Source organism: Sturnus vulgaris, unplaced genomic scaffold (assembly GCF_052056855.1).
Source record: "Sturnus vulgaris isolate bStuVul1 unplaced genomic scaffold, bStuVul1.hap1 Scaffold_85, whole genome shotgun sequence".
Classification (NCBI taxonomy): Eukaryota; Metazoa; Chordata; class Aves; order Passeriformes; family Sturnidae; genus Sturnus; species Sturnus vulgaris.
In genome coordinates this window covers 201,987-272,697 of record NW_028276736.1, presented here as the reverse complement: position 1 = coordinate 272,697, position 70,711 = coordinate 201,987, and the positions used below count along the sequence as shown (strand labels likewise).

Genomic DNA, 70,711 nt, shown 5'->3' with positions numbered 1-70,711 from the left:
ACTCCAAGTCACAATCAAACTCCAACATTTCCTGAAGTTTTAATGGATCCCACTGAGGGACACAACTGAGAAAATTTCCCGAGGTTCCCGTCAGAGCAGGAAATTGGAGGCAGTAATGACAGGAGAGGACAAAGAGAAGCCAAGTCTTGGTGCCCTGGGGCACAGCAGGGTCTGTGCCACCAAGGGCTGGGAGGAGACACCTTGTCCTGAGCCACTGGGGCCTCCTGGCACAGCCCCAGCAAGGCTGGCCACTGGCACCCCTTGTGCTGCCCTCAGCATCCCCCCACATCTCAGTGGCCTCAGGGATCTGCTGGGACGAGTCCCTGGGGAGCCTTGGTCAGGAATGGCCCTGGGGACTCCTTCATGTTCCCAGGAACTGCAGGTTTTTTACAGGACTTTGGGTTTTGCTTTTCCCTTGGAGTTCTCTGAGATCTTTGTGCAATCCTGGCTTCCAATTATCTGCTTTAATGAGTCCCTTGAGAGCCTTTGTCAGTAATGATACTCACTGGGGCTCATTAATACTTGAAGGTATACTAAGTTTTTTTAAGGTACTTGGAGTTTCCCTTTTGACACCAACTCTTTTAGTAGTTTATGCAATCATGGCTCCAATTATCTGATTTAATGAGTCCCTTGAGAGAACTTTGTATTGACACTCAATTCGGCTCATTAATACTTCAAGGAACTTCAATTTTTTAAGGTACTTTCCTTTTTCCTTTCTTTTCTCAGTCTCTGAGACATTTTTGGGCAATCCTGGCCTCCCATTCTCTCCTCCAAAGAGTGTCCATGAGGAGCCTGTGTTGGGGATGGACCTCAGTGGGACCCATTAATGCTTTGAGACACTTGGGGTTTTTCTTCTGCCTTGGACTCTTGGAAAGGTTTGTGCAATCTCCTCTCAGGCCCTGAGGTTCAAGGGCTCAGCAGCAAATGCACCACGGGGCTGATTGGGATCAAGCAAGTCCTGACAAACCATGGCTCTGCCACGATTTCTCTCTGGTCTGGTGCCATTCATTAGGAAGATTTCCTACTACAGTTAGAGAGAAATATTTCAAAGAGCTTCTATGAAATATGAATTCCTATTTTAAAGAGAGTGTTTTATAGCTCTTCTCATTAGACATATGTGATTGCAGTATTCTGTGGTTGATATTGATCCAGGTTCTCTCCTCAGGAGCTTTGGCCTGCTCAGAGAACCTGTGCCTTGAGGTCTGACCCAGTGTGGAGAACCTTGCCCCACATTGCCCAACCCCATCCTGTCTGTCTTCACTCACCTGGGACCTGCTTTGCTTGGAGAACTGCCTGCACTCAGGCCAAAAGGAGTTTCTTGCCTTTTTTTTGTTTTGTTTTGAAGCATTCTAAAACTCCTGAATTTCCTCATTGAAAACAGACACCTTCTATGAGTGTGTGCCAGCCCAAGGTACCACCAAGCAGGTTCCCCTTCTCCAAGTCAGAACCCTGCAAGGAATGTTTGAAACCTTTGGACTCCTTGGTTCCACAAGGCCTTGCTGGGTCACCATGCACTCTTGGTTCCATGAGGTTCTGTTCTGTCACAATGGAGATTTGGGTCCATGTGGCCCCACGGTGTCACAATGCTCTTTTGGGTTCCATGAGGCCTTGATCTGTCACAATGGACTTTTGTTCCTCGAGGTTCCATACTCTCACCAATGGTCTCTGTAGTTCCAGAGTGTCACAATGGACTCTTGGTTCCATGTGGCCCCACAGTGTCACCGTGGTCTCCTTGGTTCCACAAGGCCGTGCAGTGTCACAATGGCTCACAGGTTCCATGAGGCCCCACAATGTCACAGTGGCCCCTTGGTCCCATGAGTTTCCCCAGTGTCACAATGGTTCCTTGGCTTCACATGGCCCAGGTGTTTCACAATGGACTCTTGGTTCCGTGGGGCCCCGCAGTGTCACAGGGGTTTCCTTGGTTCTGTAGGGTCACACTGGACACTGCAGCGCCCCCTGCTGGCCGGGAGGACCTGGCACTGTGCGAGCACCTCCTGGTGGCCGACCCCTGCAACTGTGAGTGGCTTGTACTGGTTTGTACTGGTTTGTGCTGGGATGGGGTCCAGGAAGTGCTGGGACGGGGCTGAGGTCATTGGGTTGTACTGGGTTATACTGAGAGAGGGTGTGTGAGTGTCTGGGTAGACCTAGCACTGTGTGTACTGGTTGTACTGATTTATACTGGTTTGTACTGGGATTGGCTGCTGGGGGGTTACTGATTTGTACTGGGTTATTCTGGGATGTGGTACAAGGGGTGACTGGTTTATGTTGGGTTATACTTGGTTATACTGGGTCATACTGGGTTACACTGGTTTATATTGGGATGGGGTGCTGGGGGTCACTGGGTTATACTGGGTTATACTGGTTTATATTGGGATGTGGTCCTGGGGGTGACAGGGTTGTAGAGGTTTATACTGAGTTATAGAGGGATATTCTGGATTCTACTGGGTCAGACTGGGGTGTACTGGGTTATACTGGGAGGGAGCTTGGGGATGCTTGGCACTCCACTGGGAGCAACTTCTGGGGATGCTGGCCTTACTGATTTATACTGGGATGGGACCTGAAACCTACTGGGAATGACTTCAGCTTGGTCTGAGCTTACTGGTTTATACTGGGAGCTGCCACCATGGGCTCAGGGGCTCAGTGGTAACTCCCAGTGCTTACTGGTTTATACTGGTGCCCTCCCAGTATAAACCTGGGAGCCCCAGGACCACACTAGGAGCCCCTAGACTACACTGGGAATGGGTTTGGGTGCATGAGACCTTACTGGTTTATACTGGGAGCTGCTGCCACAGGCCTCAGGAGCTAGGGAGTGGCTCCCAGTGCTTACTAGTTTATATTGGTGCCTTCCCAGTCCACACCTGGGACCACTGGTAGGCACTTGCAGCCAGGCAGGACCTCAAGGCTGAGCTGGCCTTCACCAGGGCCTTGCTGAGCTGCAACTTCTCCAACTTCTCGGCCTGGCAACACTGCCTGGGGCTGCTGATGCCCACCAGGAACTACAGCAAGGGCACTGCCCCCCGGAAGGCTGAAGGAAGGTGAGGGATTCCTCAAAAAATCTCCCACAATTTTGCAGGATCCCCAAAATTTTTACAGCACCTCCCTCACTTAAAGTGGGAGCTGGTGTGTTCTGTTGGGTTGAATGGGTAGACCTGGTGTTCCTAAATCCCCATTGACTTCAATGGGCAGACCTGAACTCCTGGATACCTGGGTGCCCCCACTGAGATATTCGGGTTTCCCCTGTTGCCCCCCTGAGATTTTGGGGTGCCTCCTTTGCCCACCCCAGAGCTGGAGCTGCTGCAGAATACCATCTTCACCAACCCCATGCACCAAAGCACCTGGCTGTACCTGCACTGCATCCTCTCCTGAGGTAACTCAGGGCTCCCTCCCACCCCTGATGTCCTCACCTGGAGTTTTGGGTACCCCTGAATGTTGGGGTGCACCCTGACAGCCCCGCAGCTGCCAAGGGTCATCTGTGTCCATGTCAATTGGGAGAATGGTGACCATCATCTTCTCCTGGCCTGTCAGGGTGAGTCAGGGCACTTGGGTGCCCCAAAAATTACCTGAATATCCCTGAAAATTATCGGGGTACACCTGGATACTGCCCAAAATCACCTGGATCCCTCCCAGCAATCACCTGGGTACACCTGGCTATCCCCAAGAATCACCTGGATACCCCCAGAAATCACCTGGATACACCTGGTTAGCCCTTGGATCCCTGGATCACCAAAAACCCCTTGGGACCCCTGAAAACTCTAGTGTCTCAAACATCCTCAGTGCTATGACTGGATAGACCTGGTGCCCCTAAACCCCATTGCCTTTAAAGGGTAGACCTGCTGTCCCTAAATTCCTATTAATTTTAACGGGTTAGACCTGGAGTCCTGTTTATCTCCATTTATTGCTACAAATCCCTCCCAGTTGTCCCACTTTTTTTCAGTGCTCTTAGTAACCCCAGTGTCCCCTCTCAGCCCTTCCCAGTGCTCCCAGTTCAAACAGGAACTCTTCCCAATCAAGCCCTATCAATGGGTAGACCTGGTGTCCTTCAATCCCCTTTGACTTCAGTGGGCAGAGCTGATGTCCCAAAACTTTTGGTGCTAAAAATCCCAATTTTGGGCTTGGAATTCCCAGCTTTTGGGATGAAAATGGGCATTTTTGTTGCTTACCTGGGAACACAGCTCCAGCCTGGACAGCAGGTGAAGGATCAGGGATTTGGGATTGGCCTCCAGGAATTCATCCAGGACATCCAGAGCATAGGCATTGCAATCCTGGAGTGGAAATTCCCAGAATTCAGCCCAAGATTTCCTCCAAATTTACTCAAATTTCCCTATATTAGGGCCAAATTTCCTAAAAAATCTCATTGACTTTAATGGAAAGACCAGGTGTCCCTAAATCCCTATTGACTTTAATGGAATAGACCTGGTGTCCATAAGTCCCTATTGATTTCATTAGTCATGTCTGATGTCAAGAAAATGTGCATTGGGAGATTGATATTACAAGAGATGGGGCAACTGAGAGACGTTGTCAAAGATGGTTTATGGCCTCATGGTGTCAGTCTGATAGAAGGGTGAGACATTAAAGGTGTTACATCCAACACCATAAAATCAGAAGCCTCCTCATTCTTAGTTACAATGCCTTATGTTCGTTTTTTAGCCAATCAAATACTTGTGTGAAGTTTGCCAGCATCCTTTTCCACCAATCATTAATTGCTTTGCTTCTCATGGCTTTGCAGTAATGTGTCATTTTTCAACCAATCCTATAACACTTCACAAACCTACACTGATATATCTTAAACTTCTAATTAACATTATAACAAGTTCTATTGCTAAGCTTTACAATCTTTTACTATTTTACTTAACATACTGCTTTCCTTACATAATGCATATTTCTGTTTGCTCTAAAATATAGTTCTAGTTATACTAAAAACTTATATTCCTGTTTTATATCTATTGTACTTTGAATGCTCTGATTGTCTAAGATTTCTCCAAGGTCTTGGGTCAAACCTTGGATCCATCTCAATCTCTGAGCCTGTATGCACAAGGCCCTGAGAGCTCTCCATGCCTGCATTTCCCACACCACCTGTCATCTCTGCCTCCAATTTCCTGCTCTCACTGGAACCTGGGGACACTTTCTCAGTTGTGTCCCTCAGTGGGACACATGAATGGTATCAGAAAATCTAGAGTTTGATTCTGACTGAATTCTTCAGAGGTTTCCTTGAAAGCAACGGTTCTGCCTTGATTTCCCTCTGGTCTGGTCCAATTCTTTCAGTAGTTTTTTAACTCCAATTATAGAGAAATATGACAAAGAGCTTCTTAGAAATATCCTTTCCAGTTTTCAAGGGTGTATTTTATTACTGTTGTCTTCAGAGCAGAGGTGATTATAGCATTCTGTGATTGATCTTTGTGAGAAATGGATTTGTAAAGGATTCTCAAAGCCTGACTGAAAGCTCACACAGTCTTGTACATGTGTATGCAAACTCTGAGATAAGGTGTGCTGACTCAGAATGGCCCTGGAATAGAGAAGACATCACTGAGAGAGAGATTGAACTAGAAACAAGTTTCAAACAATGGCCTTGCAAAAAGACCAGATTTTTTTCAAGAATTAGAACTGTGAAAGATGCATTGTGGCAAGACTATGTGGAATAAAACACTAGGTAATTGGTGTTAGAATTATTAGAACCATTGTGTGGCAAAAGCTAATAGGCTGAAAAACATTTATAAAATATTGTAACCAGGAAACAAGTTGGCTTCAGATAGAATGGCATGGAGTTTTACATCTCTTATGTTTCACTCTTCCAGGAGTCTCATAATGGAATAAAATATTTTAAAACCCCTCTGTTGCCCCATCTCTGTAGAGCTAGGATTTTCTGACAGTTCAGAGTCCCCGGACATCAGTCCCTGAGAGGGAGATGAAGGAAAACCTCTCAAGAACTCAAAGTCATTTTCAAGCTCCAAAGTTTCTTTAACTTTAATGGGTCTCAATGAGGGACACAATTGAGAAAGTGTCCCCAGCTTCCAGTTACAGCAGAACACTGGAGGCAGTGATGACAGGTGGGGACAAACAAGGGAAAGGTGTCTCTGATGCTGAGCAAACCTGGATGTGTTTCAGGAATGCAAAGGGCCAAGGGCTGAGCCCCAGCCCCTGGCAAGGCACATCCTGTCCCTCCCTCATTGCTCAGGGCTCTTCCCGGCCCACTGGGCTCTGGCCATGTGCAATGCCAAGGGCAGCACCATGGGGCGGCCCCTGCCAGGCTGCTGAGCAGGGACAAGGAGGCAATGAGGCCCCAGCACAGCAAGGCTCACTTGTCCCCTGCTGGCCTCAGGCCCAGGGCCAGCCTGCATGGCCCAAGTGCTGCAGGAGTTGGCTGTGTCAGGGCCTTTCAGCTGCTGCCCATCCCTGTGGCCTCTGCAGCCCAGGCTGTCCTACGGTGTCCATGCCCTGCGCCTCTGTCCCTGCAGGCTGTCGTCATCCCCCGGCTGCCCCACCTCGCTGGCCCCTTCCTTTGCTGACAGCTCTGCCTCCTGCCTGCCTCTGCCTGCACACACAGAGCCTTGGGCTGCTCCAGATTCCTTCTGGGGGATGTGTTGCACCACAGCCCTGCTCTGGGAGAGAAATTCCTTTCTCCTTGGGTCCAGTCTGGACCTCCCCAACTGCTCCTGACATTAATTCTTTCTTTTTCATGGAATTCTCTATTATTTCAAAGGGATCCACCATCCCTGAATCCGTCCTTGAAACACTCCCAGGGCTCTCCTGTGCTGTCCTCAGACTCCACTCCATTAAGCAGAGAACTTCTGTGTCCCTGTACAGTGATCATGTGCTTGAGGCCATGGGTGCCTGGACAAGAAGGACAATTCTTCTCTCTAAGAAGGAAACTACAGAACCCCAGGGTTGTGATGGCAGATCAGAAGCACTCACCAGAGGCCAAAGCAAGCCAGACCTGTCTATCCTTGCATCTTTTGTCTGAAAGTAACTCTTGGATATTTGTGGAGTTTTGCATGTGGAATTCCATTTCAGCTGTGAGTCCCTGGATTGTAATGACAGTTCTTCTCCATGGGAAGGAAAGGGCAGACCCCCAGTGTTTCAGTGGCAGATGAGAGCTGGCCCTCAGAAAGCCAAGGGAATCTGACAGCTTTTGTCTGGGAGTTATCCTTGGTTATAAGGAATTTTGGAGGCAGATTCCCAATTTTAGCCATGGAACCCTGGAAGTGAAAGATGCTTTTTTCCATGGGAAGAGAAGCACAGCCTTCCAGTGTTTTAAAGGCAGATGCAAGGTGGCCCCCAAGAGACCAAGGCCAGACAGAGCTTTCTATCCTGGCAGGCTTCATACGGGAACAATCCAAGGACATAATCAAATTTGGAGTAGGAATCCCAATTTTGGCCATGAACCCCTGGATTTAAAGGACATCTCTTTCCCACAGGAAGGAAAGCATTGAATGCCAAGGTTTTAGGGGCAGATGAGAAGCGACCCTCAACATTCCAGTGTCAGCTGGACCACTCAGGTGGCCCTTAGGAGGCCAAGTCAACCAGACCTGTTCCATGTTCTTGGATCCTTGGGGCCCTGCAGCATCATGATTCTTCCTTGGTTCCATGTGGCCCCATAGTATCACAACAGATCTTTGTTTCTATGAGGCCCAGTAATATCACAATGGTCTCTTTGGCTCCACAGTGGCACAATGGCCCCTTGCTTCCATGAGGCCTTGCAGTGTCAAAATGGTTTCCTTGGTTCCATGGGACTGCACAATGCCAGAATGACCCCTTGGTTCCACAAGGCCTGGCTGTGTCACTGTCCTCTTGCTTCCATGGAGACCCAGAGTGTCACACTGGGCCCTTGTGTCCATGAGACCCTGCAGTGTCACAATGGTTGCCTTGGTTCCATGAGGCCCTGCGGTGTCACAATGGTGTCTTGGCTCCATGGGACCCAGAGTGTCAGAATGGTCTCCAGAATTCCATGAGGCCACACAGTGTCACAATGGCCCCTTGGTTCCATGGTGCCACACAGTGTCACAATGCCTCCTTGGTTCCGTGAGGCCCTGTGATGTCACAATGGTCTCATTGGTTCCATGAGGCCCTGCAGTTCCACAATGGCCCTTTGGTGTCACAATGTGTCACAATGGTATCCTTGGTTCCACAGAGTCAGAATGTCCCCGTGATCTCATGGAGCCCCACAGTGTCACTACGACCCCCTTGATTCCATGAGGCCCTGCCACGCTAAAATGACCCCTGTGTTATACCAGGCCCTGCATTGTCACAATGGCCCCTTGGTTCCAATGGGTCCTGAAGTGTCATAATGGTCTCCATGGCTCCCTGAGGCCCCACAATGTCACAATGGGCTTTTGGTTCCATGAGCTTTTGTACAACCACCAACGATCTCCTCGGTTCTACGGTGTCACAATGGACCCTTTGTTCCATGAGGTGCCTGGCCTCCCACAGCCCCTCACAGTCTCCCACAACCTTTCATAGCCCCTCATGGCTCCTCAGAGACCCTCATAACCCCTCACTGCCCCTCACAGCTCTTCACAGCCCCTCAGGACCCCTCACAAACCTTCATGGCCCCTCACAGCCCCTCATGGTTCCTCACAAAGGAGAAGGAGTCGGGCCCTGCTTGTTCCCCTTTTATTTTGGTCCCTTCACAGCAATGAGTAAAGAAAGGCTGAAATGGATCCTTTCCCCAGCATTTCCCTCAGGGTTCATTGCAGGCTGAAGCTCTGTGCTGGCGCTGCCCCAGCACCAACATCCCTGCAGCCCCCAAGGCCTTTGCTGTCCCCCCGTGTCCATTCCCTGTCCCCGAGTCCCGCCCGGCTCTGGCAGCAGCAGCAGCCGCAGCGCAGTGGGCGCCGGCCCGGCCCAGCCGGGGCTCCCGGGCAGGAGCAGCAGCAGCGCCGGCCCCTTCCCACCTGCTCCTGCCTCGGCTCCCAAGGCCTTTGTCCAGGGCAATTCTGGAGTACAGCAACAATCACCCACACCCAGCCCTGATTCCTCAGGGCCTGCCTGTGCTGCCCTGACCCAGCCTGCAGAGAAAGAAATGATCGGGTTCCAGCGCTGCTTTCAGCCCTGTTTTACTCACCCTGAGCTGACAGCAGGAGGCTGTTGTTGCCTTTGCCTTGGGAATTGTAGCTCATGGCTGCTCTTGCCCCTCTTCTGTTTGCCACTTGAATTTTATCCTTAATACTGCAATTGCCTTTTTCGATCAGTGCTATCCAGAGTGCTTTTGTGATGGGGAACTCGGGCTGTTTGTTGCAGCCATCATGAGTAGCACATCTTGTATTGCTCACAAGTCCATGAGCACAAAGTCAAGGAAAATTAAAGCCACACAGGCCACATTTGAAGCACTCAAACACAGCCCTGTTGCTGGTGCTGCTAAAATAGAAGCAGCTGACAGAAGCCATCACAGAAATTGCCATGGAGTGTCAAATAAAATGAAAAATCCACCAGGACAAAGAGAAACCAGAACTCCTCAACTGGCTTCATTGTTCCTTCCCAGCAGCAGCAGGAAATGGAGATGCCCAGAGGTATTTCCAGCTGCTGCTGATGCCAGTGGGAGCCCAGCCTGCTGCCCAGCCCCAGCGGGATCCTGAGCCCAGCCCGGGCAGCTCCCGCAGTGTCGGGAGCTCAGCGCACGCGGGGCCAGGCCCAGAGCCCCGGGCACGGCCGCCCATTGCGGGGCAGCGGCGCAGGCGGAATGTCCTGAGCCCAAACCTCCTGCTCCTGCCACACAGCGCCCAGCCTTCTCCCCCTGCTCCTCCTCTCCCAGCACGGCACAAATTCCAGCTCCGAGAAGGCTTCCCCACACAGGCCTCAGGCTCCTCTTTCAGCCTGAGTGTCCCTGCAGAGGAACACGGCATCTCTCAGGCACTTCCACAAGCTCAGGGTTCTCATTTCATGGGGAATCTGGGATGCAAATCCCTTGCTAAAAAGGACAAAAGCAGAGGGAATGAACTGGAAATTATGAGGAAAAAATGACCCTTCTTACAGACAAAGTTCATTCCCTGCATTTCTCCTTTTCAGATTCTTTCAGTCATCTACTTGGAGAGGTCCAGCTTATTCTGGTGCTTTTCATGAACTGATGGTACTCTTGATTTATACCAGTGCAAGAGATGTAGAATCAGCTAAACTGAACACAGAAACAAACTCCCTCTGTCAGCCCATTTTCATGTTCTAGATCACTGTCAAGATGTCCATGGGGGTGTTGGAATGATTATCACACAACTCTCCACTTCTGGCTGCAGGCTCTGGAGATTCTTTCTCTGCATTCAGTCAGGGTTGCATTCCCTAGCAATTCCTGGTTGCACCTCCTGTTTTCTTAGGTTAGAACCATAACAATGAAAACCTTACCCATGGCACAACTCCCCAGCCCACCAGGAAAAGAAAGGACAAGTTGTCAAGTTCTCAAAACCTTTGTCCTGCTTTGCTGCATAAGTTGTGCTGCACTCACAGTGTGGAAAGCCAAGAGAAGCTGCAGTTGGTGGCACATCTTGTGACAGGAGCTGCACCTCGTTCTCCAGGAAAGGTTCTTGGAAAGAGGAAACAGGACTGTGGAGAAGATTCTGGGAAAACTGAAATTACCTTTAAAGGAGTGAAATTAAAATAGAAAGAAACAATCCAAGATGTTTTTCTCTATTTATTTCTATGGTCCCATTTTCCATCTTGCACTACTTCTCCATCCCTTTAATTCCAAATGGATCTCAGCTCTAAGATCCATGACTTGCCAAGTTTTAGACACTGTAAAATACCATGAGCTACACACAGTTTGCCTTTCCCTTTTTTTTTTCTTGGAAAGCAATGCTGGAGACACAGTGCATTGCTTGGGTCAGGTACAAATTCTGCGTTCAGGGAATGTGCTCAGATAGTGTTTGAGCCTCAGCAGGGACAATGCACAGCAGCAGCCAAGGAGATTCCTGTGCCACTGTGCAGGAGTCAGGACTCTGGATCTTTGCTCAACACGGCAAAGTTCCCGTGTTTGGACAGAACCAGGGGCTGCCAAAGGGGGAGAGGGGGAATCGGTGCGGGGGTGAGCAGGGAACGGGCACACGGACACACGGACACACGGACAAATGGCCCTGGCGCTTCAGTGGCAGCGACAGCAGCGAAAGAAGCGACTTTGTCGACTCCTTCATGCTTCTCCTCTCCCTCTCTCCCTTCCGTGCTTTACCAGCCCCTCCCTCCCCGGCCTCCCTCTCCCTATTCCGGACCAGGCCATTCTCCCGGCCCCGGGCGGGGCTGCCCCGTCCCCGTCCCCGTCCCCGTCCCCGTCCCCGTCCCCGTCCCCGTCCCCGTCTCCATCCTCGTCTCCATCCCCGTCTCCATCCCCGTCCCCGTCCCCGTCCCCGTCCCCGGCCGTCCCGCCGCGGTCTCGCCTCCGCCCGGCTCTGCCCGTGCTGGCGGTGCCGCTGCTGGGCGGGCATCAGTGCCTGGGGCTGGGGCGGCATCGCCTCCCTTTGGCTCCGCCTGTCCCGGCCCCGGCCCCGGCTCCTCCCGGGGCCCGCGGAGGACACACGCGGCGCGGCCGCTCCCGCCGCCTGCGCTGCGGCTCCCCCGGCCCGAGCTCCGCCGCTCGGCAGCGCGGCCGCCGGCCCCGAGCCGCCGCTGTCCCGTTCCACAGAGCGAACGCCTGGGGCTGCCCGGCCCGGGGCGGCTGAGGGGCGCTCGGGGGCCGTTCCTGGCCCCGGGCCGAGCGCTGACAGCCGCGTCTCGCCGGCAGGGAAGGCGCAGCAGGGCCTGAAGGAGCGGTACCGGCTGGGTTCGCTGCTGGGAGAGCGGGCGTGGGCTGAGCGCTGCATCCCTGATGCAGAGCATCCCGGGCTGGCTGAGGGGTCCCAGAGCCCCGGCACGGCCCCAGCCCCACTGAGATCGTGCCCCTGGAGATCGTGCTGCTGGCCAAGGTGTCCTCTGGGTGTGCTGGGGTCATTCGGCTCCTGGAGTGGCTTGGGTTGAGGTGCCCAACAGCTTCTTGTTGGTGCTGGAGCGTCCGGAGCGGTGCCAGGACCTCTCGGGTTTGCAGGCAGAGCGGAGATTCCTGCTGGAGCAGGAGGTGCAGGAGCTGTTCCAGCAGGTGCTGGAGGCTGTGCACTGTCCTGCTCAGGGACATCAAAGCAGAGAACATCCTGCTCGACCTGGCCACTGGGGAGCTGAAACTGATCGACTTTGGCTGTGGCACCTTCCTCCAGGACACAGCCTACACGCAGTTTTCAGATGAGCCCTCCCAGGGGATGCTCCTGGGCATCTCATGGCTCAGCCTGGGTGTAGCACCGGGGCTTCCCCCTATTGCAGCCGGAATGGGATCAATGCTTGAGCCAAATTGATTTGGGTGTGGGTGTGAGGGGGGCCAGCTCCCGGTCCTGCTGAGAGCCTTCATCACCTACTCTGCCCTGGGCTGGGGCTGGAGCTGAGGCAGCCAGGCTGACAAAAACCCCATGGGGGTAGCAGAGAGGGGGGTCAGACCTCATGCCCCAGCCGGTTTGGTGTGCAGGCAAGGAAAGGCTTGAACTGCTCCTCTCTCCTTGTTTGCCTTGGCTTATTTTGGGGACCATGCAGGTGGGGAGAAGAGTGGGTTTTCTCCACCTCTGGGTGGGGTTTTCTTTTGTATGTCATGGTTGTGCTTCCCTGGGGCTTCTGCTGCCCTCTTCCAGCACCAGTGGATTCTTTTCCAACCCCGAGTTTGTACACAAGTCCCAGGTGCTGGCGAGAGGGCAGTGGGTCACACCCTGTGCCACTGGGGCAGCCCCCACATGCCCAGGGATGTTGGGAGCAGGCTCTGGGAGCAGCAGCATCCCCCTGATGAACTCCATCTGGATTCCATAGGAGCCCTGTCCTACAGCCCACCAGAGTGGATCCACCACCAACGCTACCATGGCGAGGCAGCAACGATCTGGTCCCTGGGCCTCCTGCTGTACCACCTGGTCATGGGGAAGCAGCCGTTCAGGAGGGGCCAGGAGATCATCTGGGGATGGATCCTGTTCCCACGAGGGCTCTCTCAAGGTGGATCCTCATCTCTGGGCACAGGGGGAATACCAGTGCTGGGAGACAGCAGCAGGCTCGTGAGCATCCTGCTCTGGCAGCTGCTGAGGAGGTGGCACATGTCCTGCTCTCCTCCAAACAGAGAATCCATGGGGAAGTTTAGGCACAATCCTGGGCACACCCAGCATGGCCTGGGCACAGGAACGGGGGGACAACTTCTCCAACTGACTGGTGATTTCTGGTTTCTGTCTTCAGAGTGCCAAGATGTTATTAAGAGGTGTTTGTCCATGCAGCCCTTGGACAGGCTGTCCTTAGAAGATCTTTTCTGTGATCCTTGGCTGCAGGGTGTTCATCTGCCCTAGAAGATGGGGGAGATTCACGGGCACAGTTGGATCCAGGAGCCTGGCAGGTAACAGCTACGGTCAGTGGCAAAGCAAACCAGACTTTGGTCTGTTTTTCGTCCTGCATGAAGCTCTGGGCAGGGATCATGAGAAGGGAACACGCAGCTCTTGGGCTGGAGCTGAGCTGGAGACCTGGTGTGGCAAGCACTGGTGGCCACCATCCACCCTGGGTTTGCTTGTCTGGTTCATTGATGGCTGGGGCCCTGGGCAGAACACTGACAGCCTGGTCTGGCCCCCAGGGAAGGAGAAGGAGCCCCTGGAGAAGCTGTACCAGGTGGGGCTGCTGCTGGAGACACCAAGGACAACCTCAATGATGACAATCTCTTCCTCAGCCTGGCCAGCTGAAGATGATGGACTTGGATTCTGGCACCTTCTGCACAGATCCACACCCAATTTGTGGGTGAGTCCACAGCCAGGGGGATGCTCCCAGATCTGGGCACAGCGTGGCCTGGCCGGGCACCAAAGGTTCCCCCCTTTGCTGGGGCAGATGCAATGAATTCTTCAGTGGCTGCCAAGCTGCTTTTTGGCTCTGGGCAGTTTCTGAGGGGCTGGATGTGCCATGGCTGGCTGCAGGCTGGGCACAGTCCTGCCCTCCTGCTCTGTGCCCAAGGCAGCAATGATGGGCAGCTTTGGGCACCGCTCTGGGCACGGCCAGCATGGCCTGGGCACGGCGGGAGCTGGGACAAGGGGGACAGGAGCCTTCAGCTGACGGGCGGTTTCTGGTTTCTCTCCTTGCAGCCGGGCTCTGCAGATGCTGAGGCTGCTCTGGGCTCTGCCAGGGCTCTGCTGGGCTCAGCCCTGGGCACGGCTGGGCCCACTCTGCCCTCACATGGCTCTGACAGCTTTGCATCAGACAAACCCATTCCGAGCACAGCACCTGAGCTTTGTGCTTCTGCAGGTGAGGGAGACTCTCCTGCAGGCCAAGACATTGCAGTTAGGGACACACATCCAGTTGGCAAGAGCCCAAACTCTCCACAGTCCCAGCTGAACACCTGGATCTCCACAGGTTGTTTTGTTGGTCCCACTCTTCATTCCTTCTTGGCTGCAATTGTGCAATTGCACTTTCTTTTTCCTCTAGAAGTGCCCCGAGTGGACAAAACCTGGCGAGTGGGCCGTGCTCCTAAGGCAGTGCAGTCTGGAGCTGAGGGATGGAGAATTGCCCTTCTGCACTTCCAAACCAAGCAAAAAGCCATAAGTGAGACTTCTTTAAAAAAACCCTGATAATTTCAAAGGTAATGTGGAGCTCATTCACAGGGTGAGAAGGAAGGGCATCTTCTAAAGGATTTGGGCTGTGACAGAATTGAGATTCCCAGTCCTGCTTGGAGCTGGCAGAGCACAAAGGAATTTCTTCTTGCTTCCCACCAGTTTCACCACAATTTAAAATAATAATATTGGAAACAAACCCCAAAATCTTTTTAAAAAAGGTTACTGAGGCCAGTAAGATGCATCAATGCCAGCAGCTCATTTACCAAATCAATAAATGAGTTTTCTGTTTCAGAGGATCTGTTACCTCTTAATTCAACGTTAAGCCAGAAAATTTTTCACTGCACACTTGGGTGTTTTTATCTTTCACATTTTATAGAGTTTTTTTCCTTTTCTTTATCGTTTTTCTTTTCCTTTAAACAGAAAACATGCCATAAAAAAGGAGTGTCCTTTGCTCCTGGTTCCCATGAGGAGCAGCTCCTTCCCGCTGGCTGAGCTGCTCAGGCAGAGCCCGGCAGCTCCTGGCCCTGCAGGGCTGAGGCTTTTCCCCATTGCTGGGCAGAGACTGATGGAGCAGCACTGCTGAGCACAGTGGACACACAGAGGGACCAGGAGCAGCTGCCTTTGTCCACCTGGAGCTGCAAGGGCCAAACTCTGAGCAGACAGGGCTGGCAGAGACTCACAGGCTCCTGTTTGCTGTGCTGCCCCACTTGTGCCCAGCCCAGCTCTGTGTGGGGCAGAGGGAGAACAAGGGGCAGCTCCCTCCCAGCCCCCAGCGCAGGGACCCCTCTGGCCCCGGGGCTTGGGGCACTGTCAGCACCCACTGCTGCAGCCACCGCCTCTGCTGGCACTGACAGCAACCCCCAAATTGTGGCTGATCCCGAGGGAGCAGCAGCAGGGCCTGGATCTGATCCCTGACTCTGGGGCAGGGCTGGACAAATGACCCCCACAGCAGCAGCAGCAGCAGCAGCACATGGACCTGAGTTTCAGCACAGCCCCTGCCACTCTTCCCTCCCGTGTGCAGTGGTGTCACAGCAGCCTGGGCCACCTGGGAGCCCCCAGGGCCAGCAGGGACTGGAGATGGCAGCCCTGGGCTCCTGGAGGTTGTGCAGGGAACAGAGGTGGGGACTCCCTGTCCGTGTGGAGCTTCCAGATGGAAAAGGCTGCTGTGAGCAGGCAGCTCCAAGGGCACAGAAAGGAGGGGCTGGAGCCCCTGATCTGTGCCAGTGCCACAGTCCTGGGCAGCAGCCACCGAGCACAGGGGGAACAGAGGGCACAGCAAGAGGGACAAAACCAGTCAAGGTCAGAGAGTGGGAAGAGCCAGAGCTGGGAGCAGGAGCAGCTGCTTCACTGCACCCTTGGAGAAAGCTCTTGGCTGGTTCAAAGTGCTGAAAGGTGTGAAGGGCAGGGAGGAGAGCACAGCAAACAATGCTCCTGTTTCCACAGCCTCCCCTCTCAGTGTCCCAGAAGGAATTGGATGAACTGTATTCTTCTCCCTGAGCCATCTCGTTCAGCATGAGCAGCTCAGCACCAGGAGCTAAAGGAGCTGAAGCCTTAGGCCACAAGAGCTGACCAAGAGGGAACTTTTGACCAAAGTAATGCTGCCAACATGGACCTAACTGAATGCAGCAGATGGAATCCTGGAATTATAGAATCCTTTGTGTTGGAAAAGACCTCTGAGCACATGGAGTCCAGCTGTTCAGCCAGCACTGTCAAGCCCAGCACTAAACCCAGTCCCTGAAGTGCCAAGGCCTGGACAACAGGCCCTGGGCCAAAGGTGACCTCTGGATGAACCTTCCAACCAAAGGTTATCCTTGTATTAGCAAATATACATGGTCATTAGTGCTGTGATAGATGTATCCACTCACGAGTGAAACATGGATTGACCTTTGTGCATTTAGAAACCAGACAAGGCCATGAAATCTGACATCTGGCCTTGTTTGGGGCTGTATGGTCAAAGTCAGCTCCCTTGGTTCCTCCTTGAGCCCTGGCCAGGCTTTGGGAGGAGCCCAAGAGGAGAATGAAAGCAGCTGTTCCTGCACTAGAAGTGCTGTCAGTTTGTTTATTCAGCACTGTCAGAGCTGGGCCCTCTCACAGCGGGGTTGGAAGCCTCACCTGTGGCTGGAGGCACCTGCAGGAATTCCCAGTGTCCAGGAGTGGCTCTGCAGTCCTTGGCTGTGACAGCTTCCCCAGCTGATGTGTGCACCTGGCTGATGGCAAAGTCTGAGGGTGACTGGTGCTGTCTCTTAATCCCTGCAGGCAATCTTTGGTGCTGATGGTTGGCTGCATTGCTGAGCTTCTCCTTTTGTGATTCTTTGCTGCTTTGAACTGCAGTAAATGACACTGATTGCTGAACTTGTGCCTGTGTCTCTGCTGCTGCCCCTGCCCACTGCTAAAACAAAGCTGGTGTAGTCTGGCCAGATCACCACAAAATGTTACTTTTAAATGTAAATGTAAGGAATCAGTCTTGTCTGGAATTCCCAGGTATAGGGAAAACCTTCCCTAGAGTTTGCTGGCTCTGCAGTGGGCTGAGGTTGGAGCACTGTGTGAGCAATGGGGAAGGCAGCTGAAAGAAGCTGAACCCCTGGATGTATTAAAATATGGAAAAATGAAAAGAACTCATGAGTTTGGAAAGATGAGGATGAATTTTGTTAACAGCATCCCAGAAAAAGCACCAACAGAGGGAACAATTGCTGTCAAAATGCTCCTGCATGTAGCAACAAAAAAGGTTTTTAATCTTAACTTGGATTCATTTGTGCAAAAGAAAGAGTAATAATATAATAAATAATTATATATATATAATATAATATAAAATTTATGTATATACTTTCACATATATATAATGACATTGTAAAATAATGCTCCAAATAGTAATTTTTTAGCTTTGACTGCTCAGGGATGTAACACTAAATACCCTACTGAAAATGATTGGCCAGGACACGAATATCACTGGTAAACTGTGAGATTTTATACAATGAATGAAAGAGGAAAGGATGAAATTGGCAGTTTTTACAGGGTTTGCTGACACTAGGATGTGGAATGCTTTATTTCTGTGAAAAATACAGTGATTAAGACTGCTGGGTTTCTCATATACCAGACTACCCATAAGCTGCATCATTCATTGAACAGATGAAGGGGTTGTTAAAAGAGCAGTTGAACAAACGAGAAGATGGGAACCTGTCCCGATAGAGAAACCATCTCCCAGATGTGCTCCCTACCCTTAACAATGGCCCCACTGGGAAATGGGAACCCCCTGGATGTGCATGGCTGCACCCAGTTTGCAAATACAGCCAAGGACAGTGACACTGTGACTGCCTGGGAAATTATTCCGGGTGTGATGGCCCCTGACAGGGCCACCCCAGAGGCTGCAGGGCTGGGCCTTCATGCATAGGAATTAATTAGGATAAATCAGAAGCAAGTGAGAGTTATCAATACTGGAACAGTGATTCAGATTCCTCCAGGACACTTTGGTTTTGTCAGGAAAATTAATCCACAAACACCAGAGGTTTATGTCCAAAAAGGAGACAGAGGAGTCCTTTTTGCTTTATTCGAATAAAGGGAGAGGCCATGGGACATTCCCCTGGGATCTCTCACATTTTTGGAGGACGCAGCCTCCTTTTTATCCTATTTTCCCGGCCCCATTTCCCTCTCTCTTTCCCCATTGGCTGAGGTACTTGAGAGGCACAGACTTCCCGGAAAGCCTGATACCTGAAATTCCTCTCTAATGTATAACCCTCCCTTTTAATTTTTAATTCTTATAGAATTCATAGTTTTCCCCCCGTTGCTTCTTTCATCTTTCGATATCCAATTTCGTTTATCAGCAGCCTTACAGTTTGTTTGTAAAGGCAAATATCTCTTTCCATTCATCAATCAGTGGAATCCATCCCATTGTTTCTTTTATCTCTCAGTGCTAGCCTTATCTACAGGCTGATCCACAACTCATTTGTAGACAAATTCAACATTCCTCTCAGTTTGATGATTGCTCACTCAGTCTTGGCCTTGAAATTGTTCATGTCATGGAAGGAGGAATTGGTGCAGATTATTAAAGAGAAATTAAAGTAATTCTGCTAAACAGAAGTGAACAATTGGATTATTCAACCCCATATTCAATTGTGGAAGAGTAGCACAATTGTTGATATTTTTTAAATACAGTTTTTAAAACATCTGTGAGAAAAGGACATCCAGCTCAAATCACTGCTGTTGATGGAGATAAAGGGTTTGGATGCACCAGTCCTAATAATGGAGCCAGAGTGTGGGTGCAGAGGCCCAATGGCCCTCCCAGGCCAGCTGAAGGAACAGCTCTGGGCAAAGACAACACTGTTTGACTCCTGAAACCTGGCTGAGAACAATGGGAATGTGTCCCTGCAGCCAAGTGTTCTGTGCCAGAACAAGTGGATGTTATGGGATATTGTTTTACAGATCCTGCCAGACCAAATCTCCCTGTTTGCCCCAACAGCTCTTTGGAAAATGATCCACGGGGCTCCATGTGAAGGCTGATGTGACACTGAGGATGTGGAATTCCACACGAATTCCAGCCAGGAGCCTGGGTGCCCTCAGGGACTGGGACCTGGCACCTCTCCAGCCAGAGGGGAAAGGACCCCACCAAGCCTTGTCAGCCACAGACAGCACAGTAGAGCTGAACAGCAAAGGACCTTGGGGACATTATTCTGGAATTAAAAAGGCATCAGCTCTGTGGGCAACAGAATTATTGTTCCTAACCCAAATGAGACTGAGGAAAAAGAATGAAGAGCCGTGTCACTAAAGAACTAAAATCTTGAGTATCTCAAAGTATTAATGAGCCCCACTGAGTGTCAATACAAAGCTCTCAAGGGACTCAATAAAGCAGATAATTGGAGCCATGATTGCATAAACTACTGAAAGAGTTGGTGTCAAAAGGGAAACTCCATGTACCTTAAAAAAACTGAGTACCTTGAAGCATTAATGAGCCCCACTGAGTGTTGTTACTGACAAAGGTTCTCAAGGGACTAATTAAAGCAGATAATTGGAGACCATGATTGCACGAAGCTCTCAGAGACTCCAAGGCAAAAGCCAAACCCAAACCTTAAGAGTCTCAAAGTATTAATGAGCCCCACTGAGTGTTAATACAAAGCTCTCAAGGGACTAATTAAAGTAGATAATTGGGGGCATGATTCTATAAACTACTACTATAAACTACTAAAAGAATTGCTGTCAAAAGGGAAAGACTTGACATTTCTTTGTCCTCACCTGTCATCTCTGCCTCGAATTTCCTGCTCTAACTGGAACCTGGGGACATTTTCTCAGTTGTGTCCCTCATTGGGACCCATTAAAACTTCAAGAAACTACAGCATTTTAATTTGAGTTCTTGAGAAGGTTTTGGAACACTCTCTCAGGGAATGATTATGATGTAAACATTTAATGAACCAAGAGATTCATTAAAGTCCTTGTGCTGTGTCTGTGCTGCTGAGCTGGGCTGGGCTCCTGGCACAGAGGCAGCTCCCAAGGTGAACCAAGAGAAGCTTCAAAAAGACATTTCTGCTGAGGAGCAGCTCCTCTGCCAGCCCAGCAGGGCTGAGGGCACTGCCTGCAGGCACTGAGGGCACAGGAGCCAGGCACAGACAGGCTCAAGGCAATCAGGACTGGGAAGACATTGAGCTGAGACTGCACTTGGGGAAACATCTTCACAGCCCTGGACACGGTGAGTGAGGATGAGGATGTGCTGCAGAGGGGGCTGCCCTGGGCACCGTCAAAGGGACAGGGCAGGACGGCTCCTGCTGCCAGGGACGGCTGCAGGGGCTGAAGCTGGGGCTGCAGCCAGGGCTGCCCAGGGCTGTCCTGCAGAGCAGCTCCTGCAGAGCCCTCAGGGCTCTTGTGCCACCTGCCAGGGACAGCTCTCAGCCTGTCTGGCAGCTCCCCATGGGCTGTGGGGAGAAGTTGGAGGTGCAAGGAGCCACCCCCATCAGGGCAGATCCCTCCTGCTGTGGAGATGGTGCTGCATGGCCAGGGCTGCTCTCAGCTTTCTCCTCAAGGCAAGGCAAAGGGGCTGTCAGGTGTGTCTGTGTCACTGACACTCCTGCACTGTCCCCCTGGGCATCAGCACATCTGCCTCCCATCTCCCTCACAAAGTGCCTCCTCACCCTCCTGTGCCTCCAGACAGCAGCAGCAGCACCTTGGCTTGCAGCATCTCAGTTTGTGTGAGCTGCCCTTAAGGCCCTGCTGGCAGGGAGATGGCCCTGGGCAGTGCCCTGTGCTGGGAGGGGTGTGCAGGGCAGAGCTGAGCCCCCAGGGCTGGGCTGGGCTCTGGCAGCACTGGCAGGGACAAGGCGTGGATAGAGAGAAACAGCTCCCAGTAAGCACAACTCCAGGCAGCAGAGAGCAAGAACAACCCTTGGTTTCCCTCTCTCTATTTTGAAATTAGATCATTCAAAAAGGCTACTTTATTTCTCTAGAATATTTAAATGCCATCACCCTGAGTTAGAGGGAGGTGTGAAAAGCAAGGAGCAGCTCTGTGGGACTAGCAGGACTGCCTGCACTGGGGCTCAGAAAGCCCTGTCTTCCCTCTGGGCTCCTCAGTGTTCAGACTGAGAGCACTGCTGAAGATAAGGCAGTAACAAATCAGCAGCAAAAGTCCGATCTCAAAAATGAAATTTTACGGAAGTTCCCCCACAGGAAGAGTAGTAGCTTTGAGAGGTTTCCAAAATTAATTGCACATGATTGACTAGAAGGAATCTGTCTTAGCTTGTCCATTTTTTTTTTCAACAGTCCACAATGCCTAGAATGATGAAATGTCCAACAGCAGCTCCATCAGCCACTTCCTCCTGCTGCCATTGGCAGACACGCGGCAGCTGCAGCTCCTGCACTTCTGCCTCTTCCTGGCCATCTCCCTGGCTGCCCTCCTGGCCAACGGCCTCATCATCAGTGCCGTAGCCTGTGGCCACCACCTGCACACCCCCATGTTCTTCTTCCTGCTCAACCTGGCCCTCACTGACCTGGGCTCCATCTGCACCACTGTCCCCAAAGCCATGCACAATTCCCTCTGGAATACCAAGAACATCTCCTATGAAGGATGTGCTGCACAGCTCTTTTTTTATATGTTCTTCATGTCAGCAGAGTATTCCGTCCTGACCCTCATGTGCTACGACCGCTACGTGTCCATCTGCAAACCCCTGCACTACGGGACCCTCCTGGGCAGCAGAGCTTGTGCCCACATGGCAGCAGCTGCCTGGGCCAGTGGCTTTCTCAATGCTCTGCTGCACACAGCCAATACATTTTCCCTGCCCCTGTGCCATGGAAATGCCCTGGGCCAGTTCTTCTGTGAAATTCCTCAGATCATCAAACTCTCCTGCTCTCACTCCAACCTCAGGGAATTTGGACTCATTGCAGTTAGTGCCTGTTTAACACTCATTTGCTTTGTGTTCATTGTTTTCTCCTATGTGCAGATCTTCAGGGCTGTGCTGATGATCCCCTCTGAGCAGGGAAGGCACAAAGCTTTTTCCACCTGCCTCCCTCACCTGGCTGTGGTCTCCCTGTTTCTAAGCACTGCAGTTTTTTCTCACATGAAGCCCCCCTCCATCTCTTCCCCATCCCTGGATCTGGTGGTGTCAGTTCTGTACTCAGTGGTGCCTCCAGCTCTGAACCCTCTCATCTACAGCCTGAGGAACCAGGAGCTCAAGGCTGCAGTACAAACACTGATGACTGGATGGTTTTGGAAACAATAAACTGCTGGCCAATTTCTGCAAATCACTTGTAATAAAGGTCATCTTTGATACTTCCTGTTGGTTTCATTTTGGAGCTTTTTTCCCTTGTTTTAGTTTTTTTTTCATATTTTCCACAAAAAATGTCATTGTGTGTGTTATTTCTCATATTTTGTCTCTCCACCTTTGTTTCAGCCCCAGACTATGTCAATGAGGAGCTGGGCTCTACGTGGCTTTAAATGAACTAAAGGATTGTCAGTTATTCACCACTCCTCAGGGCACCATTTGTCAGTTGTGGTTACTTCCTTTAAAGAGCCAAGCAGCTAATAGTTGCTATAAAGTTGTTTATTGCAAAGGCACATCAGTCTCAAAAGGCAAAGAGTCACAAGCGTTCAAGTCCATGCTAAAGTTTTGGTATAGAGTCCTAAATAGGTAAAGTCCCAGTCAGAAGCAGAAGCTGCTCCCAAAGGTCCTGAAGGGCCGATGTTGCTGGGGCAGCTCCTGTCTTCTTTGGGTTATAATGATGGCCGTGAGGAGAGAAGTGAGAGGGCAGGAACAAAATCAAAAGGCAAGAAGCAAAAGGTGAGTCTCTCCCCAGTGCATAGATTCTTATATCCAAACTTCCCAACAAGCTAAAGACACAAACTCAAACCTAGTTCTAGTTTCTTAGCACAGCAGCTATGTATAAACTACATATATGTTCCATCTTGTTCTATCTTAAAAAATGTAAGCAATATTCTTAGTATAGTTTTATTATGTCTAAAACTATGTTCCTGGAGCCTCCACAGAAACACTTGTATCTAAGGCTATATTTTTCAACCCTCACTAGAACTCATGCTTCTACACTGGTCTCTGAGATCTTTACTACCTAAAAGCACTTAAAACTTATTCTTACTTATTCTAAAACTTAAACTTACACCTCTACTTTATGTGTGAGTGGCTTAATATACTTGAATCCATCCAAAGGTTTTAATTCAATCCCTGCACCCTGAATTCTTCAGAGAGACTCTTGACTTGCAGACTTCAACATCTGTTGTCTAGTCTGGTGTGTGATCAGAGGGGGGTCAACATCCTCTGAGTCTGCATCCTCATCCCTTTCCTGTCTTTTCTGGGGAGACCTCAGCAAATCGTCTGCCAGATCTTGTTCCTGGGCCACAGTCTGGTAAACCTTATCAGATTTTGTGCATCTTTGCCCTATGCTACACACTGAACAACACTGCTTGAGCTTTCCTCTCTTAGCCTTATCCTCCTTCTCTAGGGTCAATACCAGAGGGTCAGATGGAGCCCTGAGCCCACAGTCCCTCTGCCATTCGGGGTGATTTTGAAGGGAGAAATCATATCTGCATATGATACCTCTATCCACTTCCCTTCCCTCCTAAGAAATAGCATGAGCTGTAATAGCGTGTTAAAATCCAAAGTTCCACTGGGTGGTCACTTCACTCCATTGTCCAATTTATATAAAGGCCACCAGGCCTTGCAGAATCTAATAAGGTCTCTCTTGTTTCTGTGCCTCCGTGTGCAGCAACGTTTTTCCAATGTGCAATAACACAGCCTAATGGACTGGCCTCTTTACTTTGTCCAGTTCTCATTCTCTTCTCCTTGTCTTGTCTTGTTTCCACCTAAACTTTTCCTCGTACAATTTCACTGTTCTTTCCCAGTTTTCTTCCCACACACAACCCCAATTTGCAGGCACCCAATGTAACTTTCTACACACTAGCTTCAGAATTTTAGGTTCAACACTGACTTGGTTAGGATAGTTTTGCAATTCACACTTGGGGCATACATCCTGCTGGTTATTAGAGCAACAATACCAACGTCTTTCACAATCTCTACACTGTAATAAACCCCACGCCAGATGCCTTGATCCTCTGACAGCTCTAAATCTCCCACAAAGACAAATTATCCTGTTCACCCCCTCTGGAATACTCAGAATCCCTACTTCAGGTTGTTCCCAGTCCAAGGTTACCAATCTCCCTGCAGAGGTTTCTTATATCCCTCCTAGACAGACCCGTTCATTCCCTCTTCTTATCCAATGACTTATTGGATCAAGATATTCCCAGGGATCAAGTCCAAACCACTGTTGTGGGGATACTCCTTCAATTTGTCTATCTACTCTTAAAACAAACACTAGCCACTCTGTCTTCAATCACAACACTCCTCCCTTCTCACTTGCACTCACCTCACACTGACCGCACTCCTTTGCTTTTCTCCGGCTGCCTCAGTCGCCCGAGGCTGGAAAGGCACATAGAGCTCCACACTCACTCATTCACTCACTGACACACTCAACAACTCAACATGTCCCGAGTTAACAGTCACACAAAACAGCAGCAAAATCAAGGGTTCATTCAACTCACCCCTAGAGTCACTAGAGGGCTGCTCTATCAGCTCAGTGAGACCCCTCTGTCAGTGGCGTTATCAGCCGGGGATCGACCCCTCTCCCTCTGTCTCTGGCCCCCTTGGCCAGCAGCTTGCAAGCCCACTGAGACTGTGCTGAGTGTCAGACGTCTCTGTACGACTCACCAGCAGCCCTGGTATAAATATTTATTACATATTGTTTTATCCGCACTGCCAGCAGGTCGTTGTCTGTCCCCGCGGTGAGTGAGCCAAGGTTCAGGATCCCTCCAGGAAAAAATCCCGGGGCACCCCTCAGGGTGTCTGCCCTGGTGGTGCTCCCTCAGCCAGACAGATCTCCTGGCTGGCTCGCCAATAATGAAGCACAGAAAAACTCCACAACTCGTACAAGTTGAAAAGTAGGTATGAATAATTTATTCAGCACTGAGGTGCATGGGGGATAGCTCCTTCAAAAACATGCACACCTTTGGTGACTTGTGCCTCTCTTTCTATTCTCTACAAGTTAGAATTGCACAACGCACCTAATACATATTCATTTCCTAACCCTGCCTGTCCCCTCTTGGTATTATAATTAACTCCACGCCTCTTTGTGACTGCACACTGCTCCTTGTTGGTCGCTCTGGTGGTCATCTGGGGGTCCTTGGGATGAAGTAAACAGTCTTCTTCTCAGTTGAACTTTTCACCTTGCCTTCTTTGCACATGTGTATTAGCTTTTCCTCACCTTCCAGACCTTGATACCAGTTTTCACTTGCTCAGGGGTCTGAGGAAACCTCCTTATATGGAAGAGGCCTCGTTCTTCCACCCTGTTTATGCATTCTTGTTCCATCTTATCTTGTAGCCTTGCTCTGTTCTCCTGTTCTTGCAAAGACAATGAACATTAAGCATTCATAGAATCATGTCACCCCCCTTCTAGTTAAAGCATCCTCCTGTATTTTTAATCTTTACACTTTAATTTTAATTTTAATTTCCCCCTGTTTCATCATGAGGTCCCCACAGTGTTCCAGTGATCTCCATAGAAGGAAAGAATCAAGCCCCAGTGGTGCAGGGGCAGTCACAGGAGGACAAGGCCAGCCAGACTTGACAGTACTGGCAGATTTTGCCTGGGGGCAACCCTTGGATCTACAGTATTTTAGAGGTGGAATCCCAATTTCAGACATGGGCACATGGAGGACATGGATGGTTCTTTTCGATAGGAAGGAAAGCACAGAACACCGATGTTTCAGGGACAGATGAAAGGCAGACATCAGAGGCCAAGGCTAGACAGGCCTGGCAGGTTTTGTCTGAAAGCAACTCTTGGATTTAAGGAATTTCACAGGTGGAATCCCAATTTTGTCCGTTTCTGTGTAGATTAGAAGGATGGTTCTTTTCCATTGGAAGGAAAGCACAGAGCCCCAGCATTTCAAAGGCAGATGAGAGGTGAATCCTGGAAGGCAAAGCCAGCCTGACCTGTTTGTCCTGACAGCTTTTGTCATGGACCAATCCTTGGATATATGGAATTTGGGAGGAGGAATCTCAATTTTGACCACAGACACCTTGAGAAGGACAGTTCTTTTCCCCTGGAAGAAAAGCCTGGAGCCCCAGTGTTTGGAAGGCAGGGGAGAGGCAGCCCCCAAGAGGCCAAGGGCAGCCTGACCTGCCTGTGCTGGCACCTTCCAGTTAACATGCCTTGGTTCCATGAGGCCCTGCAGGGTCACAATGTTCCCCTTGCTTCTGTAGTGGCACAATGGCCCAATGACACCATGAGGTCCTGCAATGTCACAATGGCTTCATGCTTCCACAGTGCCCTGATGTGTCACAATGGCCCCACGGCTCCACGTGCCTTCTCTGTGTCACAATGGCTCCTCTACACTACAGGCTTCACAAGGTCAGAATGAACCCTTGGTCCTTGGGGCCCTTGAGTTTCATAAAGCTCTCCTTGATTCTATGAGGCACCAGAGCGTCAGAATGGTTCCATGAGATTCCAAAGTGTCACCATGGTCACTGTCAGAGGCTGGATGAGATCAATGTCCCAGACACCTGGGGATGAGCTGTCAATCAGTCACACAGTGGGGTGGTGCTGACCCAGGCTCTGATTGCCCCAGCAATCACAAGTCCCACCTGGGGGAGGCCCACGAAGGCCCAGGGGCTTAAAACACAGAGCAGGTGCTCAGCCCATGGTCCATACCCTGCCTTCTCCTGGGGTCTGTGTCTCACCCACACTGGAACCCTCGGAGCTGGGAGCCATGTGTGTGTCTGTCTATAGAGCTTCTGTCCTTCTGTCTCTCTCTCTTTCCTCTCCTTCTACTGGTCTTTATATGGAACAGTTTTGGGCACCTCAACAATCTAAGTGTTTAAAGGTTTCTTGATTAAATAGGCAAATTTAATGAAATTCTGGCTACGGTAAGTGTTTTATGTTGACTAGGATGTTGTATTAAATCCTTTTCCAAAGTTCCTTGATTTTTTTATACTTTAAAAGTAAAATTTTATGTATTTTTGACATCTAGAAAATATCTGATTGGGGATTCTCCTGTGCACCAAACTCAAGTAAAGGAACCTTTGGTCACCCCCAGCATTTCAGTGTTCTGGGGTGTTCCAGCCCTGCAGGCTCACCATGGCCTCTTGTTTCCATCAGGCCCTGCTGTGTCACACTGGCCCTTGGTTCCATGAGCATCTGGAGTGTCACACAGCTTGATGACATTTGTCCTTGCTGCCCCTGCCATCCCACTGCCCCAGCAACAGCCCCGAGCCACCTGTGAGGGACAGGCCCTGCTGGGCCAGGCCTGGGCTCAGGCCTTGGCCTTTCTGCTTCCTCCACCCAGCCCAGGCCTTGCTCAGCATTGCAGTTCCCTGCTCACAGCCTCGGGCTCCTGCAATCCTGGCCTCAAGGATCTGCTCTCACCACTCCCTGGGGAGCCTTTGGCACTCCCTGCCCTCAGTGGGGCCACTGATGCTCCAAGGGACTTGGAGTTTTGCTTCTGACTCCTTGAGCAGCTTCTTCAACCTTCTCTCAGTGCCTGAGGGTCCTGGACTCAGCCCCAAATCCACTGTGAGGATGATGAAAATACAGAAAGCCTTCAGGAGCTCTTTGTCTTACTTCAGGGCTTGTGCAGCTCATTGGAGTCAGTTTGGAGTTCTGTTAAAGAGAAGATTTCAAAGTGAGCCTTATCACTTTTTTTCTTTAATCAAGTGAGTATTTTGTTTCAAATTACAGTTCAGAGAAGAGCTGATAGAAGCGTTTCCCAAGTGATCTTGATGCTGAATGTCTCCTTAGGAGGTGTGGGCACACAGAAGAATGAGCCCCTTGCAGGCTGACCCTGTTTGGACAACCTGCTCCTCACCCCCAGCCTCACCATGTCTGACATGGCCCAGCTGGGACTGACATCCCTGTGCCCTGCAGCAGAACCTTGTCCCCTGAGCTCTGCAGCTGGGTGTCCCAGCCCATTGCACCATGTCCCACCTGCTCTCCTCAGGGCTCTGCCTGCACACAGGCCCAGGAGAAGTTTTCCTGTTTGTGAGGAAAGAATGGAAAAGCCTGAGCAGATTTCCTAAATAACAAGCCCCACTCAGGAGCCACATGCTCAGTCCAGGCTGTCTGGAATGATGTCACCTTTCTACAAGGGACAGTGTTACCAGCAATGATCTCTGTAAGCAGAATTCTGAGTCTTTCAGCTGAATTCTCTGACCCTGTCCTTTCCCTGGGTCTTTGTTCTAGATGGAAGCTGCTGGTGCCACCCTCACCTTTATTCTCACTTTTGAATGCAGACAGATGTTCCCAGGTGTGTTAAGCAGGATTTGCTCAATATTTATGCAAAACTTTTGTGTTCTGGTGGAGCGAAGGGACCATTTTGACACTGAGGGGGTAACATGGAAGCAAGGAGTCAGTTGTGACTCTGGGGTCCCATGGAACCAGGGCCATTTTTGCTCTGCAGAGCCAACACATCTGCTGGATATTTCCTGATTTCGAGAATCAGGGCTTGACACTGAAATTGTAGAGAGTCTTTCATTGCCAGCTGGGACACATGGTGGGGATACTTCCTCCAAACCACGTGTACCTGGTCAAGACAGGTTCCAGGTATAAATACACATTGATCCCACAAGCCCACGCCTCCCTGCCCACCCATCTCCACCTTCTCCTGCTTTGTATTATAATTAGCTGTCACACCTCCTGGAGGTTGTGTTTGGTGGTCTTTGGGATGAAGGCTGTGTGTCTTCCTCAGTAATTGCTGTTTGAGCTCTGCTTTTGGGCAGTTGCAGTGGAGGTTTGGCTCTCCCTCAGGTCAGCTTGTCCCACTCAAAACCACCTGGCTGGTCCTGGCTGGTTTCTGGAGCCACAGGTTTCTGCTTTGTTGGGTTTGTACAATAGCTAGGTCTTGCTTTGCTGAGGTTTTGCAATATATCTTCATGTTTTTTTCCTGGTACCTAAGTTCCAATGTGGTTCATTACCTACTGTTTCTGCTATGTGTTCTATTTCTCCTCCACTTGCTTAAGCATATTATACGCTTTTAAAATTTTGAATTTTCAAAACCATATATGTTCCCCATCTCATTTCCCCCCCTTTTCTTCTAAATGATGCAAATTCTTTTGCTTTCTAAGATGCCTATCATATTCTCTCTGACTGTCTTTACCTAATTGATTCGATAACAGGATAGGCATTGTAGCCATTCTTTGTGACTGTTTCAAATTCCAGAAAATCATAACCAAGAACAAAACTTAAACTCATCAGAACTAACAAAACTACTATCAGATGGCACAATCAGTGTAGAAACCCTGTTGCAGTAGGAGACCACCCAAAAAATACATCCCACCAGTGGTGAGATGTGTCTCCCTCCAACCTTCTATGGTCTCCTTATAGTCTGTCTCATGGTGTATCGTGATCAAGATCTTCGTTCCCATACGTCTAATTTCTTTAAGAATTTCCTGAATATCTCTGTTTTAGTAGCTCTATAACTAGAGTGAGATTCATTCTTCTGGGCACAGACAATACATCCTGCACAGTTGTCATGTTTGCCTTTATATACTGATGTGATACAACAGGTGCCCAATAGGAGAAATTGCACCCCTCAATTTTGACCAAGTTACAAATGCACAAATCAGATTGTGTTTCCTTTATAATGAGCTCATCCACTATTATGGTGGGGCATGCTGTTCTGAGGCATACACAACCCTGATCTATATATACCAGCAAGGTTGTCTGGTTGACTGAATGGATTCTGAAGAGACAGATGCTTTGTTGTGTATCCAGGCAGATATCTCGGTCATTGTTCACATTTCCTTCACATACAAACCTCAGTTGTTTCTTGTGGCACACAGCTCTATGTTAATAATCTGCCACTTGCCTTTAACCTCTGTGCCCACGTTCTGTGTTCAGATAGATGTAGCACAGTTCCTTCATGGTTTAATTCTAAAAGCCTTATTTTCACATCCCTGTATTTTAAACCTGAATTCAGAACAGTTAGTGACGCATGTGTCGCAACATTCAGTACCAATTTGAATGGGTTTTATAAGTCCCTGATGGAATCCTTCCTGAACAAATGCAAATTTGCATCCCCAGACATCTTTCCCTGTCCAGACAGTTGTGTTTGATATTTGTAACACCTGCCCCAGAGACTTAGGAGAGTCAAAGTCAGAAGCTTTCCCCTGACACATATAAATGCCAGTCCCATTGTATATAGGAGGTCTTGCACACATGTCTGCCATAGCCATGGCTATGATCATCAGAGCCACGGCTTTTCAGCTTGTACCTGCTTGATTCTCCATGGTGACTGTGAAGCCCTTTTGATTCCAGTGTGATGTATCTGTGCTGCTTGTTCTCTGATCTTGATGGCAGTGAAGGAGGTGAGGAGCACCTGGTATGGTCCTTCCTACTGTGGTTCCAAAGTCTTTTCTGTGAGAGACTTCACATACACATAATCTCCAGGCTGTGCATTATGTACTGGTCCATCCAATCCCCTACACCAGCTTCTTTATACGTCTCCTGATATTACTGAGTTGCTTCCCTAGGGCCACCATGTATTCTGTTATAGTTTCTTCCCCTATTTGTGCTGATGTTCCCTTCTGTATTGCATAAGGTTGCCCATACAGGATCTCAAAAGGAATCAGCCTTTCCTTTGCCCTTGGTTTTGTTGGGATGTGTAAAAGGGCTAAAGGAAGGGATTGAGGCCAAGGCAGATTGACGTCCTGTCCTAATTTAACAATTTGCTGTTTGATTAAATGATTCATCTTCTCCACTTGTCCACTTGACTGGGGATGATATGAAGGGCTGGAAGGAGGATGTGGGGACCTCCAGGCTTGTCAGCCTGACCTGGGTGCCTGGTGAGGTGATGGAACAGATCGCCTTGAGTGCCATCACAGGGCACCTCCAGGATGGCTGAGGGATCAGAGGCAGCTCTCTCAGCCTGGCCCCAGATCAGAGGAGTTCCAGCCCTGCAAATGTCCATTGCGACACTGCAGGGCTTCATGGAACCAAGGGTTGATTGTCTCCCTGTGGAACCAAGGAGACCCTTGTGACACTGGAGTTCCTCATGGAATCAAGGGGCCACTGTGACACTGTGAGGCCCCAAGGAGAACATTGTGAGACTGTGGGGCCTCATGGAGCCATGGAATTCCATTGTACCACTAAGGGTCCTCATGGAACCAAGGAGAGCATTGTGGCATTGCAAGGGCTCATGGAATCAAGGAACCCTTGTGATACAGGGGAGCCAAGTTTCCATTGTGACATTGTGGGGCCTCAAGGAACCAAGGGGCCATTATGACACTTCAGGGCCTTGTGAAAGCAAGGGGATCATTGTGGCACTGTGGGGTCTTGTATAGCCAAGGGCCAGTGTGGCACTGCAGGGTGTCATGGAAGCAAGGGCCATTTTAAAGCTGCAAGGCCAAGCAGATCATTGGGACACTGTGGACCCTGATTGAACTGATGAGAATATTGTGACACAGTGAGATCTTATGGAAACAAGGATCCATTGTGACACTTTGGGGTCTCATGTAACCAGGAGTCCAATTGTAACGCTGCAGAGCCAAGGAGATCATTATGACACTACAGGGTCTCATGGAAGCAAGGGGCCGTTGTGACACTGCGGGGCCTCATGGAACTGAGGGTCTATTGTGACGCATGCTAAAAATCGGAAAAAATAATAACTGCTTAACACCAAGGGAGCAGTAAGAAGCAGCATTCTTTATTCAGCCAGAGGCACAAGGGGGGATAGCTCCTCCCAAAGATGTGCATGCTGAGTACAGGAAAGTTCCTGCTTACAGACTGTATTTTACATACCTATTCAGTGTTACACAGAAAAACCTTACATAGGATAATCCTTTCCCTGAAATCATCAACATATTTTCTCTCCCCTTCATAGATGTGTTCTTCTGTACTGGGGGTCTTCTGTACTGGTGGTTGGTGATGCCACAGTCACACCTGACTGCCTGGTGAATTGTTTAAAGTTGGATCAACTGGAGCTGGTCGCTTTCCAATTCTCCTTCTCACACAATGGGCATTGTGCAGTTCCATGGGCCAGTGGTTTTTGAAGAACAAGCATTGTGTGTGCTCCCCAGGTGGAGATGGTTTTTCATCTGGTAACACCCCCCATTTAAGGCTTGTGAAGCTTCTCTTCTCTTCAAGCCTTCCTAATCCTCACATCAGTGTCTGCTGGAATTCAATCCCCTCCCCATCTCACAGCAGCCCTGCTTTTCCCTCCTCCAGCCTTGGTCTCCAGCACAGCCATGGAGGCTCTTTGATCTCTTGAGTGTTCCTGCAGCCACCAAGGCCAGCAAAGCTCTGTCCTTGCCACAGCCAGCCCTGCCCAGCACAGGCCATGCTCAGCAATTCCTTGTGTGTGCCTGGCCTTGCTGTCAGCCCCGGCAGCGGCTCCATGGCCCCTTTGTGCCGCGCTGGCCCAGCCATGGTGGCCCAGCCCCTGTGCAGGCCCAGCCCAGGACAGGAGCATTGCGGGTGGGAATGGCCTCTCTGCCGTGGTGCCCACAGCAGCCCTGGGGCTCTGTGCCCCTTTGCCTCCCTGCTGGGCAGCCTCTGCCAGCTCCTGCCCAGCCCGTGGCACCTGTGGGCCTGCACTGACAGCCCTGCCCCGGGCTCTGCTGGGCTCTGGGCCAGCACAGAGGCCGGGCAGGGCTGGCCATGGCCGGGAACAGGCCCTGAGCCCCGCAGGAGGATGGAGCTGGGCCACAGCCAAACTCAGCCCAGGCCAAAGCTGGGCTCAGCAGCCAGGGCTGGCAAGGGCTGGGGACAGAGGCTGGCAGTGACAAATGTCCTGGGCCCCCTCCCTGCTCTGTGCATGCCACCAAGGGCACAGAGCAGCCTCCTCTCTGGGCCACTTGCCTGTTTGCAATGCCTTCCCCAGGCGCTGGCCCTGCCCCACAAGGCCTGGGCTGAGTCCTGCCCCTGCCCGCTCAGCCAGGCTGACATGGACACTGCTGCTTTCTCTGGCAGGCTCTCTCAGGCCAGCCCAGCTCCCTGCAAGCTGTGCCAGCTGCCCTGAGCTCTGTGCAGCACCAAGGGCCTCTCCCCAGCACAGCCCAGCCGGCTCTGGCCCCACAGCTCTGCTCAGGCCAGGGGGCTCTGGGCAGTGGCCCCACGGCCTCAGCCCCTGCCAAGGGCACAGCAGCAGCTGCAGCTGCGAGAGGACTCAGCCCCAGCCATGGGGAAGGTGCTTGGCCAAGGCAAAAGGAGGCTCCCTGCGTGCCCTGCTCCCCTGTCCCTGAGCTCCTGAGAGCTCTGCAGCCCCTCCTGCCATGCCATCTGCCCAGGCCAGCACAACAGCCCCGGCCTTGGGGCCCTCCAGAGCTGTTCCTGCTCCAGGCCCAGGGCCCATCCCAAAGCTGGGATTCGGCATTGGAATGAGCTGCCCAGAGTGAGTGCGTCACCATCCCTGGAAGTGTTTCAGGAAACACTTGATGTGGCATTGAGTGCCATGGTCTGGGTGACAAGGTGGTGTTGGGTCACAGGTGGCACTTGATGCTCTCCAAGGTCTTTTCCAGCCTGGGTGATTCTGTGATGGCTGTGACACTGCAGGGCCCTGGGGCAGCAAGGGGCCATTGTGACAATGCAGGGCCTTGTGGAACTGAGAGGACCAGAGTGACACTCTGTATGACATGGCACCACACAGCCAAGGGGCCACTGTGACACTGTGGGGATACATGGAAGCAAGGAGTCCATGGTGACACTCTGGGTCCTGGTGGAACCACAGAGGCCACTGTGACACTGCAAGGCCTTATGGAACCAAGGGGCCATTGTGCCACTGCAGAACCAAGGAGAGCCTTGTGAGAGCCTGGGGCCCAATGGAATCAAGGAGCCATTGTTCCATTGCAAGGACTCTGGGAACTAAGGGAACAACTGTGACACTGTGGTGCCCCATGGAACCAAGGGTCCTCTTGACACTGCACGATCTTGTGTAACCAGGGCTCCATTGTGACACTGCAGCAGCAAGGAATTCATGGTGGCATTCACAGAGGTCATGGAACCAAAGCTCCATTGTGACACTGCGTGGCCCAAGGATCCAAAGGACTTTGGGACACCAAGCAGTGTCATGGAACCAAAGGGACATTGTGACACTGAGACACCTCATGGAATCATGGAGATGACTGTGACACTCCAGGGCCTCATGGAACTGTGAAGACACCAAACTGGGTTTGAGTGTTGATCTGCTGTAGGGTAGGAGGGCTCTGCAGAGGGACCTGGACAGGCTGGATCCAGGGCCCAAAGACAACAACAAGAGGTTTAAGAAGACCAGGTTTCAGGTCCTGCACTTTGACCACAACAACTCCTGCAGTGCTACAGGCTGGGGACAGAGTGGCTGGACAGCAGCCAGGCAGAAAGGGACCTGGGGGCACAGATGGACAGCAGGCTGGACATGAGCCAGCAGTGTGCCCAGGTGGCCAACAAGGCCAATGGCTCCCGGCCTGGATCAGGAATGGTGTGGCCAGCAGGACAAGGACAGTGATTGTTCCCCTGTGCTCAGCACTGGTTGGGCAGCACCTCGAGTGCTGTGTCCAGTTCTGGGCCTCCCAATGTAGGAAGGACATGGAAGATCTGGAGAGTGTCCAGAGAAGGGCAACAAGGCTGGTGAGGGGTCTGGAACCTGCAGACAATTCCTGAAGCACTTGAAGGATGATCCTGCACCCCAAGGGATCTTCCCATGGTACCAAATCGTAAACTGAAATGAGGAGTGGGGCCAGAGAGGGAAGGGCAAACAGAGATGGGTGTTTAGAGGGGAGGGGATGGGGATGGGCAATAGGAAGAAATTTGGATTTGGAAAGAGCAAAGAAAGCAAAGGTGAAGCCAAGGAAATGCTCAGGGCGGTTTGGGGGTGGCTGCCAGGCAGCCCTGGCTCTGAGCAACAATGCCTGCAGTGGGACAGGAAACTCACAGCTGATGGGAACAAACTTTCTGGCTGACTTCAGAGGCCATGACAACCCTGAGTGGTTTCCCTGCCGTCCCCCAGCCCTTGCTGGCCCCAGGGGCTGACGGCATTTGTGCTCCCTCAGCTCCATGTCCCCACAGCAGCACCATGGGGGTGCTGAGCCTGCTGTGTGCAATGCAAACAGGGGCTCCTGAGCCAGTGCTGCCGTGTGTGTGCCTGCAAGGATGCGGCTCCTGTGTGAGCTGGGGGAGAGGCCAGGGCTGCAGAGGGGGGATGTTGTTGGCAGGTGCATGAGGACGCTCTGGGACGCTGCCCTGGGGTGTCCAGCGCACTGGGGATGGATCAGCCCCTGCTCTGCTGCTCCTTGCCAGGGTGTCCCCCTTGCAGGGAGCTTGCAGAGCACCAGCCATGCTGTTTGCCCCCAGCCTGCCCATGGCCAGCCTGGGGCTGCTGTCGGGGCTTTTCTCTGCTCAGCATTGGGCTGGCCAAGTGTTGTAGAGAGAGCCTGGCCAATGAGCCTGGAGCCCCCAGGCCCTGGCCTGAGGTGTCAGCGCTGCCCCAGCAGTGCCCATGGCCTGTCCCTGCTGCAGCCCTGGCACTGCCACCCCCAGGGCTGTGCCCAGCCCCGAGAGCACTCAGGCCCTGCAGCAACACGAGGGCCAGGAGGGCAGCGGGGCAGTGGCACGGGAGCAGCACTGGCAACACCAAGTGCTGCTGCTGCTGGGCACAGCTGCTGTGCCAGCACTGATCTGCCCCAGCTCTGCACACAGACATTGCTGCTGCAGCTGCAGAGAAGGGAACAAAAGGGACATCTCTGGAAAAAACTTTGCTGGGAGAGAGATCCTTTATTTCCTTTAAAGCCACAGAGAGCACAGCTACTCATAGACACAGTCTGTGTGTCACATAAAAGGTGGAAAAATAGAAAATGTGAAATGGCAGAAACAATGTCATTTCTTAGTGGACAATATCAAAAATCGAAAACAGAGGAAAGAAAAGAATAAACCAACAACCAAACCCAGCAGGAAAAATAAATTATGACGTTTATTGTAAGTGATTTGCAGAAATTGGCAGAAGTTTACTTTTTCTGGAATCGTCCGGTCACCATGCTCCACACTGCAGCTTTGAGCTCCTTGTTCCTCAGGCTGTAGATGAGGGGGTTCAAGGCTGGAGGCACCACTGAGTACAGGACTGACAGTGCCATGTCCAGAGATGGAAAGAAGACGGAGGGGGGCTTCAGATAGGCAAACATGATAGTACTGAGGAACAGGGATACCACAGCCAGGTGAGGGAGACAGGTGGAAAAGGCTTTGTGCTGTCCCTGCTCAGAGGGGATCCTCAGCACAGCCCTGAAGATCTGCACATAGGAGAAAACCATGAACACAAAGCAACCGAAACCTAAACATCCAGTAACAGCAAGAAGCCCAAGTTCCCTGAGGTAGAATTTGGAGCAGGAAAGCTTGAGAACCTGTGGGATTTCACAGAAGAACTGGTCCAGGGCATTGCCATGGCACAGGGGCAGGGAAAATGTATTGGCCGTGTGCAGTAGAGCATTGAGAAAGCCACTGGCCCAGGCAGCTGCTGCCATGTGGGCACAAGCTCTGCTGCCCAGGAGGGTCCCGTAGTGCAGGGGTTTGCAGATGGACACGTAGCGGTCGTAGCACATGATGGTCAGGAGGGAAAACTCTGCTGAGATGAAGAACACAAAGAAAAAGAGCTGAGCTGCACATCCAGCATAGGAGACGTGTCTGGTGTCCCAGAGGGAATTGTGCATGGCTTTGGGGACAGTGGTGCAGATGGAGCCCAGGTCACTGAGGGCCAGGTTGAGCAGGAAGAAGAACATGGGGGTGTGCAGGTGGTGGCCGCAGGCTACGGCGCTGATGATGAGGCCGTTGGCCAGGAGGGCAGCCAGGGAGATGGCCAGGAAGAGGCAGAAGTGCAGGAGCTGCAGCTGCCGCGTGTCTGCCAATGGCAGCAGGAGGAAGTGGCTGATGGAGCTGCTGTTGGACATTTCCTCACTCTGGGCATTGTGGGCTGTTAAAAGAACACATTGACAAGTTAGGAGACATTTCCTTGAGTCAATCCTATACAATTAATTTAGGAATCCTCTCAAAACTGCTTCTCTTCCTGTGGGGGAACTTCACTAAAAACTTTTATTTTTGAATTTTTGTTTCTGCTGCTGAGTTACTGCCTCATCATCAGCATTTTTCTCAGTATGAATGCTCAGGAGCCCAGAGGGAAAACAAGGCTACGTTTGACACAGTGAAGTCTGACCATCTGGGCCCTTACAGATGCACTTTGCTTATAATATCTCCCTCTAATTCAAGGTGATCGCACTTCAAATGTGCTGGAAAAATACAGTAGCCGTTTTGAAGGCTCCAATTTCAAAACACTTTTCTCTAAACTCTTTTTTTGCTCTATTCTGATCAAGAGAGAGAAAGGCATACTAAGTGTTGGTTTGGCTCTGCTGCCCGGAGTTCTGCCGACTGGGAGCTGTTTCTCTCTATCCAAGCCTTGTCCCTGTCAGCGATGCCAGAGCCCAGCCCAGCCCTGGGGGCTCAGCTCTGCCCTGCACACCCCTCCCAGCACAGGGCACTGCCCAGGGCCATCTCCCTGCCAGCAGGGCCTTAAGGGCAGCTCACACAAACTGAGATGCTGCAAGCCAAGGTGCTGCTGCTGCTGTCTGGAGGCACAGGAGGGTGAGGAGGCACTTTGTGAGGGAGATGGGAGGCAGATGTGCTGATGCCCAGGGGGACAGTGCAGGAGTGCCAGTGACACAGACACACCTGACAGCCCCTTTGCCTTGCCTTGAGGAGAAAGCTGAGAGCAGCCCTGGCCATGCAGCACCATCTCCACAGCAGGAGGAATCTGTCCTGATGGGGGTGGCTCCTTGCACCTCCAACTTCTCCCCACAGTGCATGGGGAGCTGCCAGGCAGGCTGAGAGCTGTCCCTGGCAGGTGGCACATGGGCTGGGCTGGCCAAGAGCCCTGAGTGCTGCAGGAGCTGCTCTGCAGGACAGCCCTGGGCAGCCCTGGCTGCAGCCCCAGCTTCAGCCCCTGCAGCGTCCCTGGATCTGAGAGAGTCCTCCTGACACATCCCCCAGGCTGTGGGCTGTGCTGGCTCCAGGAGATGCCTCCAGGAGCACAGGGGACATTGCCCTGCACCCACACACTCACCATGTCCAGGGCTGTGAAGATGTTTCCCCAAGTGCAGTCTCAGCTCAATGTCTTCCCAGTCCTGATTGCCTTGAGCCTGTCTGTGCCTGGCTCCTGTGCCCTCAGTGCCTGCAGGCAGTGCCCTCAGCCCTGCTGGGCTGGCAGAGGAGCTGCTCCTCAGCAGAAATGTCTTTTTGAAGCTTCTCTTGGTTCACCTTGGGAGGTGCCTCTGTGCCAGGAGCCCGGCCCAGCTCATCAGCACAGACACAGCACAAGGACTTTAATGAATCTCTTGGTTCATTAAATGTTTTCATCATAATCATTCCCTGAGAGAGTGTTCCAAAACCTTCTCAAGAACTCAAATTAAAATGCTGTAGTTTCTTGAAGTTTTAATGGGTCCCAATGAGGGACACAACTGAGAAAATGTCCCCAGGTTCCAGTTAGAGCAGGAAATTCGAGGCCGAGATGACAGGGGGGAACAAAGAAATGTCAAGTCTTTCCCTTTTGACACCAACTCTTTTAGTAGTTTATAGAATCATGCACCCAATTATCTACTTTAATCAGTCCCTTGAGAGCTTTGTATTGACATTCAGTGGGGCTCATTAATACTTTGAGATACTCAAGGTTTGGGTTTTGCTTTTGCCTTGGAGTCTCTGAGATCTTTGTGCAATCATGGTCTCCAATTATCTGCTTTAATTAGTCCCTTGAGAGCTTTTGTCAGTAACAACACTCACTGGGGCTCATTAACACTGCAAGGCACTCGGGGTTAATTTAAGTTCTACGTTTTGACATTGAGTCTGTGAGAGGTTTGTGTAGTGATGGCCTCCAATTATCTGCTTTAATTAGTCCTTTGAGAGCCTTTGTCAGTAATGATACTCAGTAGGGCTCATTAATACTTCACAGTACTCAGCTTTTTAAGGTACTGGGAGTTTCCCTTTTAACACCAACTCTTTTAGTAGTTTATGCAGTGATGTCCCCAATCATCTGCTTTAACAAGTCCCTTGAGAGCTTTGTACTGACACACACTGGGGCTCATTAATACTTCAAGGAACTTCAGTTTTTTAAGGTACTTTCCTTTTTCCTTTCTTCTCTGAGTAACTGAGAAGTTTTTGGGCAATCCTGGCCTCCCATTCTCTCCTCCAAAGAGAGTCCATGAGGCGCCTCTGTAGGGGATGGACCTCAGTGGGGCCCATTGATGCTTTGAGACACTTTGGGTTTTTCTTCTGCCTTGGACTCCTGGAAAGGTTTGTGCAATCTCCTCTCAGGCCCTGAGGTTCAAGGGCTCAGCACCAAATGCACCATGGGGCTCATTGGGATCAAGCAAGTCCTGACAAACCATGGCTCTGCCTTGATTTCCCTAGGGTCAAGAACATATCCAGCCATTAGTTACACTGAGTATTTTGGCTACTTTGATCTTTACATGTTCATCACAATTTTCATGACTAATCCTTGGTAAAACTAGAGGTGTTTCTGGCAAACAAAGATTCTGGCTACCTATCAAGATAGAATTTACAGACTTCAGTAGTTCTTTAGTGACACGGCTCTTCATTCTTTTTCCTCAGTCTCATTTAGGTTAGGAACAATAATTCTGTTGCCCACAGAGCTGATGCCTTTTTAATTCCAGAATAATGTCCCCAAGGTCCTTTGCTGTTCAGCTCTACTGTGCTGTCTGTGGCTGACAAGGCTTGGTGGGCTCCTTTCCCCTCTGGCTGGAGAGGTGCCAGGTCCCAGTCCCTGAGGGCACCCAGGCTCCTGGCTGGAATTTGTGTGGAATTCCACATCCTCAGTGTCACATCAGCCTTCACATGGAGCCCCGTGGATCATTTTCCAAAGAGCTGTTGGGGCAAACAGGGAGATTTGGTCTGGCAGGATCTGTAAAACAATATCCCATAACATCCACTTGTTCTGGCACAGAACACTTGGCTGCAGGGACACATTCCCATTGTTCTCAGCCAGGTTTCAGGAGTCAAACAGTGTTGTCTTTGCCCAGAGCTGTTCCTTCAGCTGGCCTGGGAGGGCCATTGGGCCTCTGCACCCACACTCTGGCTCCATTATTAGGACTGGTGCATCCAAACCCTTTATCTCCATCAACAGCAGTGATTTGAGCTGGATGTCCTTTTCTCACAGTTGTTTTAAAAACTGCAATATCAACAATTGTGCTACCCTTCCACAATTGAATATGGGGTTGAATAATCCAATTGTTCACTTCTGTTTAACAGAATTACTTTAATTTCTCTTTGATAATCTGCACCAATTCCTCCTCCCATGACATGAACAATTTCAAGGCCAAGCTTGAGTGAGCAGTCATCAAACCAAAGTGTCCTGGAGGAATCTGAATCGCTGTTCCAGTATTGATAACTCTCATTTGCTCCTGGTTTATCCTAATTAATTCCTATGCATGAAGGGCCAGCCCTGCATCCTCTGGGGTGGCCCTGTCAGGGGCCATCACACCCGGAATAATTTCCCAGGCAGTCACAGTGTCACTGTCCTTGGCTGTATTTGCAAACTGGGTGCAGCCATGCACATCCAGGGGGTTCCCATTTCCCAGCGGGGCCATTGTTAAGGGTATGGAGCACATCTGGGAGATGGGATTTTCATTGTGACACGTTCCCATCTCCTATTTTTTTTCAACTGCTCTTTTAACAATCTCTTTCATCTGTTCACTCAATTCTGTAGCCTGTAGGTAGTCTGGTATATGAAAAACCCAACAGCCTTCCTTACTGTATTTTTCAAAGGAACAGACAAAGCATTGCACATCCTAGTGTCAGCAAACCCTGTAAAAACTGCCAATTTCATCCTTTCCTCTTTCATTCATTGTACACAATCTCACAGAGTTTACCAGTGATATTCGTGTCCTGGCCAATAATTTTCAGTAGGGTATTTAGTGTTACATCCCTGAGCAGTCAAAGCTAAACAATTAGTATTTGGAGCATTATTTTACAATGTCATTATATATATGTGAAAGTATATACATAAATTTTATATTATATTTTATTATATATATATATAATTATTTATTATATTATTACTTTTTCTTTTGCACAAATGCATCGAAGTTAAGATTAAAAACCTTTTTTGTTGCTACATGCAGGAGCATTTTGACATGAATTGTTCCCTCTGTTGAGGCTGTTTCTGAGATGTTGTTAGCAAAATTCATCCTCATCTTTCCAAACTCACGAGTTCTTTTCATTTTTCCATATTTTAATACATCCAGTGGTTCAGCTTCTTTCAGCTGCCTTCCCCATTGCTCACACTGTGCTCCAACCTCAGCCCACTGCAGAGCCAGCAAACTCTAGGGAAGGTTTTCCCTATACCTGGGAATTCCAGACAACACTGATTCCTTACATTTACATTTAAAAAGCAACATTTTGTGGTGATCTGGCCAGACTACACCAGCTTTGTTTTAGCAGTGGGCAGGGGCAGCAGCAGAGACACAGACACAAGTTCAGCAATCAGTGTCATTTACTGCAGTTCAAAGCAGCAAAGAATCACAAAAGGAGAAGCTCAGCAATGCAGCCAACCATCAGCACCAAAGATTGCCTGCAGGGATTAAGAGACAGCACCAGTCACCCTCAGACTTTGCCATCAGCCAGGTGCACACATCAGCTGGGGAAGCTGTCACAGCCAAGGACTGCAGAGCCACTCCTGGACACTGGGAATTCCTGCAGGTGCCTCCAGCCACAGGTGAGGCTTCCAACCCCGCTGTGAGAGGGCCCAGCTCTGACAGTGCTGAATAAACAAACTGACAGCACTTCTAGTGCAGGAACAGCTGCTTTCATTCTCCTCTTGGGCTCCTCCCAAAGCCTGGCCAGGGCTCAAGGAGGAACCAAGGGAGCTGACTTTGACCATACAGCCCCAAACAAGGCCAGATGTCAGATTTCATGGCCTTGTCTGGTTTCTAAATGCACAAAGGTCAATCCATGTTTCACTCATGAGTGGATACATCTATCACAGCACTAATGACCATGTATATTTGCTAATACAAGGATAACCTTTGGTTGGAAGGTTCATCCAGAGGTCACCTTGGGCTCAGGGCCTGTTGTCCAGGCCTTGGCACTTCAGGGACTGGGTTTAGTGCTGGGCTTGACAGTGCTGGCTGAACAGCTGGACTCCATGTGCTCAGAGGTCTTTTCCAACACAAAGGATTCTGTAATTCCAGGATTCCATCTGCTGCATTCAGTTAAGTCCATGTTGGCAGCATTACTTTGGTCAAAAGTTCCCTCTTGGTCAGCTCTTGTGGCCTAAGGCTTCAGCTCCTTTAGCTCCTGGTGCTGAGCTGCTCATGCTGAACGAGATGGCTCAGGGAGAAGAATACAGTTCATCCAATTCCTTCTGGGACACTGAGAGGGGAGGCTGTGGAAACAGGAGCATTGTTTGCTGTGCTCTCCTCCCTGCCCTTCACACCTTTCAGCACTTTGAAGCAGCCAAGAGCTTTCTCCAAGGGTGCAGTGAAGCAGCTGCTCCTGCTCCCAGCTCTGGCTCTTCCCACTCTCTGACCTTGACTGGTTTTGTCCCTCTTGCTGTGCCCTCTGTTCCCCCTGTGCTCGGTGGCTGCTGCCCAGGACTGTGGCACTGGCACAGATCAGGGGCTCCAGCCCCTCCTTTCTGTGCCCTTGGAGCTGCCTGCTCACAGCAGCCTTTTCCATCTGGAAGCTCCACACGGACAGGGAGTCCCCACCTCTGTTCCCTGCACAACCTCCAGGAGCCCAGGGCTGCCATCTCCAGTCCCTGCTGGCCCTGGGGGCTCCCAGGTGGCCCAGGCTGCTGTGACACCACTGCACACGGGAGGGAAGAGTGGCAGGGGCTGTGCTGAAACTCAGGTCCATGTGCTGCTGCTGCTGCTGCTGCTGCTGCTGCTGCTGCTGCTGTGGGGGTCGTTTGTCCAGCCCTGCCCCAGAGTCAGGGATCAGATCCAGGCCCTGCTGCTGCTCCCTCGGGATCAGCCACAATTTGGGGGTTGCTGTCAGTGCCAGCAGAGGCGGTGGCTGCAGCAGTGGGTGCTGACAGTGCCCCAAGCCCCGGGGCCAGAGGGGTCCCTGCGCTGGGGGCTGGGAGGGAGCTGCCCCTTGTTCTCCCTCTGCCCCACACAGAGCTGGGCTGGGCACAAGTGGGGCAGCACAGCAAACAGGAGCCTGTGAGTCTCTGCCAGCCCTGTCTGCTCAGAGTTTGGCCCTTGCAGCTCCAGGTGGACAAAGGCAGCTGCTCCTGGTCCCTCTGTGTGTCCCCGTGCTCTGCAGTGCTGCTCCATCAGTCTGAGCCCAGCAATGGGGAAAAGCCTCAGCCCTGCAGGGCCAGGAGCTGCCGGGCTCTGCCTGAGCAGCTCAGCCAGCGGGAAGGAGCTGCTCCACATGGGAACCAGGAGCAAAGGACACTCCTTTTTTATGGCATGTTTTCTGTTTAAAGGAAAAGAAAAACGATAAAGAAAAGGAAAAAAGCCTCTATAAAATGTGAAAGATAAAAACATCCAAGTGTGCAGTGAAAAATTTTCTGTAACTTTGAATTAAGATGTTACAGATCTTCTGAAACAGAAAACTCATTTATTGACTTTGTAAATGAGCTGCTGGCATTGATGCATCTTACTGGCCTCAGTAACCTTTTAAAAAAGATTTTGGGCTTTGTTTCCAATATTATTATTTTAAATTGTGGTGAAACTGGTGGGAAGCAAGAAAAAATTCCTTTGTGCTCTGCCAGCTCCAAGCAGGACTGGGAATCTCAATTCTGTCACAACCCAAATCCTTTAGAAGATGCCCTTCCTTCTCACTGTGAATGAGCTCCACATTCCCTTTGACATTATCAGGGGTTTCTTAAAGAAAGTCTCACTTATGGCTTTTTGCTTGGTTTGGAAGTGCAGAAGGGCAATTCTCCATCCCTCAGCTCCAGACTGCACTGCCTTAGGAGCACGGCCCACTCGCCAGGTTTTGTCCACTCAGGGCACTTCTAGAGGAAAAAGAAAGTGCAATTGCACAATTGCAGCCAAGAAGGAATGAAGAGTGGGACCAAGAAAACATCCTGTGGAGATCCAGGTGTTCAGCTGGGACTGTGGAGAGTTTGGGTTCTTGCCAACTGGATGTGTGTCCCTAACTGCAATGTCTTGGCCTGCAGGAGAGTCTCCCTCACCTGCAGAAGCACAAAGCTCAGGTGCTGTGCTCGGAATGGGTTTGTCTGATGCAAAGCTGTCAGAGCCATGTGAGGGCAGAGCGGGCCCAGCCGTGCCCAGGGCTGAGCCCAGCAGAGCCCTGGCAGAGCCCAGAGCAGCCTCAGCATCTGCAGAGCCCGGCTGCAAGGAGAGAAACCAGAAACCGCCCGTCAGCTGAAGGCTCCTGTCCCCCTTGTCCCAGCTCCCGCCGTGCCCAGGCCATGCTGGCCGTGCCCAGAGCGGTGCCCAAAGCTGCCCATCATTGCTGCCTTGGGCACAGAGCAGGAGGGCAGGACTGTGCCCAGCCTGCAGCCAGCCATGGCACATCCAGCCCCTCAGAAACTGCCCAGAGCCAAAAAGCAGCTTGGCAGCCACTGAAGAATTCATTGCATCTGCCCCAGCAAAGGGCGGAACCTTTGGTGCCCGGCCAGGCCACGCTGTGCCCAGATCTGGGAGCATCCCCCTGGCTGTGGACTCACCCACAAATTGGGTGTGGATCTGTGCAGAAGGTGCCAGAATCCAAGTCCATCATCTTCAGCTGGACAGGTCGAGGAAGAGATTGTCATCATTGAGGTTGTCCTTGGTGTCTCCAGCAGCAGCCCCACCTGGTACAGCTTCTCCAGGGGCTCCTTCTCCTTCCCTGGGGGCCAGACCAGGCCCAGGGCCCCAGCCATCAATGAACCAGACAAGCAAACCCAGGGTGGATGGTGGCCACCAGTGCTTGCCACACCAGGTCTCCAGCTCAGCTCCAGCCCAAGAGCTGCGTGTTCCCTTCTCATGATCCCTGCCCAGAGCTTCATGCAGGACGAAAAACAGACCAAAGTCTGGTTTGCTTTGCCACTGACCGTAGCTGTTACCTGCCAGGCTCCTGGATCCAACTGTGCCCGTGGATCTCTCCCATCTTCTAGGGCAGATGAACACCCTGCAGCCAAGGATCACAGAAAAGATCTTCTAAGGACAGCCTGTCCAAGGGTTGCATGGAGAAACACCTCTTAATAACATCTTGGCACTCTGAAGACAGAAACCAGAAATCACCAGTCAGTTGGAGAAGTTGTCCCCCCATTCCTGTGCCCAGGCCATTCTGGGTGTGCCCAGGGTTGTGCCTAAACTTCCCCATGGATTCTCTGTTTGGAGGAGAGCAGGAGAGCAGGACATGTGCCACCTCCTCAGCAGCTGCCAGAGCAGGATGCTCACGAGCCTGCTGCTGTCTCCCAGCACTGGTATTCCCCCCTGCCCAGAGATGAGGATCCACCTTGAGAGAGCCCTCGTGGGAACAGGATCCATCCCCAGATGATCTCCTGGCCCCTCCTGAACGGCTGCTTCCCCATGACCAGGTGGTACAGCAGGAGGCCCAGGGACCAGATCGTTGCTGCCTCGCCATGGTAGCGTTGGTGGTGGATCCACTCTGGTGGGCTGTAGGACAGGGCTCCTATGGAATCCAGATGGAGTTCATCAGGGGGATGCTGCTGCTCCCAGAGCCTGCTCCCAACATCCCTGGGCATGTGGGGGCTGCCCCAGTGGCACAGGGTGTGACCCACAGCCCTCTCGCAGCACCTGGGACTTGTGTACAAACTCGGGGTTGGAAAAGAATCCACTGGTGCTGGAAGAGGGCAGCAGAAGCCCCAGGGAGGCTCAACCATGACATGCAAAAGAAAACCCCACCCAGAGGTGGAGAAAACCCACTCTTCTCCCCACATGCATGGCCCCAAAAATAAGCCAAGGTGAACAAGCAGAGCAGAGCAGTTCAAGCCCTTCCTTGCCTGCACACCAAACCGGCTGGGGCATGAGGTCTGACCCCCCTCTCTGCTACCCCCATGGGGTTTTTGTCAGCCTGGCTGCCTCAGCTCCAGCCCCAGCTCAAGGCAGAGTGGGTGATGAAGGCTGTCAGCAGGGCTGGGAGTGGGCACCCCTCACACCCACACCCAAATCAATTTGGCTCAAGCATTGATCCCATCCTGGCTGCAATAGGGGGAAGCCCCGGTGCTACACCCAGGCTGGGCCATGAGATGCCCAGGAGCATCCCCTGGGAGGGCTCATCTGCAAACTGCGTGTAGGCTGTGTCCTGGAGGAAGGTGCCACAGCCAAAGTCGATCAGTTTCAGCTGCCCAGTGGCCAGGTCGAGCAGGATGTTCTCTGCTTTGATGTCCCTGAGCAGGACCCTGCAGCTGGTGCAGTGCACAGCCTCCAGCACCTGCTGGAACAGCTCCTGCACCTCCTGCTCCAGCAGGAATCTCCGCTCTGCCTGCAAACCCGAGAGGTCCTGGCACCGCTCCGGACGCTCCAGCACCAACAAGAAGCTGTTGGGCAGCTCAACCCAACCCACTCCAGGAGCTGAATGACCCCAGCACACCCAGAGGACACCTTGGCCAGCAGCACGATCTCCAGGGGCACGATCTCAGTGGGGCTGGGGACGTGCCAGAGCTCTGGGACCCCTCAGCCAGCCCGGGATGCTCTGAATCAGGGATGCAGCGCTCAGCCCACGCCCGCTCTCCCAGCAGCGAACCCAGCCGGTACCGCTCCTTCAGGCCCTGCTGCGCCTTCCCTGCCGGCGAGACGCGGCTGTCAGCGCTCGGCCCGGGGCCAGGAACGGCCCCCGAGCGCCCCTCAGCCGCCCCGGGCCGGGCAGCCCCAGGCGTTCGCTCTGTGGAACGGGACAGCGGCGGCTCGGGGCCGGCGGCCGCGCTGCCGAGCGGCGGAGCTCGGGCCGGGGGAGCCGCAGCGCAGGCGGCGGGAGCGGCCGCGCCGCGTGTGTCCTCCGCGGGCCCCGGGAGGAGCCGGGGCCGGGGCCGGGACAGGCGGAGCCAAAGGGAGGCGATGCCGCCCCAGCCCCAGGCACTGATGCCCGCCCAGCAGCGGCACCGCCAGCACGGGCAGAGCCGGGCGGAGGCGAGACCGCGGTGGGACGGCCGGGGACGGGGACAGGGATGGGGACGGGGACGGGGACGGGGACGGGGCAGCCCCGCCCGGGACCAGGGGCATGGCCCGGCTCGGAACGGGGAGAGGGAAGCTGGGAGAGGAGGGGGACACCGGGAAAGGGAGAGCGAGAGAGGGTGCGGGACTGCGGGAGAGGGAGAGCAGAAGCATGAAGGAGTCGACAAAGTCGCTTCTTTCGCTGCCGCTGATGCCACTGCTGTCGCTGCCACTGAAGCGCCAGGGCCATTTGTCCGTGTGTCCGTTCCCTTCTCGTCCCTGTACCGAGCCCCGCGCTCCCCGTTGGCAGCTCCTGGGTCTGTCCAAACACGGGAACTTTGCCGTGTTGAGCAAAGATCCAGAGTCCTGACTCCTGCACAGTGGCACAGGAATCTCCTTGGTTGCTTCTGTGCATTGTCCCTGCTGAGGCTCAAACACTATCTGAGCACATTCCCTGAACGCAGAATTTGTACCTGATCCAAACACTGCACTGTGTCTCCAGCATTGCTTTCCAAGAAAAAAAGGGAAATGCAAACTGTGTGCAGCTCATGGTATTTTACAGTGTCTAAAACTTGCCAAGTCACGGATCTTAGAGCTGAGATCCATTTGGAATTAAAGGGATGGAGAAGTAGTGCAAGATGGAAAATGGAACCACAGAAATAGAGAAAAACATCTTGGATTGTTTCTTTCCATTTTCATTTCACTTCTTTAAAGCTGTTTTCAGTTTTCCCAGAATCTTCTCCACAGTCCTGTTTCCTCTTTCCAAAAACCTATCCTGGAGAAGGAGTTGCAGCTCCTGTCACAAGATGTGCCACCAACTGCAGCTTCTCTTGGCTTTCCACACTGCATGTGCAGCACAACTTATGCAGTAAAGCAGGACAAAGGTTTTAAGAACTTGACAACTTGTCCTTTCTTTTCCTGGTGGGCTGGGGAGTTGTGCCATGGGTAAGGTTTCCATTGTTTGTGTTCTAACCTAAGAAAACAGGAGGTGGTACCAAGAATTGTTAGGGAATGCAACACTGACTGAATGCAGAGAAAGAATCTCCAGAGCCTGCAGCCAGAAGTGGAGAGTTGTGTGATAATCATTCCAACACCCCCATGGACATCTTGACAGTGATCTAGAACATGAAAATGGGCTGACAGAGGGAGTTTGTTTCTGTGTTCAGTTTAGCTGATTCTACATGTCTTGCACTGGTATAAATCAAGAGTACCATCAGTTCATGAGAAGCACCAGAACAAGATGGACCTCTCTGAGTAGATGACTGAAAGAATCTGAAAAGGAGAAATGCGGGGAATGAACTTTGTCTGTAAGAAGGGTCATTTTTTCCTAATAATTTCCAATTCGTTCCCTCTGCTTTTGTCCTTTTTAGCAAGGGATTTCCATCCCAGATTCCCCATGAAATGAGAACCCTGAGCTTGTGGAAGTGCCTGAGAGATGCCGTGTTCCTCTGCAGGGACACTCAGGCTGAAAGAGGAGCCTGAGGCCTGTGTGGGGAAGCCTCCTCGGAGCTGGAATTTGTGCCGTGCTGGGAGAGGAGGAGCAGGGGGAGAAGGCTGGGCGCTGTGTGGCAGGAGCAGGAGGTTTGGGCTCAGGACATTCCGCCTGCGCCGCTGCCCCGCAATGGGCGGCCGTGCCCGGGGCTCTGGGCCTGGCCCCGCGTGCGCTGAGCTCCCGACACTGCGGGAGCTGCCCGGGCTGGGCTCAGGATCCCGCTGGGGCTGGGCAGCAGCCTGGGCTCCCACTGGCATCAGCAGCAGCTGGAAATACCTCTGGGCATCTCCATTTCCTGCTGCTGCTCAGAAGGAACAATGAAGCAAGTTAAGGAGTTCTGGTTTCTCTTTGTCCTGGTGGATTTTTCATTTTATGTGATGCTCCAGAGGCAATTTCTGTGATGGCTTCTGTCAGCTGCTTCTATTTTAGCAGCACCAGCAACAGGGCTGTGTTTGAGTGCTGCAAATGTGGCCTGTGTGGCTTTAATTCTCCTTGACTTTGTGCTCATGGACTTGTGAGCAATACAAGATGTGCTACTCATGATGGCTGCAACGAACAGCCCGAGTTCCCCATCACAAAAGCACTCTGGATAGCACTGATCGAAAAAGGCAATTGCAGTATTAAGGATAAAATTCAAGTGGCAAACAGAAGAGGGTCAAGAGCAGCCATGAGCTACAATTCCCAAGGTAAAGGCAACAACAGCCTCCTGCTGTCAGCTCAGGGTGTGTAAAACAGGTCTGAAAGCAGCGCTGGAACCCGACCCTTTCTTTCTCTGCAGGCTGGGTCAGGGCAGCACAGGCGGGCCCTGAGGAATCAGGGCTGTGTGTGGGTGATTGTTGCTGTACTCCAGAATTGCCCTGGACAAAGGCCTTGGAAGCCGAGGCAGGAGCAGGTGGGAAGGGGCCGGCGCTGCTGCTGCTCCTGCCCGGGAGCCCCGGCTGGGCCGGGCCGGCGCCCACTGCGCTGCGGCTGCTGCTGCTGCCAGAGCCGGGCGGGACTCGGGGACAGGGAATGGACACAGGGGGACAGCAAAGGCCTTGGGGGCTGCAGGGATGTTGGTGCTGGGGCAGCGCCAGCACAGAGCTTCAGCCTGCAATGAACCCCGAGGGAAATGCTGGGGAAAGGATCCATTTCAGCCTTTCTTTACTCATCACTGTGAAGGGACCAAAATAAAAGGGGAACAAGCAGGGCCCGACCCCTTCTCCTTTGGGAGGAGCCATGAGGGGCTGTGAGGGGCCATGAAGGGTTGTGAGGGGTCCTGAGGGGCTATGAAGAGCTGTGAGGGGCAGTGAGGGGTCATGAGGGTCTCTGAGGAGCCATGAGGGGCTATGAAGGGTTGTGGGAGACTGTGAGGGGCTGTGGGAGGCCAGGCACCTCATGGAACAAAGGGTCCATTGTGACACCGTAGAACCGAGGAGATCGTTGGTGGTTGTACAAAAGCTCATGGAACCAAAAGCCCATTGTGACATTGTGGGGCCTCAGGGAGCCATGGAGACCATTATGACACTTCAGGACCCATTGGAACCAAGGGGCCATTGTGACAATGCAGGGCCTGGTATAACACAGGAGACATTTTAGCACGGCAGGGCCTCATGGAATCAAGGGGATCGTAGTGACACTGTGGGGCTCCATGAGACCACGGGGACATTCTGACTCTGTGGAACCAAGGATACCATTGTTACACATTGTGACACCAAAGGGCCATTGTGGAACTGCAGGGCCTCATGGAACCAATGAGACCATTGTGACATCACAGGGTCTCACGGAACCAAGGAGCCATTGTGACACTGTGTGGCCTCATGGAATTCTGGAGACCATTCTGACACTATGGGGCCCATGGAGCCAAGACGCCATTGTGACACCTCAGGGCCTCATGGAACCAAGGCAACCATTGTGACACTGCAGGGTCTCATGGACACAAGGGCCCAGTGTGACACTCTGGGTCTCCATCACAGCTCAGCATCACAGACACCTTTCCCTTGTTTGCCCCCACCTGTCATCAGTGCCTCCAGTGTTCTGCTCTAACTGGAACCTGGGGACACTTTCTGAGTCGTGTCCCTCAGTGGAGTCCATTAAAACTTCAGGAAACTTTTGAGTTTGAATATGATTTTGACTTCTGAGAAGTTTTCCTTCAGCTCCCTCTCAGGGACTGATGTCCAGGGACTCAGCACTGCTGGAAAATCCCAGCTCTACAGAGACGGGGCAACTGAGAGGCTTTTAAAATATTTTCTTCCATTATCAGAAGGATGAAACATAAGAGGTGTAAAACTCTATGCCATTCTATCAGAAGTCAACTTATTTCCTCGTTATTAAACCTTAGAAATGTTTCTTAGCCTATTAGCTTTTGCCACATAATGGTACTAATAATTCTAATAGCAATCACCTATTATTTTACAACACATGATCTTGCCAAAATGCATCTTTCACAGTTTTAATTCTCCAAAATATCTGATCTTTTTGCAAGGCCATTGTTTGAAACTTGTTTCTAGTTCAATCTCCCTCTCAGCAATGTCTTCTCTATTCCAGGGCCATTCTGAGTCAGCACACCTTATCTCAGAGTTTGCATGCACATGTACAAGACTGTGTGAGCTTTCAGTCAGGCTTTGAGAATCCTTTACAAATCCATTGCTCACAAATATCAATCACAGAATGCTGCAATCATCTCAGACAACAGTAATAAAATACATCTTTGAAAATAGGAATGGATATTTCTAAAAAGGCCTTTGTCATATTTCTCCATAACTTGGTTTGAAAACCTTCCAAATGAACTGCACCAGACCAGAAGGAAATCAAGTTAGAATTGTGTCTTGCTGGAAAACCTCTGAAGAATTCAGTCATAATCGAACTCCAAAGTTTCTGATACCATTTTTGGGTCCCACTGAGGGACACAACTGAGAAAGTGTCCCCAGGTTCCAGTGTGAGCAGGAAATTGGAGGCAGAGATGACAGGTGGTGTGGGAAATGCAGGCACAGAGAGCTCTCAGGGCCTTGTGCATACAGGCTCAGAGATCCAAAGTTTGACCTAAGACCTTGGAGAAATCTTGGACAATCAGAGCTTGAAAAGCAAAATATATATAAAAAATATAAGTTTTTAGTTTAAGTAGAAATATGTTTTAAGCAAACAGAAATATGCATTATGTAAACAAAGCAGTATGTTAAGTAAGATAGTAAAAGATTGTAAAACTTAGCAATAGAACCTGTTATAAATTTAGTTAGAATTTTAAGATATATCAGTGTAGGTTTGTGAAGTGTTATAGGATTGGTTGAAAAATGACACATTGCAGCAAAGCCATGAGAAGGAAAGCAATTAATGATTGGTATAAAAGGATGCTGGCAAACTTCACAGAAGTATTTGATTGGCTAAAAAACGAACATAAGGCATTGTAACTAAGAATGAGGCAGGTTCTGATATTATGGTGTTGGATGTAACAGCTTTAATGTCTCACCCTTCTATGAGACTGACACCATGAGGCCATAAACCATCTTTGACAACGTCTCTCAGTTGCCCCATCTCTTGTAATATCAATCTCCCAATGCACATTTTTTTGACATCAGACATGACTAATGAAATCAATAGGGACTTATGGACACCAGGTGTATCCCATTAAAGTCAATAGGGATTTAGGAACACCTGGTTTATCCATTAATGTCAGTGGGGATTTTTCTGAAATTTGGTCCTAAAATGGGGAAATTTGGGTCAACTTGGGGAAAATCTTGGGCTGAATTCTGGGAATTTCTGCTCCAGGATTGCAGTGCTGATGCTGTGGTAGTCCTGGATGAATTCCTGGAGGCCAATCCCGAATCTCTGATCCCTCACCTGCGGTCCATGTTGGACCTTTATTAGTGACCAAAAACATTATTGGTCATTGGTTCTAACTAACACAATTCCTTTCATTACATAAATAAGCTTTAGTGGTTATTTATTTCTCCCTGTGTAAGATATTTCATAATAGTTGTAGTCATTTTGTCATCTTTATTATCATCTTTTTCTCTGACAGGGTCAAGGTGGGTGCTTCAGGGTCCAGGGAGACATTTCTGGGGCACATTTGAGGCAATTTTGTGTCTGGGGAAAGAATTTAGAAGGAAGTTGAGGGATGGGAGGACACTTGGGGGCCTGGAGTGGGCACGGAGAGAGAACTTAGGGATCCTGGGGGAAGATCTGGGTTTCTGAGTGTCACTTGGGGGTCCAGGAGGGCACCTGGAGGTCAGGGAGGAGAATCTGGGGCCATTCGGGGTCCGGGCGGGCTCTTGGGGGGCTCTAACGGGGCTCTCCGGGCCGCGGGGGATGATGGGAGTTGTAGGCACAGGTATAGTACTGTTCAAGGGGGCCGTGGAGCATCATGGGAGTTGTAGGCGCAGCTGCAATGTCTCTCGGTGGGTGCGGGGCATGACGGGCGATGAAGTCAGGGCTGGAATGGCGTTTAACCGGAACCGCGGAGCTTCATGGGAGCTGTAGTCCCGGAAGTGGTCCTCACGGCGAGTTTTATGTCGGGGAAAGCACTTAGGACACAGTTTTCCCTCTGAGGGGAGACTTCAGGTCCTCAGCGGGGAACGTATACGGGTCGGGAGAACTTGGGGGGAGCTTGGGGAGCTCTAATCGGGCTCTTTAGGGCGCGGGGCAGGGCAGGAGTTTTCGGCGCGGGACTGGGTTATGAGGTGCTCTGAGCTCGCGGGGGATGGCAGGAGATGAATTCCCAGAAATGGCTGCAAGGGGAATCTATGGGGTTAGGAGCATTCAGGGGATCTGGGGACGTCTTTGGGTGGTCAAGAATGGGCCCTGAGGGGGCAATTCCGGATCCTGGAGGATCCTGGGACACGTATGGGGCAGATGGGGAGCGGATACCGGGGGTTCTGTGGAGCGCGGGGCATGACGGGCATTGCAGTCCCAGCTCCAGTGGGGCTCTATGGGGCCGCGGGGCATGATGGGAGTTACAGGCAGAAAGGAAAGATGGCGCCGACTGCAGGCACCGCCCCCGAAGCCCCGATCCCTAAAGCTGAACCCCCTTGGTGGCACCTTGGACTGAAACACACTAATGGAAGGTGTCTGTATTCAGTGGGGAACATTAGGAGTTTTAAATTTCTTCAAAACTAAAAAAAAACCGAAAAACCCTGTTTGCCTGAGTGCAGGCAGTTCTCCAAGCAAAGCAGGTCCCAGGTGAGTGAGGACAGACAGGATGGGGTTGGGCAATGTGGGGCAAGGTTGTTCACACTGAGTCAGACCTCAAGGCACAGCTTCGCTTTTTATACACTGATATCAGCAATCTCCAGTTGATATTAATTCCTGAAACCTTATAATGCAGTCTGACCAGAGATGAAAATCAAGACCCTTTATGGCTGACAATCAATCACACTCTGTCCCTACCCCCACCCCACCATTTCCCCCATCCAACTCCTGGCACTCAGAGCAGCCTTGTGCAAATCTGAGCTCCCTCCCCTCCAGGCTGTGCCTGCAGCTTTCAGCTCCTTGGCACCAACTCCCACCTGCTTTCCTTGGAGAAGGAGCTGCCCGAGACCCAGAGGGATGTTCATTTCTTGTCAGCAAACAAACCAAAGGCAGGCACAGCTCCATTAAAAACAGAAATCCAGCCCTAGGAGTCCTGGGCAATGGAGTCACATCCAGGGGTGTCCCCAGGGCTCAGGATTGGGGCCAGGGCAGTGAAATCTCTTTCTTGCTGATGTGGACGAGGCCATGGAGGGCACCGTGAGTCAGTGTCCAGGTGAGGCCAAGCTGGGTGGGAGTGTGGCTGTGCTGCAGGGCAGGAAGCTCTGCAGAGGGATCTGGACAGGCTGGAGCCATGGGCCCAGGACAATTGGATGAGGTTCAGCAAGGCCAAGGGCTGGCTCCTGCCCTGGGCTCACAACCACCCCAAATCCCTGCCTGTGCCCTGCCCCTGATCCCCACAGCCTGTCCTGTTTCCTTCATCCCTGCATTGCCAGGGACTTTGTGGGACAAGGGAGCTCTGCTGTGGGGATGGAGGGAGGTGCAAGTGCCAGCACTGCAGTGGGAACCACAACTCATCAGGTTTGTGTCCTTTGGGGGTCAGCAACTGGTGAGACTCAGAGGCACAGAAGGTTTCTCTTCTTGGCCAACATAAAAAAAAGTACCAATGATAAAATTCAATAAACTTCAAAATTCTTTCCTCAGCTCTGTGCAATGTCAAAGCAGTATCTGATGTATCCACCATGAACAAGGTATTTCCATACAGGAACAGTTTTAGACACAGACATTAGAAAGGGTGATTCTGTGATAGATGTAGACACAATTAAGATGTTGACTAATGTGGAATGACCAGAGAACAATGGGAGGAGGCAATCTGGGAGCAATGGCAAGGCCATAGGACCAGCTGGTCTAGGGAAGAGATGTCCTTAGACATGGCCATTTAAACAGGAGAGGTGGAAACACCCAAATGAAGAGGGACATGAAATAATAGACAGTATAGTGGTAACACAGGCACAGATGAAGATCAGTATTTCTTGTCCTGCCATCAGTACACATCCAGGAAATTTCTCTTCTCTTCTGGTGGGAAATTTTGACATTTCTTAAAGTACTCAAATGCCCCAGCTAATGAGATGTGCTCGTGCACCTTGAAAGCTGCAGGTCCCCTACAGCCCCAGAGGGCTCCTGTCCCATAAACATCTGCTCCAGCCCATTCCAAAATCGGGAGCAGCATCGTCCTGGGATCATCAGGGAGCTGAGGCTGGAAGGGACCTCAGCAAGTCTGCAGCCAAACCTGTCAGAAACTGGGTCAGACCAAGTGGTTCAAGCCTCGATTTGGTGTGGATTGGAAAATCCCAAAGCCAGGGATGGGGCAGCATCTCAGAACCTGTCTGAGCCCATGGGAACAAAGGTTCCACATGTCCTGTCTGATCTGCCCTCATTCCCCTTTCACCCATTGACTTTTGTCCCCTCCAGCCCCTCCAGTGCAGAGCCTGGCTCTGTGTTCTCCATCAGCTCCTGGGTGGCACTGCCAGGCTGGCATGAGGAGCCCCTCAGCCTTCCCTGCTCCGGGCTGGACAAGCCCAGCTCCCTCAGCCTCTCCTCACAGCCAAAGGGCTCCAGCCCCACCTTGGAGGCCCTTCCCTCACCCTGCTCCAGCTGCCAGACATCTTTCCTGCCCTGGGCAACCCAAACCAGGCCCCAGTGACCTGGATAATCCACGGCCTTGATGTCCTGGTCACACAGCCCTGGCCCCTTGTCCCCGTGTCAGGCTCTGGGGTTGATTTGTGGAACATCCTTGGGGGAGGCTGTGGCTCCAGGTGGAGCAGGGGGATCCCGGGGGACAGGGGACCCTGCTGGGCATGAACAGCATTGGACTTGTCTGGGGAAACTGTGAGGGGGGGCTGGGGCAGAGTGACCAACCCAGTGACCTCACACAGCTCTGCTGTGATATCACAGCCTGTTCTGTGATGTCACAGTCAGCTCTGTGATGTCACACAGCCAGCCTATGATGTCATAGCTGTTCAATGACCTCTCATAACCCAGTCTATGATGCCATAAGGCACTCTGTGACCTCATGTTCCCAGATGATAAATTGCCCACCCCAGCTGAGCTAACACAATTCCTGTTCTCCAAAACCACTGGCCTCTGGAATCTGCACAATGCTCATTGTGTGAGAAAGAGAACTGGAAGCTCCCCAGCCTCAGTGTCCTGCCAGCTCAGCCAGGCCAACTGGAACATTGGGGTCCACGACCACCAGGGACCAGCAGAGAAACCCCCAGGACAGAAGAACCCATGGGTAAAGGGGAGGGGAAATATGTTAATGATTGTGGGCAAATGATTATCATTTGTGTGTTTAGTCCAGGACAGTCAATGAATAAGTCTGCAAACTACAGAATATAAACAGAAGCTTTCCTGTACTCAGCATGCACGGCTTTGGGAGGAGCTGTCCCCCTGTGTATCCAGCCAAATAAAGAATGCTGCTTTTTAAGGTTACATTGATGTTAAGCAGTTTATTATTTTACCCGATGTTTGGTAACACTCCCAAGGAAAGCTCTGTCTCCTGCTGTTCACAAACAGAGAAGGGCTGGTGGGAGATGTGGGCAACAGAGGCTGTTTGGGGTACAGTGACCATGAAATAATCCAGTTTTCAATATTCTGTGAAAAAAGGAGGGCCATCATTTAAACTTCTACAGTGGAATCATAGAGGGCAGACTTCAGCCTATTCAGGATGCAGATTTGGAGAGAACCAAATCAGGTACTGATTTTTTTGAGGGAAACAGCCTGTAAAAATAAAGGCTTTCGGGAAGGATGGACACACCTCAAGAAAGAAATCTTGCAGGAGAAGGAGCAGCCTGTCCTGCATGCCAAAACTGAGCTAGCAAGGAAAATGACTGGCCTGGCTGGGCATGGAGTTTTTTCCAAGAGCTCAGGGAAAAAGAAGGTGCATCAGCTTTGGACCAAGGGGAAGGCAACTCAGGAAGATTTTAAGGATGTTATTAAATCTTGCAGGAAGAAGAGGAGAGAGCTGAAAGCTCTATTGCAGCTTAACCTTGCCGCTTCTTTGAAAAATACTGAAAATAATGTTCATACATATATTAATAGCCAAAGCAGGGACAAGGAAAACCTCAGTTCTTCATTGGATGCAGTTGGGAATATAGTAATTAAAGATGAGGAAGAATTTGAGGTACTTAACACATTCATTGCTTCAGTTTTCAACCATAAGACAGGTTGTCCCCAGGACAAGTGTTCTCCTGAGCTGGGAGATGGGAACAGGGAGCAGAACAGACCCCTGTAATCCAGGAGGAACCAGCTGGGGACCTGCTGAGCCACTCAGATGTTCACAGGTGTCTCTGGGAACAGATGGGATCCATCCTAGGGGGATGAGGGAGCTGCTGGATGAGCTCCCCAAGCTGCTCTCCATCATTTCTCATCAGTGCTGGCTCAGCAGGGAGGTGCCAGAGCACTGGAGGTGCCAATGTGAGCCCATGCCCAAGAAGGGCTGGAAGGAGGATGTGGGGAAGTGCAGGCCTGTCAGCCTGACCTGGGTGCCTGGTGAGGTGATGGAACAGATCACCTTGAGTGCCATCACAGAGCACCTCCAGGATGGCTGAGGGATCAGAGGCAGCCAGCGTGGATTTCAATATCTGCATTGATGATCTGGATGAGGGCATGGAGTGCAGCATCAGCAAATGTGCAGATGGCACCAAGCTGGGTGTGAGTGTGGATGTGCTGGAGGGTAGGAGGGCTCTGCAGAGGGACCTGGACAGACTGGATCCAGGGCCCAAATCCAACAAGGTCAGGTTTAACAAGACCAAGTGCTGGGTCCTGCACTTTGGCCACAACAACCCCTGCAGTGCTACAGGCTGGGGACAGAGTGGCTGGACAGTGGGCCGGCAGAAAAGGACCTGGGGGCACTGATGGACAGCAGGCTGGACAGGAGCCAGCAGTGTGCCCAGGTGGACAAGAAGGCCAATGGCTCCTGGCCTGGATCAGGAATGGTGTGGCCAGCAGGAGCAGGGCAGTGATTCTTCCCCTGCACTCGGCACTGTTTGGGCAGCACCTCGAGTGCTGTGTCCAGTTCTGGGCCCCCAATTTAGGAAGGACATGGAGGGGCTGGAGTGAGTCCAGAGAAGAACAACAAGGCTGGTGAGGGGTCTGGAGCACAACACCTGTGAGCAGTGGTTTAGGGAGCTGGGGATGTTTATCCTGGAGAAGAGGAGGCTCAGGGAGACAAGGTGGTGTCAGGGCATAGGTTGGACTTCATGACCTTTCAGATCTTTTCCAGCTTTGCTGATTCTGTGATTCTCTGAAACCACCCTTGGAGCAGTTGCAGGATGAGCCCTGGGCCTCCTCTTCACAAGGTCCAGCAGCCCAGGTCCCTCAGCTTCTCCACACAGCCCCAAAGCCCATCCTGTCAGTCCTGCAGAGCCTCTCCAGCCCCTCCTCATTGCCCACAACAAGGAGCCCCACACCCAGACACAGCAGCCCAGATGTGCCCCCCTGGCCTGTGGTGCCTCTGGCAAGGGAGCAGCAGGAGGCACTGCAGGACCCTGCAGACAATTCCTGAAACACTTGGAGGATGATCCTGCTTCCCAAGGGATGTTCCCATGGTGCCAGCTCAGGAACTGAAATGGGGAATGGGGCCAAAGAGGAAAATGCAAACAGAGATGGGCTGTTTGCAAGGGAGAGGACAGGGATGGGCAACAGGAAAAAGTCTGGATCAAGAAAGAGGAAAGAAAGCAAAGGTGAAGCAAAGGAAATGCTCAGGGCAGTTTGGGGGTGGCATCCAGGCAGTCCTGGCTCTGAGCAACAATGTCTGCAGTGGGACAGGAAACTCACAGCTGATGGGAACAAACTTTCTGGCTGACTTCAGAGGCCACAACAAAGCTGAGTGGTTTCCCTGCCGTCCCCCAGCCCTTGCTGGCCCCAGGGGCTGATGGCATTTGTGCTCACTCAGCTCCATGTCCCCACAGCATCACCATGGGGGTGCTGAGCCTGCTGTGTGCAATGCAAACAGGGGCTCCTGAGCCAGTGCTGCCGTGTGTGTGCCTGCAAGGACGCGGCTCCTGTGTGAGCTGGGGGAGAGGCCAGGGCTGCAGAGGGGGGATGTTGTTGGCAGGTGCATGAGGACGCTCTGGGACGCTGCCCTGGGGTGTCCAGCGCACTGGGGATGGATCATCCCCTGCTGTGCTGCTCCTTGCCAGGGTGTCCCCCTTGCAGGGAGCTTGCAGAGCACCAGCCATGCTGTTTCCCCCAGCCTGCCCACGGCCAGCCTGGGGATGCTCCTGGGGCTTTTCTGTGTTCAGCATTGGGCTAACCAAATGTTGTGGAGAGAGCCTGGCCAAGGAGCCTGGAGCCCCCAGGCCCTGGCCTGAGGCGTCAGCGCTGCCCCAGCAGTGCCCATGGCCTGTCCCTGCTGCAGCCCCGGCACTGCCACCCCCAGGGCTGTGCCCAGCCCCGAGAGCACTCAGGCCCTGCAGCAACTCGAGGGCCAGGAGGGCAGTGGGGCAGTGGCACGGGAGCAGCACTGGCAACACCAAGTACTGCTGCTGCTGGGCACAGCTGCTGTGCCAGCACTGATCTTCCCCAGCTCTACACACAGACATTGCTGCTGCAGCTCCAGAGAAGGGAACAAAAGGGGCATCTCTGGAGAAAATTTTGCAGGGAGAAAGGTCCTTTAGTTTGTTTAAAGTTAGCAGGAGTACAGCCCCTCATTGACACAGCCTCTGGGTCACAGAAAAGATAGAGAAAAGCAAAAGGAGATATGCAATGACATTTCTTTGTAGACAATATTGAAAAGCTAAACCAATGGAAACAAAAGAAAAAACCAACACGCAAACGAACAGGAATCAAAGGCAACTTTTATTATAAGTGATATGCAGAAATTGGAAAGCAGTTTAATGTTCCTGTCATCCAGTTATCATTCTCCACATTGCAGCCTTCAGCTCCTGGTTCCTCAGGCTGTAGATGAGAGGGTTCAGGGCTGGAGGCACCAGGGAGTACAGAACTGAGAGTGCCAGATCCAGGGATGGGGAGGAGATGGAGGGGGGCTTCAGGTTAGCAAATATGCCAGTGCTTACAAACAAGGAAACCACAGCCAGGTGAGGGAGGCAGGTGGAAAAGGCTTTGTGCCGTCCCTACTCAGAGGGGATCCTCAGCACGGCCTTGAAGATCTGTACATAGGAGAAAACCATGAACACAAAACAACCAAATACCAAACAGGCACTAAGAGCAATGATCCCAAGTTCCCTGAGATAGGATTTGGAACAGGAGAGCTTCAGGATCTGTGGGATTTCACAGAAGAATCCCCCCAGGGCATTGCCATGGCACAGGTGCAGGGAAAATGTATTGGCTGTGTGCAGCAGAGTATTAAGAAAGCCACTGGCCCAGGCAGCTGCTGCCATGTGGGCACAAGCTCTGCTGCCCAGGAGGGTCCCGTAGTGCAGGGGTTTGCAGATGGACACATAGCGGTCGTAGCACATGATGGTCAGGAGGAAATGCTCTGCTGACATGAAGAACAGCAAGAAAAAGAGCTGAGCAGCGCATCCAGCATAGGAGATGGTCCTGGTGTCCCAGAGGGAATTGTGCATGGCTTTGGGGACAGTGGTGCAGATGGAGCCCAGGTTGCTGAGGGCCAGGTTGAGCAGGAAGAAGAACATGGGGGTGTGCAGGTGGTGGCCGCAGGCTACGGCGCTGATGATGAGGCCGTTGGCCAGGAGGGCAGCCAGGGAGATGGCCAGGAAGAGGCAGAAGTGCAGGAGCTGCAGCTGCCGCGTGTCTGCCAATGGCAGCAGGAGGAAGTGGCTGATGGAGCTGCTGTTGGACATTTCTTGCTATGCGGATCTGTAAGAAAAGTAATAATGGAATAGTTCAATTTGGAGAGGACTTTAAATATCCCAGCCCAGCTTGGTGGCACTTTCCCCACACTGCCTGCCCAGGGCTCTGCTGCCTGGTGCTGTCCCTGCCAGCAGCTGCTTCCCTGTGCCCAGGGCTGAGCCCTGCCAGTGCTGCCAGAGCCCAGCCCAGCCCTGGGGGCTCAGCTCTGCCCTGCAGACCCCTCCCAGCACAGGGCAATGCCCAGGGCCACCTCTGCCTTGGCAGGCTCTGATGGCAAGATCATAGTAACCCTGAGGAGGCTGGAAAAGTGACACTGATGCTGCCTGTGAGGGACCCTGTGCTGATTTCTGTCAATGCCTGTTTATTAATATTCAAGAAAAAGATTTTCTATTTTTCCCACCCTGAAGAGATTAATATCTATATGCAATTTCCCTTCTAGGCAACACAGAGCAGTAAATTACAAAATCTGGATTTTCCCTTATGCAGCCCCTGCCTCACTGTGCTCTCTGTGTAATCTACCTAGAAATATTCTGGAGTTAAATGTTATGCTGGGAGCAGTCCTGAACAATGCAGCATCCTCACCCCACAAGCAGAACACTTTTTTTCCCAAGCCTTACCAGCTGTCTCTTTCCACCCAAACCTTGTCCCCCAGTGCTGGGAGCAGCTCCCAGGGCTGGCTGAGAGCTGTCCCTGGCAGGCAGCAGAGTCCCTGCCCCAGCACAGCACCCTGCTCTGCATGACAGCCCTGGGCACCCCTGGATGCTCTACACAAGACATCATCAGAGAATGTAATGTACTCACACAGTCTGCAGGCATTGGGATGTTCCAGCTTGAGGAGATCAGTGCAGGAGCTGCAGCTGCATTGTCCTGCAGCCAGAGGCTTCCTGTGTCAAGGGCTGGGAGTGATTCTGCCCCAGGCACTTCTGAGCATCTTCCCAGCCCTGACTGATTGAAGCTCTCTGTGCCTCTGTGCTGTGCCTGGGGTGGCTGCAGGCAGTGCCCCAGCCCTGCTGGGCTGGGAGAAGAGCTGCTCATGAAGAGAAATGTGTTTTTGAAGCTCTTCTTGGTTGCCAGAATCACCTTCTGTGCAGGGAGCCCAGCCCAGCTCATCAGCACAGACACAGCACAAGGACTTTAATGAAACTCGTGGGGTTTTTGCTGTGGCCCTGAACATCAGTCCCGGAGAGGGAGATGAAGAAACCTCTCAAGAACGCCAAGTCACAATCAAACTCCAAAGTTTCCTGAAGTTTTAATGGGTCCCACTGAGGGACACAACTGAGAAAGTGTTCCCAGGTTCCAGTCAGAGCAGGAAATTGGAGGCAGAGATGACAGGTGGGGACAAAGGGAAGGCAAGTCTTGGTGCCCTGGGGCACAGCAGGGTCTGTGCCACCAAGGGCTGGGAGGAGACACCTTGTCCTGAGCCACTGGGGCCTCCTGGCACAGCCCCAGCAAGGCTGGCCACTGGCACCCCTTGTCCTGCCCTCAGCATCCCCCCACATCCCAGTGGCCTCAGGGATCTGCTGGGACGAGTCCCTGGGAAGCCTTGGTCAGGAATGGCCCTGGGGGCTCCTTCATGCTCCCAGGGACTGCAGGTTTTTCAGAGGACTTTGGGTTTTGCTTTTGCTTTGGAGTCTCTGAGATCTTTGTGCAATCATGGCCTCCAATTATCTGCTTTAATTAGTCCCTTGAGAACCTTTGTCAGTAACAACACTCAGTGGGGCTCATTAATGTTTCAAGGTACTCAGTTTTTTAAGGTATTTGGAGGTTCCCTTTTGACACCAACTCTTTTAGAATTTTATGCAATGATACCCCCAATTATCTGCTTTAATCAGTCCCTTGAGAGCTTTGTATTGACACTCAGTGGGGCTCATTAATACTTTGAGATACTCAAGGTTTTAAAGGTACTTTGGATTTTCCTTTCCTCTCTTAGTCTCTGAGAAGGTTTTGGGCAATCCTGGTGTCCAGTTCTCTCCTCCAAGGAGTCCATGAGGATCCTGTGTTGGGGATGGACCTCAGTGGGACCCATTAATGCTTTGAGACACTTTGGGTTTTTCTTCTGCCTTGGACTCCTGGAAAGGTTTGTGCAATCTCCTCTCAGGCCCTGAGGTTCAAGGGCTCAGCACCAAATGCACCACGGGGCTGATTGGGATCAAGCAAGTCCTGACAAACCATGGCTCTGCCTTGATTTCCCTCTGGTCTGGGGTAGTTCATTAAGAAGGTTTTCAAATCCAATTATGGAGAAATATTTCCAAGAGCTTCTTAGAAATATTTATTATTATTTTCAAGGGTACATTTTATTACTGTTCTCTTTAGAGCAGCAGTGACTGAAGCATTCTGTGATTGATATTGATCCAGGGTCTCTCCTCAGGAGGTCTGGCCTGCTCACAGAAGCTGTGCCTTGAGGTCTGACTCAGTGTGGACAACCTTGCTCCACATTGCCCAACCCCATCCTGTCTGTCTTCACTCACCTGGGACCTGCTTTGCTTGGAGAACTGCCTGCACTCAAGAAAAGAGATGGTTTTCCTTTTTTTTTTTTTTCAATCTAAAACTCCTGAATTTCCTCATTGAAAACAGACACCTTAGATTAGTGTGTGCCAGCCCATGGTGCCACCATTGAGGTTCCCCTTCCCCAAGGCATAAATATACAAGGAATGTTTGAGGCCTTTGGACTCTGGTTCTATGAGGCCTTGCTGTGCCACCGTGCAGTCTTGGTTCTGTGACGTTCTGTACTGTCACATGGACTTTTGGTTCCTTGGGTTTCCATATCCTCAACAATGATCTCTGTATTTCCAAAGTGTCACAACTGATCCTTGGTTCCCTGAGGTTCCTCAGTATGAAAATTGAATCCTAGGTTCCATGTGGTCCCACAGTGTCACCATGGTCTCCCTGGTTCCACAAGCCGTGCAGTGTCACAATGGCTCACAGGTTCCATGGGGCCCCACAGTGTCACAGGGGTCTCCTTTTCCCTGTGGCAACCAGCAGCAAACCCCACTGGCAGGCCCAAATGCCTGGGAAGAAGAAGGAGAAGGGGACATTTGGAGTGATGGTTTTTGTCTCCCCAGGGCACAGTGACGTGGGCTGGGGCCCTGCTGTCCTGGAGATGGCTGAACACCGGCCTGCCCATGGAAGGGCTGAGAGACAACAACCTCTGTGCATGGAACTGCAACAGCAGAGAGCTCAGGCTGAAGGCTGGGTTTAAAAGACTGTCACCAGCACAGGAACCATCAATGTGAGAGGAAAGATGTGTGCTCATGTCTTTCCAAATCATTTGGTGGGTGCAGGGATGGGTGTTAAGGTGTTTGAAATGGGTCGTAACATTTCTACTGACTTTGGGCAGCAGGTTTGTTACCGGGCCCAGCCAGCTTGGCTCCTGACACAGACAAGGGTTTTCACTGGTTTGTACTGGTTTTTACCTATTTTCCTGGTTTGGCGTGGTCCATACTGTTTTTTTCTTTTCTATACTGGTTTCTACTGGTTACTACTGGTTTGCATTACACTGTTGTTTACGGTTTTTTACCACTTCTACTGGTCCATATTGGTCCATACTGGTCCGGACATGTTTATACAGGTTTCAGGGTGCCATCAGAGCTGTCGTTCATGGGTCAGTGCCTGGGGGTGAACCCCAAATCCTACGGGGTGTGGCACCACCAGGGTTGGGTGCTGGGCCATGCTGCAGCGCCCCCTGCTGGCCGGGAGGACCTGGCACTGTGAGAGCACCTCCTGGTTGCCAACCTCTGCAACTATGAGTGGCTTGTACTGGTTTGTACTGGTTTGTGCTGGGTTGGGGTCCAGGGGTTGCTGGGATGGGGCTGGGATTACTGGGTTGTACTGGGTTATACTGGGAGACGGTGTGTGAGTGTCTGGGAGGGCCTAGCACTGTGTGTACTGGTTGTACAAGATTATACTGGTTTATACTGGGATGGGGTGCTGGGGGGTTACTGGTTTGTACTGGGTTATACTGAGAAAGGGAGCAGGGGTGTGTGAGTGCCCCCTGCTGGCTGGGAGGACCTGGTGGCCAACTGTGAGTTATACTGGATTATTCTGGTTTATATCTGGATGAGGTGCTGGGGGTCACTGGGTTATACTGGGTTATACTGGTTTACATTGGGATGGGGTGCTGAGGGTCACTGGGTTGTACTGGGTTATATTGGTTTATACTGGGATGTGGTCCTGGGGGTGACAGGGTTATACTGGTTTGTACTGGTTTGTACTTGTTTATACTGGGATATTCTGTATTTTACTTGGCTAAATTGGGGTGTACTGGGTTATGCTGGAAGGGGGCTTGGGGATGCTTGGCACTTCACTGGGAGCAACTTCTGGGGATGCTGGCCTTACTGATTTATACTGGGATGGGGCTTGGGACCTACTGGGACTGACTTCAGATTGTGCTGGCCTTACTGGTTTCTACTGGGAGCTGCTGCCATGGGCTCAGGGGCTCAGGGGTGGCTCCCAGTGCTTACTGGTTTATACTGGTGCCCTCCCAGTATAAATCTGGGGGCCCCAGGACCGTACTGGGAGCCTCTAGAGTACACTGAGAATGGGTTTGGGTGCATGAGGCCTTACTGGTTTATACTGGGAGCTGCTGCCATGAACCTCAGGATCCTGGGGATGGCTCTCAGTGCTTACTGGTTTATACTGGTGCCCTCTCAGTCCACACCTGGGAACACCGATGGGTGCTGACAGCCAGGCAGAACCCCAAGGTTGAGCTGGCCTATGCTGAGATCCTGCTGAGCCGTGACTTCTCCAACTTCTCAGCCTGGCAACACTGCCTGGGGCTGCTGGTGCCCACCAGGAACTACAGCAAGAGGGAGGCCAGGATGCTGCCCTCTGAAAAGCTGAAGGAAGGTGAGAGATTTACCGGAAGAATTCCCACAATTCCATGGGATCCCCAACATTTTCCAGCCCCTCCCTCGCCTCAACTGGGAGCTGGTGGGTTCTGTCAGGTTGAGTGGGTAGGCCTGGTGTTCCTAAATCGCCAATGACTGCCAAGAGTAGGCCTGGTGCCCTAAATCCCTGTTGATTTTAATGGGTAGACCTGAACTCCCACACACCTGGGTATTCAGATATTTGGGTGCCCCCTTTGCCAGCCCAGAGCTGAAGCTGGTGCAGAACCAGCTTCATCTTCAGTCAGCCATCTTCAGTGACCCCAGAGTTCAAAGTGCCTGGGAGTACCTGCTCTGCATCTTCTCCCAAGGTAACTTGGGGATCTCTCTCCCCCCCCGGGGCACTCACCTGGAGTTTTTGGGTGCCCTCTGAATGTTGGGGTGACCCTCGACAGCCTCCCAGCCACTGAGGGTCATCTGTGTCCAGGTCAACCAGGAGGATGCAATGGTGGTCATCATCATTTCCTGGTGTGTCATGGCCACTCGGGACACATGGGTGCCCCAAACATCACCTGGGTACACCTGGTGTACACCTGGGTACCCCTAAAATATCCTGGATCACCCCAAAAATCACCTGGATTCACCTGGGTACCCTTTGGACATCTGGATTCAAACCCAAAACTCCTGTGGTCCCCAAAAACTGGTGTCCCTAAATCCTCATTGCTTTGACTGGGTAGACCCAGTCTAATTCTTAGATCTGGTGTCCCTAAATACCCATTGACTTCAATGGGGGAGACTTGATGTCCTCTCGATCCCTAATTATATTCACTAATCTTTCCCAGTGGTCCCAGTTATACCCCAGTGCTCCCAGTATCCTCAGTGCTCCCCCTTATCTGCTCCCAGGAATAGCTCCCAGTTTGACTAATTTGCCCTCCCATTTCTCCCAGTGCTCTCAGTTTGCCCAGTTTGTCCCTTTCCTCCTTTCTAGTGCTTCCAGTTGTCCCCCAGTAGTTCCAGTTCCTCCCCCTTAGCCCTTCCCAGTGCTCCCAGTTTAACCAGTAACCCTTCCTGATCAAGCCCTATCAATGGGTAGACATGGGGTCCCTAAATTCACAAAAGACTTCAATAAGTTAGACCTGGTGTCCCTCAGTTCCCATTGACTTCAATGGATAGACCTGATGTCCCAAAATTTTTTGGTGTTAAAAATGCCAATTTTGGGCTCAGAATTCCCAGATTTTGGGCTTACCTGGAGGCACAGCTCCAGCACAGGCCCCAGGTGTGGGATCAGGGATTCAGAACTGGCTTCCAGGAATTCATCCAGGAATTCCAGAGCATCAGCACTGCGATACTGGAATGGAAATTCCTGGAATTCAGCCCAACATTTCCCCCAAATTTCCCCACTTTAACATCAAATTTCCGCAAAATCCACATTGACTTTAATGGAAAGACCTGGTGTCCCTATATCCCCTTTGATTTTAATGGGTAATCCTGATGTCCAAAAAATCCCTAATGGGAGATTAATATTATGAGGGATGGGGAATCTTAGAGACATTGTAAAAGAGGGTTTATTGCTTTATTACATCAATCTCATAGAAGGGTGAGACATTAAAGGTGTTATATCCAATGCCATAATATCAGAAACTGCGTAATTCTTAGTTACAATGCCTTATGTTAGTTCTGTAGCCAATCAAATACTTCTATGAACTTTGCTAGTGTCTTTTTATACCAATCATTAATTGCTTTGCTTCTCATGCCTTTGCCACAATGCATCATTTTTCAGTAAATCATATAATCCTTCACAAACCTACACTGACACATCTTAAGTTTCTAACTAAATTTATAACAGGATCTATTACTAAATTTTAAAATCTTACACTATCTTATTTAACATACTGCTTTGCTTACATAATAGATATTTCTGTTTGCTGAAAACCTATTTCTATTTAAACTACAAACTTATAGTCTTGTTTCATGTCTGTTTCACTTTAATGCTCTAATTCTCTAAGCCTTCTCCAAGGTCTTTGGTCAAACATTGCATCCATCTCTATCTCTGAGCCTGTATGCACAAGGCCCTGAGAGCTCTCCGTGCCTGCACTTCCCACACTGCAGCATCCCAATGGACCCATGGTTCCATGGGGACTCACAATGGCAGAAGGGTCTCCTTGGTTCCACAAGGTCCTGCAGAGCCCCTTGATTCAACGAGGCCTCAAAGTGTCATCATGGCCTCCAGGATTCCATGAGGCCCCACAGTGTCACAATGAATTCCTTTGGTTCCATGGAGTCCAGCACTGTTCCATGAATCCTCAGTTCCATGGGGCCCTGTAGTGTCACAATGGGCTCCTCAAATCAATGGGGCTGCAAAGTGTCACAGAAGTTTCCATGATTCCATGAGACTCCACCGTGTCACAATGCCCCCTCAATTCCATGGAGCCCCACAGTGTCTCTGTGGCTTCCTTGGTTTCATAAGGCCCTGAAATGTCACAATGGTCTCTTTGTTTCACAAAGCCTCAAATTTTAAAAATGGCCTCCAAGGTTTCATGAGGCCCTGCTGTGTCACAATGGATCCTCGGCTCCATGACACTACAAAGTGTCACAATGGTCTCTTTGATTTGCAGTATGAGAATGGACCCTTGGTCCCTTGGAGCTCACAGGGTCACTCTTGTCCCCTTAGTTCCATGAAGCCCTGCAGTGTCACAATGGTCCTTTGGTTCCATGATGCCCAGTACTGTAACAAAGATCTCCTTGGTTCCATGGTGTCAGAATGGCCCCTTTGTCCCATGGAGCCCCACACTGTCACTGTGCTCCCCTTGATTCCATGAGGCCCTGCTGTACTACAATGGCCCCAATGGCTACAATGGTCTCCAGGGAGACTCTCTACAACCACCTGAACAGAGGCTGTAGTCAGGTGGGGGTCGGTCCCTTCTCCCAGGCAGCACCTGACAGAAGGAGAGGACACAGTCTGAAGATGAGCCAGAGGTAGTTTAGGTTTGATATCAGGAAAAATTCTTCAGTAAAAGAGTGATTGGGCACTGGAATCTTCTGCCAAGGCAGGTGGTGGAGTCATTGTCCCTGGAGGCATTTATAAAAAGACTGGATGTGGCACTCAGAGTCATGGTTAAGTTTTTGAGGTGATGTTAGGTCATAGGTTGGATTTGAAGATCTCAAAGGTCATTTCCAACTTGGTGATTCTGTTTCATAATAATCTCCATTGTTACATGAGGCCTGCAGTGTCACAATGGATGTTTGGTTTTATGAGTTCCCACAGTGTAACAATGGACCCTTGGTTCCATGAGGTTCTGTAGTATAACATGGTCACCTTGGTTCTGGGAGGTTCTGCAGTGTCACAATGCACCCATGGTTGCAGGAGGTTCCACAGTGTCACCATGGCCTCCTTGGATCTGCAGTATAACAATGGACCATTGGTTCCATGTGACCCCACAGTGTCACAATGGCCCCTTGGTTCCATGAGGCCTTTCTATGTCACACTGGACTTTTGGTTCCATGAGGTTTCTCAGTGCCACAATGGTGTCCTTGGAGCTGCAGTGTCACAATGGACCATCGGCTCCATGTGGCCCCACTCTTTCAAAATGGATTTTGGTTCCATGAGCTCCCATACTGTCAAAAGGCGCCTTTGGTCCTTCAGGATCCATAATGGAATATTTGACTCCTTGGTTCTGTGAGGCCCTGCTGTCACCAAATCTCCAAAATATCAGAATATATCTCCTTAATGTTAATTTGGTGTTAAAGGGGGCATCATTTTATTCAGGCCTCAGGTCCAATGTGACATAAAAACTAATCTTATGTAGACATGTTATTCTACAAGTATGTTGCCTATATTAAGTCACAACATGTGCTTTAAAATTTACCCATTTCTATGAAATCCACCCAAAGTTACCAGACTCAGTTTCTATTTTTTCTATCACATCATTCATGAGCCAGATTTCTTATTTTTCTCTTCCAGCTTTTCTGGCTGGGAAAGCAGCCCCCTATATGACTTATTCCTGTGCTAAAATTTCAGAGGTGCAGTAAAATCTTGAATGAACCCTTTTGGTGTCAAGCCCAAGGCTCTGTGTGTGCAGGCAGAGGCAGGCAGGAGGCAGAGCTGTCAGCAAAGGAAGGGGCCAGCGAGGTGGGGCAGCCAGGGGATGACGACAGCCTGCAGGGACAGAGGCGCAGGGCATGGACACCGTAGGACAGCCTGGGCTGCAGAGGCCACAGGGATGGGCAGCAGCTGAAAGGCCCTGACACAGCCAACTCCTGCAGCACTTGGGCCATGCAGGCTGGCCCTGGGCCTGAGGCCAGCAGGGGACAAGTGAGCCTTGCTGTGCTGGGGCCTCATTGCCTCCTTGTCCCTGCTCAGCAGCCTGGCAGGGGCCGCCCCATGGTGCTGCCCTTGGCATTGCACATGCCCAGAGCCCAGTGGCCCAGGAAGAGCCCTGAGCAATGAGGGAGGGACAGGATCTGCCTTGCCAGGGGCTGGGGCTCAGCCCTTGGCCCTTTGCATTCAGAAACACATCCAGGTTTGCTCAGCATCACAGACACCTTTCCCTTGTTTGTCCCCACCTGTCATCAGTGCCTCCACTGTTCTGCTCTAACTGGAACCTAGGGACACTTTCTGAGTCGTGTCCCTCAGTGGGACCCATTAAAACGTGAAGAAACTTCAGTGTTTCAATTAAAATTTGAGTTCTTGAGAAATTTTTCAAGCACACTCTGAGGGACTGAGTCTGATGCAGACAGCACCAACGCCCTGAGAGGGTCATTAAAATCCTTGTGCTGTGTCTGTGCTGATGAGCTGGGCCAGGCTCCTGGCACAGAGGACGATCCTGGCAACCAAGAAGAGCTTCAAAAACACATTTCTCTTCATGAGCAGCTCTTCTCCCAGCCTAACAGGTCTGTGGCACTGCCTGTAGCCACCCCAGGCACAGCACAGAGGCACAGAGAGCTTCAATCAGTCAGGGCTGGGAAGATGTTCAGAAGTGACTGGGGCAGAATCACTCC

General features: G+C 51.4%; 2 protein-coding genes across 2 annotated transcripts; one reads left to right on the top strand and one right to left on the bottom strand.

Moving 5' to 3' along the window:
- The first annotated feature begins 21,308 nt into the window (after positions 1-21,308).
- Positions 21,309-22,249, top strand: LOC148217339 (olfactory receptor 14J1-like). Its single transcript, XM_088158689.1, has one exon. The coding sequence runs from the start codon at positions 21,317-21,319 to the stop codon at positions 22,247-22,249; it is 933 nt and encodes a 310-aa protein (XP_088014815.1). The 5' UTR covers positions 21,309-21,316.
- A 13,749-nt stretch (positions 22,250-35,998) lies between these two features.
- LOC148217338 (olfactory receptor 14A16-like) lies at positions 35,999-36,931 on the bottom strand. The gene has a single exon (XM_088158716.1). It carries the CDS (start codon positions 36,929-36,931, stop codon positions 35,999-36,001), a length of 933 nt encoding a protein of 310 aa, XP_088014842.1.
- Between the last annotated feature and the right edge of the window lie 33,780 nt (positions 36,932-70,711).

Excerpts from the sequence above, each read along its gene's own strand:
- LOC148217339 (XM_088158689.1), top strand. The coding sequence starts at position 21,317 with ATGTCCAACAGCAGCTCCATCAGCCACTTCCTCCTGCTGCCATTGGCA.
- LOC148217338 (XM_088158716.1), bottom strand. The coding sequence starts at position 36,931 with ATGTCCAACAGCAGCTCCATCAGCCACTTCCTCCTGCTGCCATTGGCA.